Consider the following 72,089-nt stretch of genomic DNA (forward strand, 5'->3'; position numbering starts at 1 on the left):
CCCAACCACGGCAATGCAGGATGGCTGGGAGAAGAGCCAGATGATGATCACCCAATCCCATTGGATGATCACGAAGCTAAGGCTTTTCTGATGGTTCTGACTCAGACCCTGAAGTCAACAACCTACCCCCAGCTGCTCAAGACCCAAACCTGAATCCTCGTCCAGCATTTCAAGGACCCACACCTCTGTGGTCCACAAACTTGAATAGGTGGAGTCAGGAACAGGGGCAACCCATGCCCTACAATGGAGACAGAAGCTTCTACAACCTCACTGAGGGAGGTTCAGCTGACAGGGTCCTACCCATCATGGTTCGTAGCATTGCTTGGAACACCGAGCAAGGTCGCGCAGCTATCGACCGAGTCGTGGAGATTGACGCCAACTCTGGCGTTAGCACCGTCCGCATTCGCCAACTTGAGTCTGCTCATGAAAGGACTCAGGTCCCAATGCAGTTCTGCAGAGGGAACTTGCTGAGACCCAAGCTGAAGTCAGGGAACTTCGAGCTCAACAAGCAAGATCTGATAGGCGCGTGAGAGACATAGAACGTCTACTGTCGGATTCAAGAACTCACTCTAGTAGTTCTCGTCGCCGATAGAGTCTCATCGACTTCTCTTTTGGATATAACCTAGTTTGTGTAAAAACTCTAGCCTAATTTCCTACCTTTGTAAATCTTAGACCCGTTAGGTCTTGATTTGGTTGTAGTCTGTCAAAATTTTCCATCTTGGTTGATGTAAGACCTACTTCTAGGTCATTTTTCCCGAACTCATTACATCTGTAATTCCAGTATTATTGACAGATATCTAATCTCCTGGAAATTTTTTTATCCAAATGCTATCATCTGTTAGTACTAGACCTTCATTTAATCATACTATTCAATCGTGCTATTCAATTGTGCTGTTGGGCTATGGAAAGTTAGTCCATGAGTCATTCTCATCAATTTTCCTATTAAATTCTTATCAATATCTTCATCTTTGTAAACTTATAGTTGAAAGATGCCTCCTCGTAAATCAACAAGGCGCGATCCTCCCGCACCGACACCACCTGCTCCTCAATTCGATACGGCAGCTCTAAATGCTGCGGTAGCTACGGCTGTGGCAAACGCCATGGCTCAATATCATTCGTCCGGTTCTACTGGAGGAGGAACTCCCGTTCACTCTACTCCCGTTGAAACCCTGGTGCGCTCCAGAGAGTGCTCCTACAAGGACTTCACAAACTGCAAGCCATTGTCCTTTAAGGGGACTGGCGGAGTCATTGCCCTCTCGCAATGGTTCGAAAAGACAGAGTCGGTCTTTGAGATCTGCTCATGCCCGGAGGGAAGCAAGGTCAAGTTTGCTGCTTGCACCTTCGAGTCAAAAGCCCTGACATGGTGGAATAGCCATGTCAAGTCACTATCTCCTATAGTGGCAAATGCTATGGGCTGGGAAGCTCTGAGAGAGCTAATGGTTGAGGAGTACTGCTCGAGGGGCGAAATCCAAAAGCTAGAGGAAGAACTATGGAGCCTAACCATGAAGGGCTCCAACATAGTCTCCTACACCGCCAGGTTCTGTGAACTGGTGGCCCTCTGTCCCAACATGGTTCCTACATAGGGGAAGAAGATTGAAAGATACATATGGGGGCTGGTGCCTCCATTCCAGGGAAATGTTTTGGCTTCAAACCCCACTACATTCGATAGTGCCAAGCGATTGGCACAGCGGCTTATAGACCATGGGGTTCGTACCCCGGCCGCAACAACGACCCTGGCCATCTCAGAACCCGCCAAAAACCGCTGATTCCAAGCGGAAATTCTGGGATGACAAGAAAAAGAAGAAGGCTGCCAAAAAGCAGCAGATCGTGGCAGTTCATAGTGCGATAGCACCTGCCACTGCTGCTGCTCCAGTAAAGCAGTACGCTGGAAGTTTGCCCAAGTGCAACAAGTGCAACTTCCACCACGTAGGAGCCTGCCGGGAAATGCAGTGTTTGAACTGCAATAGGAAGGGGCACACTGCTCGTTTCTGCAAAGCTCCGGCGAGGCCAATCACCCAAGTCCCCGGCGCTGGTGTGAGCCAAACTTGCTACGGTTGTGGCGAGGTGGGCCACTACAAAAGGAACTGCCCGAAGGCAGGGAATGCTGGTGGAGTGGCAAGAGTTCTGGCCATAGGCCACGAGGAAGCGGTTGCCGACCCCACAGTGGTCACTGGTACGTTTCTCCTTGATAACTCTTATGCATGCATTCTATTTGATAGTGGGGCGGAGAGGAGTTTCGTGAACCAAAACTTTGCTCATTTACTTAAGCAAAAATCACGAGCACTTAAAGAACCGTTCACTGTAGAAATGGCTAATGGAAAGACTGAGAGCACTAGCAGTATATACATAGGGTGTACCCTAACACTAGATAGCCATTCATTTTTGATCGACCTTATGCCGGTCTCAATTAAAAGTTTCGACGTCATTATCGGCATGGATTGGTTGAGTCTCCATCGTGCCGACATCATGTGTTACGAAAAGGCTGTACGCCTTAATCTGCCGTCTGGCGAAACCCTAGTAGTTTATGGCGACAAACCCGGCATGAACCTTCGTATCATCTCGAGCATTCAAGCTCAGAAATTCTTGCGAAAGGAATGTCGCGCATTCCTTGCTCATGTGGTCGATGTGAGCCAAGAAACGAAAGACATTCAGAACATTCCAGTAGTACGCGACTTTCCCGACATCTTTCCAGAAGAACTCCCAGGATTACCTCCACAACGTCAAGTCGAGTTCAGAATCGACTTAGTTCCAGGGGCTACCCCCGTAGCCAAATCGCCCTATCGTCTAGCACCTGCAGAGATGCTAGAACTGTCCTGTCAACTTAACGAACTGCTCAGCAAGGGCTTTATAAGACCAAGCTTCTCACCCTGGGGAGCTCCAGTCTTGTTCGTCAAGAAGAAGGATGGATCGTTTCATATGTGCATCGACTACAGGGAGCTCAACAAACTGACCGTAAAAAATCATTATCCGTTGCCTCGTATCGACGATTTATTTGACCAACTTCAAGGGGCGAACTTCTTTTCAAAAATCGACTTGAGATCCGGATATCACCAACTACGAGTGCTAGGGGAGGATGTTCCGAAGACAGCCTTCCGAACTCGTTATGGGCACTACGAATTCGTAGTGATGCCGTTCGGATTAACAAACGCGCCCGCTGTATTCATGGATTTAATGAATAGGGTGTGTCGTCCTTACTTGGATCAGTTCGTCATCGTCTTCATCGATGACATACTTATCTACTCTCGTAGTAAGGAGGAGCATAGTCAACATCTGCAACAGATCTTAGAAACACTTCGTTCAGAGAAGCTCTATGCAAAGTTCTCGGAATGCGAATTTTGGATCCGAAGAGTCGAATTCTTAGGGCACGTGGTTAGCGAAGAGGGAATACACGTGGACCCTTCCAAAATCAAAGCCATTGAGAGCTGGTCAGCACCGAAGACGCCTACAGAAATTCGTCAATTTCTAGGCCTCGCTGGCTACTATCGCAGGTTCATTCATAACTTCTCCCGCATTGCGAAGCCTCTTACGACACTGACCTAGAAGGGTGTGGCCTTTGACTGGGAAGAGAAGCAGGAGAGAGCGTTCCAAACGCTCAAGCGAGCCTTGTGCACTGCACCAATACTATCCCTCCCCGAAGGGATAGAAGACTTCGTTGTCTATTGCGATGCGTCGAATCAAGGACTCGGATGTGTTCTGATGCAGCGAGGTAAGGTCATCGCCTACGCCTCGAGACAGCTGAAGACACATGAGGTCAACTACACCACACACGATCTTGAACTAGGAGCAGTTGTGTTTGCTCTGAAGATCTGGAGACACTACCTGTATGGTAAAAAAAGCACTATCTTTACAGACCACAAAAGCCTACAACATATATTCGACCAGAAGGAGCTCAACATGAGACAACGACGGTGGGTCGAGCTACTCAATGACTACGAATGCGAAATTCGTTATCATCCGGGTAAAGCCAATGTAGTAGCTGACGCCCTAAGTCGGAAGGAATATTCTGGTCGTAGAGTCAAATCATTGACTATGATTATCCATTCACACCTATCCACACAAATTAAGGAGGCTCAGCTCGACGCTTTGAAACCTGAAAATGTGGCGGGTGAATCCCTGAGAGGGATGGATAAGAACTTGGAGGTTAAGGGTGGCGGGGCTTATTATCTCATGGATCGGATCTGGACCCCGAAACTTGGTGGTTTCAGAGACTTGGTCATGAACGAGGCGCACAACACTCGTTATTCCGTCCACCCAGGTTCAGATAAGATGTATCTGGATCTTAAAAAGCTATATTGGTGGCCTAACATGAAAGCAGAGATTGCTACCTTCGTAAGTAAATGCCTTACTTGCGCCAAGGTTAAGGTCGAGTACCAGAAACCCTCCGGTCTACTACAACAGCCAGAGATACCGGAATGGAAGTGGGAGCGGATCACTATGGACTTCATAACCAAGTTGCCCAAGACAACGGGTGGACTTGATACCATATGGGTCATCGTCGACAGATTGACCAAGTCCGCACACTTCCTGCCTATCAAAGAAACAGAGAAGATGGAGAAACTTACAAGAACTTACATTAGGGAGATTGTACGACTACACGGTGTTCCCATATTCGTTATCTCGAACAGAGATAGTAGGTTCACTTCGAGGTTCTGGCAGTCGCTACAAAGTTCCCTAAGAACTAGGCTGGACATGAGCACAGCCTACCATCCACAGACAGACGGACAAAGTGAGAGGACTATCCAAACCTTGGAAGATATGCTGCGAGCCTGTGTGATCGACTTTGGGAAAACATGGGATACTCATTTACCCCTTGTAGAATTTTCCTACAACAACAGTTATCACACGAGCATAAAGGCTGCTCCATTCGAGGCCCTCTATGGCCGCAAGTGCAGATCCCCTCTGTGCTGGGCTGAGGTGGATGATACCCAGTTAGCTAAAGGACGAGTTCCTGAAAGCACTCTCACAGGTCCGGAGATCATTCAGGAAACGACAGAGAAGATCGTTCAGATTCGTGAACGATTGAAAGCCTCTAGAGACCGACAGAAAAGCTACGCTGATATACGAAGGAAACCGTTGGAATTCCAGGTGGGTAACCGTGTTCTATTGAAGGTCTCACCCTGGAAGGGCTTGATACGCTTCGGAAAGCGTGGAAAGCTAAATCCAAGTTACATTGGGCCTTTCGAGATTCTCGTAAGAATCGGCCCAGTAGCTTACAAACTTAACTTATCGCGCGAACTCAGTAACATACATTCTACTTTCCTCGTTTCGAACTTGAAAAAGTGTCTGTCCGACGAGACTCTTGTAATCCCACTCGATGAGATCAAGATCAACGGGAGCCTCAACTTCGTGGAAGAACCTGTAGAGATCATGGACCGAGAGGTCAAGCAAACAAAGCAAAGCCGTATCCCGATAGTGAAGGTTCGCTGGAACGCCAAGCGAGGACCTGAATTCACATGGGAGCTAGAGGATCAGATGAAACTGAAATATCCTCGTCTTTTTACTTAGTTTTTGTAACTACTTATTTGCTTAAACTCTAATTTCGGGACGAAATTCCCTTTAACGGGGGGATGATGTGACAACCCGAAATTTTCATTCGTACAAACCCTACAGTCCAGAACTTCAATTAAAAGTTAAATACTTTTCTGCTAATTTTTAGCCGGTTTAAAGTCCGTTTGAGTATTTTTATTAATTATTCATGAATCGAACGGATAAAAGGGAGTAATTTCTAGAATGTCGGGGTAGCAATGGAACAATCAACACCTTGGATTGGTGTTTACGGCCAAACAAGGAGGGTTTGGGCCGTAAACTCTCTTTAGGCCGCAAACTCATGCCTTAGGCATGAGTTTACTCTCCATTCTTTCACTTGCTAACTTCCAAACTCAAGAACACTTACGTTTCTCTCTCAAGTAGCATCCCGCTCTTCACCCGATCTTCCGAAAACGTAAGTTTTTCTTGACTTGATTTGTTGTTATACCCTATCACCTAGTGTTTATACATCACTTCATCCATTCATTATTGATTTTCACTTAGATCTTCAAAACACCAAGAACACCAAGAACACCAAGAACACACACTAGTGTTCTTGGACCTTAAACACCCAATCGAGCTTCTATCTTGTAAGTACACTTGCCCTAGCTTCTTGTGTGCTTAATATGAACTTGATAACACTTGAAAATCATCAAGAATCATAAGAACAAAGAAGTTTACGGCCAAGGATGTTCTTGGGCCGTAAACCCTTCTTAAGGTGGCTAAATGGACCCTAGTCCCTTCCTAAGCCTTGGATGCCCACCTTGATCCTTCCTAGAAGTGTTTAAGACCTTAAACAACAATCAAAACAAGTCCCCATAAGAGTTTACGGCCGTAAACACCTAAGGAAGTGGTCCTTAGGCCGTAAACTCTACAAGTTAGTGTTATTGTGCCCTAATGCTTTCCTAAGGCTTGGACTTGATCATTGGATGCTCAATCTTGACTTATAAGACCTTAAATCACCAAATGGCACTAAGTACCATGAGTTTACGTCCGTAAACTCATGGGGGAAATGACCTTAGGCCGTAAACTCCATAAGGAGTGGTCCTTGGGCCATAAACTCCAATGCCATGCCATACAACACTTAGGTGCAATCCTTAGGACTTATAACACTTATATAAGGTGTTTTACATGTCCTAGGATGTCTTAATTTTGTTAATTAGTTGTTTAAAGACTAATTGGATACATATATATGTTATTATATGTTAACTAGGATCATTGAGTGTGCACAAGTCTTCACTTGACACTTAGCATCCTATACAGTCCGTTCATCCAAACCACTTACTACAGGTGAGTTCATACCCCTTAATTAACCTTTTAAATGTTTTTAAATGCTTTTATGGGGGGGGGGATACAAGTTGAACTATTATAGTTATTATATCAATCACATGTGATTAATAACTACCAAACAAGTGGATTTCTTACTTTTCAAACTGTGTTATCAAACTGTTTTACTTCAAACTGTTTTACTTCAAACTGTTTTACATCAAACTGTTTTACTTCAAACCGTTTTACATCAAACTGTTTTACAAACTCTTTTACATATCAATTACTGTTACTTAAACTCTTTTAAACTTATATTCTGTGTATCTATGTAGATATAGTTATATAAGTAGGATTGAAAGGACTTAGGACTGATAGCCTACCTTACTTCCTGTTCCTTGTTTGGTTGTGGACTTAGGGTATCAAGGTTATTTGTCCGAAGGTCGTTTGAATCCTAGTTATATATCATATATATCTGTGTAGATATAAAAGGTTACTTCTTTCATTCAGTTCAATGCCTTTGGGTAGCAAAGGTATACAAACATGTTCATATACACAAACAACATTACTAGTAAACTATAATAGGTATAGTTTAGGAAGATACTATTACTAGAACAATGAAACATACAATGAGTCAGTTCATTCATGAGTAATACATAGTGATGAGAAACAAACATAATATATAGTGATGAGAAACAAACATAATACATAGTGATGAGAAACAAACATAATACATAGTGATGAGAAACAAACATAATACATAGTGATGAGAAACAAACATAATACACAGTGATGAGAAACAAAACATACAGGCTAGACAGAGAAAGAACACACAATACAGCTAGCACATACATATACATATACATATACATATACATTACTTACAGTTATGTGAGCCACTTAACGGGGGCATGGCACTACCTGTCATGACCCGTTTTGTATCCAGAATCTCCTTAAATGGGGAGCGTATGAGTTTGTGTATAGATCTATACTGGATTGATATCCTACACCTTGCTGCTCGCTACAGTGGGACTTGCAAGTCTACGGGTGCCAAACGTCATTTCTTACGACGTCTTACATCGTCATTTTACTATAGAGTCGGTAGCAGGATACATGCCGATCACATGGTACTTTAAATAACAATAGGTTTAAAGTAATTAGTACATCAGTAGTTACTTAATACAACACTAAAGTACTATTTCATTTTCCCTTTACATTTACTTTGTGATATTCACACAATAAACAAAAATGTAAAAACTATATTTTTGGTTAATGATAGTCAGATTTGGGAAAATACACACTCTTACAAGAGACACACACACAGATACTAGATGCCTTGGTAGAAGGCTACTGTTAGTAGGAAACATAGGGTTTTCTAGGAGAGTTCAAACAATTACAAACTTTTACAAACTTTTACAAACTTATACAAACATCTTACAAACATCTTACAAATGCTTTCATACAAATACAAACACTAATATACTTATGATCTCACCAGCTTTAAAGCTGATAAACTCTTTCAAAATAACTTGTATTCTCAGGTCGCCAGTAGACAGGTACCGGAGCCAGGTTTTGAGAAGATGGAGCTCGTTCAAGACTCATCTTTATTTTTGATGTATATTTTTGGTGTCTATATAACTTGACAGAACACACTTGTATGAAATTATATTATTAATGCAATGGATGATGTTGTTGCTTGTTTACTACTTTGCATTGTTGTGATACTGTACATGACGTCCTCCACCCCCGAACGTTTCTGCCGTTCTCGGTTTTGGGATGTGACATGACGCAACAGCCATCATGAGTGGCACAAGAACATCCAGATTAGAGCAACAACACCACCTTGGCGCAACGGGAACATACATGGCACAACAAGGCCATACATGGTGCAAGAGCATACTTCATAGCTCAACACGAGTACCCTATGGCGCAAGAGGAACCCCTCATGGCGCAAGAGGGAGCATAATGGCGCAAGAAGGAATGTCTTTAGCGCAACAACATCCTTCTTGGCCCATATCTTCAACATATGGCGTAAAAAGGTTCCCTTGTTGCTCCATATCACTCCCAAGTGCTCCAAACCTCTTCCAGGTGCTCCAAACCCCCTTCCGTACGATCCATTTCTTTGGCACTTGATTCGTTCCTTTGTCAGACGATCCATTCCTTTCTCAGATGATCAGTTCCTTTGTCACATGCTCCATGAACCCCAAGTGCTCCATTGAGTTCCAAGTGCTCCAAACGCTCCATGAACATGATCCAAATGCTCCATGAGCATGATCTAAATGCTCGAGTCACATTTAACATTCTAAAAGGTTGCTTAGATTATCATATACAAACCCACCAAGAATAAATTCTCTTATTCCTCTGAAAGTTTACTTAGCAGAAAGCAGGCTTCTAATGAAAAATCAAGTGGGAGGCACATGGAACTTGAAACAACTCAAGAACCATAGCCTAATGTATCACAAGTTGGAACTAGTTTTAACAAGAAATTGTTGAACATGAATAACAACTATTCATAAACACAAACTGCTCGCATTAATGATAGAAATCATTTATGGCTTGAGAAATGTGGAATCTCTCATAGTTGAGTTCTTCTTGATAGTTTCTAGAAAATCCATCAATTACCAAAATGCTATATCAGATCTTGAATCTGATGAATGACTTAGAGTCATGAACATTGATATGTAATCCATGTCTAGTAATCAAGCATGGGTCTGATTAATCTTCCTCTCTCTATATCAAGGCTAGAAAGAGTAAGTAATTCTTTTAAAAAGAATATATACATGGAAATCCATGCACATTTAGCAAGACTTGTTATAATAGGATTTTATCATACTCATGTCATTAACTATGATCTTTATCATACTCATGTCATTGACTATGATCAAACCTTTTCACAAGTAGTTATGATTAGATCAACAAGGATATTATTTACCATAACTACATATTCTTAATATGAGATATGGAAAATAGATTACAAAAAAAAACATTTTTCTTAATATACATCCACTTGAAGATATTTATATAGTTTAGCCTAGAGGTTTTCTTAATCCTAGTTATCCCAAGAAAATGTGTAAGCCTTTAGATCCATTTGTAGATGTATAAAGAAAACATCTCAAGTTTGGAATCATCATTTTAATATGAAAATATAATGTATGCTTTTATATCAAAATGAAGATAACATTTGTATTTATTTAAGACTAATGGGAGCAATATTGATATTCTTAATCTTATATGAATAAGACATATTTAATCATAAGAGATTATATTCCTACTATGCAAGGCTCTTTTGCCTTGACTCGGAAAGTGTTTCTAAGATGAAAAACTTAGGAAAGACAAGATACGTTCTTGTAATATAAAATCTATGGAGGTAGATGAAGATGAATGTTGAAGTTTTAAATCTTTATGCATAAGTTGACAATATCTTGAAAGAGATCAAGATAGAAGATTCCTTTGGAGGATTCTTGGCATTGTCACATGACACCATTTTAAGCTAGTCTCAAAAGGACCTAACACATAGGTTTAAGCTAGATAAAATGATTTATATTTTATTTGATTTGGAAAATGAATTGATCAATTATTTCATATTATGCACAAGACTAGGTATATGATCATGCTATGAACATATCATAAGATACCAATTAGATACATGGGTAAGTCACTGGATGACTATAATGACATTCTAAGAGTACTTAGGAAGAATTAAGAGAATGTATATGAGATAATCAATTTATAAAAGGATCTTCATGTAAAGAACTACTTCAAAATAGATATATATAATTTTGAATTATAATTGGATTATTACTTCATTATGGAATGAAGAGTAAGTTTTGTTGGAATGGGTTCCAACCAAAACATAATTGCAGAGTCTACTAAATAAGAATACACTGCTACTTCAGAATCTGGAATCAAATATGATTGGATGAACAAGATCATTGAAAAACTAGGTTGAGTCCTTCCATTAAGGGAAAACCTAGAAATCTTTTGTGACTTATGGAATATACTTAATGTAACGACGTGAATTTTCAAAACAATTTTTCACATTTTATAAAACATATTTCCATTCATCATTGTCATAAAACACCAGCGGTAATCATAAAAACATAATGTATCTCTGTATCATAACAAAAATATGTCCCAAGATCTCATATCAATAAATCCTCTGTGTGTGTACGGATCACGCCGGCGCCTTCCCGCGATCCTCGCTAGTACCTGAAACACATATCATAACAACTGTAAGCATAAATGCTTAGTGAGTTCCCCAAAATACCACATACCCCACATACGCCTTTCCAGGCCATAACTCTGTAGGATCTTCTGATCCATGTGTCTCAGGGGACTTCCGTCCCAACTCCCGGTAGACCTTCCGGTCCTACCCGTCTTGACCTTCCGGTCCGTAACCTCTTGACCTTCCGGTCCGTAGCCTCTTGACCTTCCGGTCCGTACCCTCTTGACCTTCCGGTCCATAACATACATAACATACACAACATATACATATCACATAACCGCATATAGCACATACATCATAGCATACAAGACCTTCCGGTCAGCTCATACATCTCATAGCATATAAGACCTTCCGGTCACACATAGGTACCCTTCCAGGTATAGTATAGTGAGAAGACTCACCTCGTATGATGTCTAATAACTCACGTGCTCGATATCCCTGAATCTCGAAACAATGACCTAGCCCCGCCTAATCACATAAGGTAACCATTTCAAATCATTAACGGCTCTCAAGGCTAGACTATATCCCTCTCTACAATCCACAGAAGGGTAAAAGACCATTTTACCCCTCCCAGACTCAAAGTCCACATGTTGACCAAAACCCTAAAAGTCAACAAAAGTCAACAGCAAGCAGTACGCGGGGGGTACTAACTCCTGTACGCGGGGCGTACTCAAGCAATCCAGAATCGGGGAAACGCGACCCCTACGTGGCGCGTACTGGGATTACGCCCAGCATAAATCCCAGTTTCCTTCTTTCTTCACTTTAGGTCTTAAACAGTTAAGACACTCCTTCAACTTCCAGATCTGACTCTCCTTAAACCTCTTATCCCATAAAGTCGGAACCTTTAAGCCTTTGCATGGCTGTAAAGGTCACCAATCCCTCCAAACACCTTTCCTCTTTTCTTATTAAGCCCTAATCTCATGCATGACTTAATCTCAACGTCCAAGACTGGATTTTTATCAACATACAACTCATAATACTCTGAAATATGGCAGATCTAGGACAATGGAGACTATTTGCTCATAAAGCCTCCACCTTGGGACAAAAAACCCTAAAAGTTGGTCCATGAAACATAAATCACCAATAACAAGGAAAGCTTTGAGCTTTATACCTCCAAATGAAGCTCTTCCCTCTGTAGAACTCAGATCCAAGCTGGCACTCCAACTTCTAGCCTCCACAAAAACCTCTTCTTCTTCCTCACCAACACCCAAAGGCACTTCTAGCTCAAAACACTCACACACAAGCTCTAGAACGAAGGAGATGCTCTCTTAGGGTTTCTCTCTGTGAAAATGGAGGCTGAGGATAAGGCCATAACCTCTTTTATATAGGGCTCAAGTCTAAATTAGGGTTTTTCATCTGGGCCGGTTACGCCCAGCGTACCCGGATGGATCCGTGTACCAATTAAGCGCGCGAGTACGCGCATCGTACTCCTCAGTACGCCCAGTGTACTCACAAGCCTAGCATTTCCTTTTTAAGGGCCAAACTTGACAACTTGGAAAAGAAGAAGGGTTAAATGGTTGTACCTGGATTTCGGGATGTTACATTAATAAAGTCCTTCTTTTAAGCTAAGTATGAATGGTCACACTTCAACTATATGACTTCATTTTTCTAGAAATGGGATTTGATTTGAATTTATTATTTGGATATTGGAACATTAAGACAACAACTATTATATTGTTTTGATATATGGGGATATGATCATCACATCAATACTTGTTGTGTTCTATATGAACATATTGAAACATCCCAAAAATACAGTCCAAAAATTTCGTTTTTATGTATCAAATAAACCATAGTTATCAAAAGCATTCAATCCAAAAACATAATTCGTAGTATCAAATCAGAGTATCACATCAAAACTCATATCCAAATATCAGAGTAAAAACATCCCAGGCTAAAACAAATGGTGTGTGCACTGCAGTCATCTCGAGCTCTTCCCCTTGCTACCGGAAGTACCTAAAACCAAAACTGAAAACTATAAGAACGAAGCTTAGTGAGCTCCCCAAACTACCACATGCCAGACATAACATGTGACTAGGAGATACGGGCTCCGCCCACACTCGATGAGATACGGGCCCCGCCCACCCTCATCTAACTAGGAGATACGGGCCTCGCCCACACTCCGCTATCTCTGAGATACGGGCCTCGCCCACACTCAGCTAATCATGAACACATATAGGTATCACACAGACAACAAGTATAACTAAGCATATCCATCCATACCATATCAGCTATCTATGAGATACGTGCCTCGCCCACACTCGACTACTAAGGAGATACGCGCCTCGCTCACACTCGAATACTAACCAGATTACATATACGGGCCGGCCTTGGTGCCGTAGACCCATTCCTACTAGAGGAAACTCACCTTGCAAAGCTGACTGCTGAATCTCACAGTGAGGAAATCTCTAGTGGCTCCTCCAACGACTCCCCGACTATCATTATCATAACAACACTTAGTCAAAATCCATAATTCTTTTAAGGGTAAAATGACCATTTTACCCCTGGTCCAAATTGGACAATATCCAAGGTCCAATTCCATGTAATCTTTCCAAGCCCACTAATGGCCCACTAAAGACCCAATTTTCTAAATTGAGCCCAACTCCTCAAATGGGCCTTCCCTTAAGCCCAAACATGTCCTTGGTCCATTATCTGACTTCTGATGGCCCATGAAGGCCAATAACTGCTAAGTCCAAAGATTGGCCCAAACCGAGGCCCAAACGTCGCAAAGTCCAAAACCTGAGAGTACGTTGGGCATACTCCTTTGTACGTTAAGCGTACTGCTGCATGGCTTGTATGTTGCGTGTACTAGCTTGTACGCCTAACGTACTACCCTGTTAAGCCATAAACTTCAAAAGTGCTTATTCCATTAAGACCTTAAGCCCATATTACAGATCTGAGTCCCTTAGCATGTCTTAACTCATAAAGTTGGTTACTTGGTGGCTTGCAACCCACCAAATGGACCCAAACATGGAATATAACAACTAACGTCCATGGAAATGGCTAGATCTCACGCATGGTCACAAAAGGACCTTAAAGATCAAGACTATATTGCTAATGGGACACATTTAGCACTAAGGGTGGCAACCCTAAGCCTAAATACGAAGGCGAACCATAAAAGTCCATTCTTTAGACCTAAAAAGGTCCAAAAATCCATATACCTATATCTAAGCATTCATGAGGAAAGTTGGAAGCTTTATACCTCCAATGAGTGTCAAATGGTGATGTAAACTCGGATCCTTGAGCTCAAGACACTCAAGTTCTTCTTCTCCAACTCCTCATTTCTTCTTCAAAGCTCTAAATCTCCAAAACAAGCTTCATAAAGCCAAACACACACAAGAATGAGGAAAGAGAGGCTATCTAGGGTTTCTGAGGTTGAGAGGCTGGTAAGGAGGCTAGGGTTTGAGTCAGAATGTTCTATTTATATGGCTTAAACCCTAAAAACTAGGGTTTGGAGTCTGCTCACGTACGCTGCGCGTACGTGCATGCGCCCCCCGAATCCAATGCTCCACTACGCCCCACGTATGCCAAGCTTACGCCCAGCGTACGTCTTCTGGGCAGCCAAAATACACGGCCCACTTGCTAAGTCCACTCAATAATCCATACTCATTCCAAGTCCAACAAATAGATTATAATTACTTTAAACAAAATAAATAATACCTCAAGTGACGGATGTTACAATTCTCCCCCTCTTGAATTAGACTTCGTCCTCGAAGTCCGCTGCATCCGGAAATAACTCTGGGTAGTGGTCCCTCATCTCCTCCTCGGGCTCCCAGGTCCACTCCGAGCCCTTGCGGTGCTGCCACTGCACCTTCACCAGCGCGACCCTCTTGCTCCTCAGTTCCTTCATCTTCTTGTCTAGGATGGCTACTAGTCTCTCGATGTAATTCAGGCTGTCATCAACCTGAATATCCTCTAAAGGCACAATCGTTGAGTCATCCACTAAGCACTTCCGCAGCTGAGAAACATGGAAAGTGTTGTGGATCTGGTTGAGCTCTGCTGGAAGATCCAAACGTTAAGCAACCCACACCACCCGAGCCAAAACCTTGAATGGACCGATGTATCTGGGGCCCAGCTTGCCCTGCTTCTTGAACCGGATGACACGTTTCCAAGGTGACAACTTCAGGAGAACCATGTCGCCCACCTGAAACTCCAAGTCTGAACGGCGCTTGTCGGCATAGCTTTTCTGCCGACTCTGAGCAGTCTGAAGCCTGCTGCGGACCTGCTGGATCCTCTCAGTAGTCTTGAGTACTACCTCAGTACTCCCCATGACTCTCTGACCGACCTCGCCCCAACAGATTTGGGTCCTACACTTCCTCCCGTAGAGCATCTCGAAGGGAGGTCGGTCTATGCTGGCGTGGTAACTGTTGTTATACGAAAGTTCCGCTAACAGAAGATACGTATCCCAACTGCCACCTGTCACACCCCCGAACCAGACGGCGGAAACGTCCGAGGGCTCGTGTGACTTAAATTGAAATATCATCACAAGGCATATACATGAAACATAACACCATCATCACCAACATTACATAGTACAACCATCATTGTTTACATCAAGCACATTGTTTTACATTACATCTTCACAAAACATAAATTGTTTAACGTTTGACATTGCACAAAAGAAGTTTCAGAAACACGCTTGAAGGTTCTTCAGTCTAACGATTTCCTGAGAATACAAGTTATTTTGAAAACGGTCAACATATATAATGTTGGTGAGTTTATAAGCATGCTTGATATAAAAATAGTTTGTATTGTTTGTAAAACCCAGAAAATCCGATATTTTCTGTAACAAAAACTGTTTACGAAAAAGATGTGATGATCCCATAAGTGTATATGTATGTGATTTCAAAACATGTAAAAGTGAATGTTCTTCATAATTGGTCTTTGTATTGTAGTTGTTGTATGTAGCAGTGAATAATGTCGTTCCCCTGAAAACCCGATGTTTTCCAATTTAAATAGTATGATAGTTTTGTATTATTGTATAAATCACTTTGCATCGTCACAGTGTGTGAATATGATTTCTCATGAACACTTAGATGGTAATGGATCTCTATGTGAGTCGTTATAACCATGCATAATAGTGACTAATTCGCCTGTCTTGGCATTTTACCAAACGCCGGTTTTGATCAAGATTTTCTCACCCTAGACTGGCGGACTCTAACTGTAGCGAACAACTCAGGTGTGGGGGAGTCACCCCCATATAGATCTATACACAAACTCTCGCCCTCCCTCCAGGAGACTCTGGTTATAACTACAGGCTACGGCCGACACTTATTGGTGCCAACCGATAATTCTCACTAAATCCCTATTATTACCCCATGAATTTGAATAACATTGATTACAACCCGTTTGATGTTTACATGAATATGAATAAAGCCTAACAAACACGAAAAAGGACAACTGCGACCCACTAATCATGTATGTTATTACAGACTGTCGAGTATGCGACGGACACGTTAGCCCATCAAGCATATGATAATTGATTTGGACCATATTAGCAATGCAAATGGGCCACAAAGGCCCAATAGCGTGTAAAAGCTAATGAGGGTCCATTAGGCAAGTAATTGGGTCACCGGAAGCCCAATAAACATGTATTGATTATATTGGGCCCAATAATCGTGTAACTGGGTCACCGGAAGCCCAATAAGCGCGAATAGGAAACACTGGGCCCAACCGTCGTATCATTTATAGGTTTATCGATATAAGTTGTGGTATGGGATTTGGTTTACACTTAGTGTTAACTTTCGATGTTAAATACTCAATGTTGGTTTGTAACGATATTCTTAGTTTTTATAAAAATACCATTTTTAAACCTTCATGTTGTAAAAATTTATATCTTTGGTCAAATTGTTTAGAAATTTACATATTTGGCCCAAAATGTTTATTTGACCATTTCAGCCCCTTTTTCATACAAAATTTACCTTTTCAGCCCTTAATGGTGCAAAATGACACCTTTAGTCCTTTTTGATGAAAAATGACATTTTAGTCCATTTGATTACTTAACTTGACATTTGCGGCACAAATAAAATCTTAAATTATAATTTCAGCCCAAAATACAACTTTTGACTTTTTCAGCCCTTATTTGTTACAAATTTACATTTTTGGCCCATTTGCCGTAAGTTTTACACTTTTGGCCCAAAATCTGAAAACTTTGCATTTTTAGTCCAATTTAGCAAAAAGAGTCATTTTCAGCCCCTGAAATAGTTTATTTATGTTTTAGACTCATACTTTTATGAATTTATAATTTCAGTCCCGAAAATTATACATTTTCGCAATTTTGGGCCCAAAAATCCGTGAGGCCCAAATATAAGCCCATTAAGCAAAATTCTATATCTTTGGCCCTTTGAAAAGTATTATTTTCATGAAAATCAGCTTTTATATAAATAAATACTTTATAACCCTCATAAAACCGAAAATTATCATCTTTCAACCAAATCTTTGTTATTTTTGCAAAAATGACACTTGTAAAGATCTTTGGCTTTGTTTTTCACTTCTTAAACTTAAGGACTCTTAGATCTATGATGTATGTTGTTTATTATGTTTTTGTTTATGAATCTTTCACATTTAGCTATAGATCTCGAAATATAATAAGTATTAACACATTATCACAACATAAACCAATGAAATCACATATAACATGCAAACACACATAGATCAACACATAACACTTGTATTCTTCCCCCAAAAACAAGTAAAAACCGAAAACAAGGGGGTATGAACTCACCTTGGGTTTGTGGTTTCGGTTTTGAAGAAGAAATGGAAGAAGATGGTGTGGTTTTCGGCCTTAGCAAGCTTCTTGAAGGGACCTTCAAACTTTGATGAGTTCACTAGTATATAAATTGAAGTGATTTTTGGATGAAATCCTCCTTGAAGCTCTTATGTTTCTCGAAATTTTTGAGAGGAAATAAGAGGTTGTTGTTGTTGTGAGTTCTTGAGAGAAACTTCAAGTGAGTTGTGTGTGTGTGTGTGATTCTCGGCCGAAACAAGAAGAAGAGGGAAGAAGAGAGAAGCTTGAAGTGATAGTTTCTTGGAGATATGAGAACTTGCATGGAAATCCAAGAGATAAAAAATAGGTGTCTACTTCTCCTTAATCCATATCTTTCTCTTTTCTTTTTTTTGTTATATATATATATATATATATATATATATATATATATATATATATATATATATATATATATATATATATATATATATATATATATATATATATATATATATATATATATATATATATATATATATATATATATATGGCCGAGAATGGGCTAAAGGAAGAAGAAATGGATTAACTTGGCCCACTTCAAATCTTGGTTCGAGATTTTTAAGGCCCATAGAGAAAGTTTTCGGCCCATTGGTCCTTTAGAGTAGTTCACGGCCCAAATTGTATAAATGAATGGATTTATGGCCCATTAAGGCTAATCAGGTTAGTTATGGCCCAATAAGGCTTATTAATATAAACCAATTCATTTTGGATCCATTATGGCCCAAAATGTTAGTTTCATGAAAGTGGGTCCAATTAGAGCCCATTTAAGGGTTCTAAGCCCCAAAATAGTCAAATTGGAAACTTATTGGTCCATTAGGCCCAATAAGGAAATCCTAGTCCACATTGGACTTAAACAAGAATTTTTAGGGTTTCCAATCTTTCGTTGACCAATTGAAGTGTTTATATAGGGTTTTTGATGAAATTTGTTGTCATTGAATAAACACCAAGCATGCTTTCAAAAATTTTGTTACAATTTCTATCATTGTTATAGTTACAAGGATATAGAATTTCCTAGTTGTGACATCATCCCCCTGTTAGAGGGAATTTCGCCCCGAAATTCTTTTGAAGCTAGGTCTGAGAATGCGAGAATAAGTGAGGGTACTTCTGCTTCATTTGGTCTTCGCGTTCCCATGTGAATTCTGGTCCACGCCTAGCGTTCCATCGAAGCTTTACAATCGGGATGCGACTTTGTTTAATACGCTTCACTTCCCTGTTCATGATTTCAACTGGTTCCTCGATGAACAGGAGATTCTCGTTGATTTCGATTTCTTCCAATGGAATGACAAGAGTTTCGTCGGATAAGCACTTTTTCAAATTGGAAACATGGAACACGGGGTGTACGCTGCTAAGCTCGGCAGGTAGCTCCAGTCTATAGGTCACTGGACCGATTCGGGCAAGAATCTCGAATGGCCCAATGTATCGCGGGTTTAGTTTCCCCCGTTTCCCAAAACGAATCACCCCTTTCCAGGGAGAGACTCTTAATAACACCCGATCCCCGAGTTGGAATTCCAAGGGCTTTCGTCGTTTATCAGCATAGCTCTTCTGTCGGTCCCGTGATGCTTGAAGTCTAGCTTTTATTTGAATTATCTTCTCCATCGTCTCACGTATGATTTCCGGCCCTGTTAAAGCACTTTTTGGTGACTGCCCTCTTGCTAGCTGAGTGTCACCCACCTCAGCCCAGCATAATGGTGATCTACATTTATGACCATATAACGCTTCAAAAGAAGCAACTTTGATGCTCGTGTGATAACTGTTGTTGTAAGAGAATTCTGTAGTGGTGTTGATTATGATGGCATGTGCGGAATTAGAAAGATCTAGTGAATCATCATGTAAAGTCAAGAACACAAGGAGTAAATAAATCTTTTTAAGCTCATATTAGATCTAGAAAGAATATATAAATGGGTTTGTACAAAGTTTCTCTCTCTAGTCTAACACTCCAAATGGTTCCTTACATAATGGGAGTCACTCACTTCCTATTTATAGGAAAGACTCAACCCATTTACACATACAAGAAGGTAAGCCATAAAACTACATCCCAGAGTGACTTTGCACCCTAACATTCTCCCCCTCAAAGTTAGGATTGGATGTCCCGGCTTCAGTCTCCAACGAGCTAGCACGATCAAGACCAAACTCCCCCTCGAAGTAACACCGGTCTTCAAATCCGCAAATGAATATTCGAAAAACCTGAGAAGCTTCGAATACCCATCATTCTCCCCCTTTTTATAATCAAAAAATGATTATAAAACCCATTAAGGGTGAGAAGCGCCCGAGGAATAGACTTCACAATACTCCCCCTTGATGTGTACCAAAAATGAAACACCAAAAATCTTGCACGGAAAAACAATCACGAAAAAGCCTAAAAAAAATTTCCAATTTGTGAATTTTTTTGACTTTTTGGGTGAAAGTTGCAAGAATTTCCAAAATCTGGGTAGAAATTGTCACTTTCTGAAACTGGTAGGGACCCATTGCGCCCAAAATAGCAAAATATGGAAAACTCTCCCCCTTTTTCAAAGCTGGGTAGAAAGCGTCAATTTGCACAAACTGCAGGGGCCTCAAATGCATTTTCTTCAATTTTCAGCAAAAACAGTCCTTTTTCGAAAATGGGTATGAACCGCCAAACATTCGAAGAATCAGGGACTATTTTCAAAAATTCTGCCATTTGTGTTCCAAACATACGAAGAGTTGTCCCAAACATTCGAAACTTCAAAAAAATTTCGAATTTGGGTGAAAAGTGTCAAACATTCGAAACTTCAATTAATTGTTGAGGTTGCCAAATATCGAAAGTTCAGGGGCTGAATTCGAAAATTCTGCTTTTTGATCAAAACATACGAAATTTTGATCATTCATACGAAGCCTTTTTCCATTTGTCAACCATTCGAAATTTGAGGGACTGCATTCGAAAATTTTACTTCTCCATTCCAAACATACGAAAATTTTGCATCCAAACATACGAAAATTTTTCCTTCTCTCTCCCCTTCGTACGAAAATCATCTTCCCCCAAAATTTTCTCTCTCCTCTTCGTATGATCATAGCACCAAATCCATAACCATATTCACGAATTCGAAGGCATTCGAAGCCTCTTAATGAACAGTAATCTCTTAATCATCCAACCACTGAATCGAATTAACTCACTTCGTACATTCAACCCAAAATCAAATTTTCGTTCTTACAGTTCATCGTTTTTCGTTCGTTTTCCAGTTCATCAAACTGATTTCACTTATTCGTTCCATTGACTTCAAAATCAATTTCCCACTTTCGAATTCACATCCAAAAATTTCACTGATAACAAATCTTCAAAATCAGATTAAACTTCGAAATCTTCACATACGAACAATCAAATGTAATCATCGAAATCAACTGTACACCTTAAAATCAACTTCGTTCAAATCCAAGGCTTCATTCAAAATCAAATCAACTCCAAAATTGACTCCAAAATCAACAATCGACAACGGAAATTCGATTGTACATACTTCCTAAATCGGATTCGATTTCCAGTGAACAACAACTATCAATCAACAGACCTTCACATTTAAATCGCGATTACCCAACCTTCATTATCAACAAATAGTCGTCGACATCCAAAAGCGATATCAACTGGTAATCAACGACATCTAAACATCGACATCAGGCTAGGTCTATCAACATCAAAACCATGATTCGAACCAAATAATCAGTTATGAATATCCATTCAAACACAAATCGAATTCACTATCTTTGATTTTGACTATTAAACCAAAATCGAAACTTCAATTTATGATCCTTCTGATACGAACTCAAAGACAAATCAAAAGCAACTTTTATCCAAAATCAGGTAAGGACATTCGACTTCAAGCATAATCAGCACAATCTGATTCGACTTCAATCAAAATCTAGTTTCGACTCTAAACACAAATTCGATTTAGAACTCCAACAAAATACGATTCAAATATACGATTCGAATAGTTAACGTCAAACAAAATCAGTTGGACTTCAACCAACTATGCTTTTGAATCAGTCAACGAATAGAAATTGAATCCCAACGAACTCAAAATTTTTACGATTCATCAAGAACTCATTTGATTTTGACTTTTTGTCTTTGTTGAATCGTCGACACAAAGACTTCAATTTTGACAACGGATGAATAGTTTCAGATTAAAGATATATGGACTCAATTTTAATAATCAATGAACAGTATCAAACTGTTTGGGCTCTATGTTTTTGGATTAAGCAAACAGTAACATAGTATGAGATTTGGGCTAATTTTGGTTGAATGAACAATAATCAGGTCATTTAAATTGTTTGGACTCAAAAATTGGACATGAACAATGATCGAGTTTTGGGCTTGATCTAAACAAAAATAATTGGATCAATCAACAGGGTTGAAACGGGTTTGATCCAATGAGTCAAATCGATCTAAAATGAAAAACGTAAGATACGAATCGAAATCATGGACGTTTTGGAATCCATTTGAGAATTTGAGATGCCTTTTTGACGAATCGAGATCCATTAGCAACAAACGAATCAAATTTAGAAGATCTTGGTTCTTTAGTTGGAACGAGAAAATCTCCAATTTGAACATTGTACCACCCATTATGCGTGATGTACAACTCGTTCTTCGTGTTCTTCGTGTTCTTCAACGATCCAAGAACATCTTCAAAAGAACCACCAACACTTTTGGGTTTTGACTTCAAAATCAATGCAACCTTTGGAGATTGTTGCTTTGGAACCCAAATTTGCTTCACGGATTTAGACTTCACAACATTTGACAATTTTTGTGAGTAAACCCGCTTGTTTTTCCGATTAATCTTCTTCTTCTTTTTCTTTCTCATCTTTTTGCATCTTGAAGACTTGATTTCATGAACAAACCCACTTTCCACAACTTCAACTTTATGAGTTTGAATCAAATCTTTTGGAGTTTGATACTTGTGAATTTCTTGGATCACTGGCTTCCGATAAGGAATCATTCCTTCAAACGAATCACAAGAACACAAAATATCATCGGTTTGAACTCCAATCGAGCAAAAAAAAATTTCATCATGAAAATCAACTTGAACTCCTTTTTCTTGAACATCAAGAACATCAAGAACATGATGATCATCAAGAACATCTTCAACAAACATAAGAGCATGAAGATCACTTGGGTTATCAATAAGAGAAATGAAATACTTATCAAACAATTCTTTTTCCTTTCCTTCATTTTTATCTCTCTCATTCGTCAAGTTATGGCAAACTTTAGTCAAGCATTCAATCTTTGAAAGTGGTTGAAAAATCAATCCTCCATGATCATCCTTCAAACCTCCATAAGAAATCAAAGTATCCCATGAAATCATCAAGCCTTTCAATATTAATCCAATGAATTGTTCTAAACCAATTTTGTATTTGACATCTTTAACGATCACAATCCAAGAATCATACTCCAAGTAAACCGCCATTTTTGATCACTAGAACTTGAAGATTTCTAGAGAGAGAAAGTGATTTTGAATGGGTTTTCTAGAGAGAGAAAGTAAAAATCACTTGAATTCTAGTGAAGAAAATCGAATTTTGAATAGAATCAAAGATGAATTCGATTTCTAGAATCCAAAAACTCTCTAAATCACGAAGATCAAAACACAATGAAGAATCACCAAATCAAGATTGCCACCATGGATCAATTCTTGATCAAATCAAGAACACCCGCTCTGATACCAATTGATGAATCATAGAGTTAAGTATAAAACGAATCAGAGTATGAAATCAATTAAGAATGCGAGATTGAACACCAGATGTAAATATGATCTTGTTTCAGCTCTATTACGCTTTCGAATGTTTACAGAGTACAAAGACAGGTCTGTAAAAACTCTTATCTACCTCTAGTAAATATCCCTATTTATAGGGAACTGAAAGCGTACAAAAAATATACTAATGCATAGACACTTTCGCTTCGAATAAAAGCGCCTCAGTAAAATAGATTACAAAACATTCGAAGTGTTCAAAATACATTTCGACTAATTACAACAATTCGACCCTTACAATCTCCCCCTTTGTAATCATAGTCGAACATCTTAATTCGTAAGAATCTGGATGGAATACAACATCACTCTTCGAATTTCCGTGTACCAGGAAATAATCTTCTTAAGTTCTTTCTTATCTCCTTCATTGTTCTTCTTACAATGATTCATATGAACAGTTAAGTTCGTATATTGAGACGTTGAATACCTTTCCACTTCGCATGCCTGGAACAAGAAACGTTTTGCTTTTCCAGCTTTGTCTTTTCCTGCGAAGACCAATCCAAAAGGCTTCAAGCAGATTTCACCATCAGCATACTTCTTCAATTCTGCCTGAGTCTTCGTAGGAGCCATTGGAGCTTTAATTTCCATACCTTTAGCCATAGCTAACTCCACATCTGTTAGAGCCAAGCACTCATAATAATTTTCGATGAAAATCTTGATGTGAGCAACCCCAAGCTTAAATTCATCAGGTTCTGTGTTTTGAAGATATGAAAATGATTTGTCTTTTAAAATCAATGCAACTTGTATAAGATCATACAAGTTCATTAATGGAAAATCTGCAATTGTAAATTCGCAAATATTTCCATTTGCCCTGGCAACCACATACTTGATATTTTGGACTGTGTTTTCGAATACCACATCCTTTTTCATACTGATCACTTTCTTGATCTTTATCAATGACCGCACTTCCTCAGGGGCTTTTGCAAGAACAACATGAAATCGAATTTTCATGTGTGTTCCATCATCCTTATCTTTGAAATTACCTTCTGCTTTAAATTGAGGCATGATGAACATCATTTCATTTATAGGAAAATCCAGCTGGCTTGTATCAGTATTCGTGACCAAATAACTTTGTTTTGGTTTCTTCTCAAACGAAAACATGTGATTATACGCTACCTTGGCCTCAATTGTTTCGTAATTGTAATGTTTGGCCGGATCACCCTTGTCCATTCCCTTCGGATCACTAGCACGCTGAGTCATAATGCTTTGAATCAACCTTAGTTTTTCAATTTCAGCTTCTGCTTCAGCCTTCTTTTTTTTCTTTCGACTTTTCCACAACAATCAATTTCCCTTTATCTTTCAAGGCTGAATTATCAATTACCTCTTTTGGTTTCGAACCACTCTCACCAGTCTCTGTAGGTTTACCAATCACACTCTCACCAGTCTCCGTAGGTTTACCAATCACAATTCCTTTCGAAATTGGTCTTGTAATAGGTATCGTTGTAACGACTGTTGAAGTAACCAGCCCAACAGAAACTATAACTGGCTTTGTTGTTGGGATCTTTGAAGAAAATACCTTTCCTACAACTTTCGCATCTTCATCACTCACCTTCGACTCACCAGTTTTTCTTTCTCCCCCTTGCACCCCTGTGAAAACAGGCGGGGAATTTGTTGTTGGAAGAAGGCTTGAGATGCGAGAGAGAGGAGCAAGTTGCTTGTTAAGAATGGCTTCAAATTGTATGAACTATTGAGATAAAAATTCAGGAGTAATCAGGGAAGAAGAAACCGGCTGGACAGAGAGTTCCTTTAATTCCTTAAGCAAAGCAATCACTTCCAAAAAGTTGGCACTTTCAGATTATGAAAGTTGAGTAAGTTGAGGACTCAAACTTTCATATAATTTGACAAATCTTGTGACTGCGTCACAAATGATATCAACTTTTTGATTCAGAGATGCATAATCTTGTTGAACATTTGCAATCTCTTTTTGCATATCTTCACGAAGTTCATGAATCTGCAAATCGACATCCTCCCTGACTTTCTTTACATCTTGAATAAAGAGAACATGCCTTTCCTTTGTTGCATGCTTTAATTCTTTCAAATCTCCGGCAAACTTCGAATTTTGAGAATTAATTCGTAGTTCATTGTTTTGATCACTATGATCAACTTTCTCCAAAACTCGAGATTCAGAGTCTGTAATCATCCCAGATACTTTACTTACAACTCTGGCTTCGAACATTTTCAACAATGAATCAACCTCTAAACTGGAAACAGACGAACCACCCCCCAGATCAACTTGAGATTGAATTATAGAATTCAACTTCTGATTCAAAATCTTAAATTGCTTCATTGTCATCAGCATATGATCTGGAAAATCCTCTTCTTCGTCATGAAACTCTAATTCTTCAAACATGCCCCCAAAACCCTCATTATCAGTTTCTGTCTCCATAAAAACAGTTTCTTGAGCGGTTGAATTAGGTGTGGGTGTATCAGTGGATTGAGAAGAAAAAATCGAAGTAAAGGGTTGATTGATAATATGTTCGAATGTAGGAGAATCAGTGGTTGATGTAATGGGAATAATGGATGGTGGTAAAGAAACAACATGTTCAAAGGCTATAGAAGTTGGATGACCTGGATCTTGTTTCTTCGAATCTCCTTCACCCATATTGACATTTGCATCCGTATCAGATACGTTTGTAGGGATGCCTGAAGTTCGTACCTCCTCAGAAACTGATTTGGCAACCGAATCTTCGGGTGGTATGACTATGGTCTGCTCAGGATCTGAACTTCCTGCGTGAAGAGTTACCTCTGGTGTTTCTGGAATTCTTTCACCATCATTTTCTGTTGACTCAGTAGAAATCACGAGCTTTTGGGTCTTCTTCTTCTTCTTCTTCTTTGATAGATGTTTTGCCATATCCTCAGCCCTTCGTTTCTTGGACACCGGAGAAACAGGTGCTGGCACTTCTCTAATTAAAACACCTTGATGAGTGATTTGAGGTTTTCGAACCACTTTATGTGTTGGAGACTTGCTTTTATGGGTTGACTTCATTTTGATTCTTCGAAACATACCGGTCTTCGAAGGAATGATTACATGCTCTTGTGTTTCTTCAACAATAGGCTCAATTAATTGAGTCTCAGCAACAGACACTTCAACTGTTTGAGGCTTCTTCTTTGGAGATTTCGAAGATTTCAACTCTGTGTTTTTGGTTTGAAAAGAAGTACTTTCAGTCTTCTTTGACTTCTTAGATTTCTTATCATCTCTTTCCAATAGTATCCCAGTTTCGATTGTAGAATCAATAGTCTTCAAATATGCCACTAAAACAGAATTCAAAGGATCAACTCTTTTGAGCATTGCATCTGGAATACGAGCAACAGATGGAAAAACCTCAGCACTATCTGTGACATCCTTCGGATAGTGGTACGATTGAAAAACTGCTTTTTCTTCATCATCTGGTACCAAAATCCCTTCCTTGTTGTAAACATGTTGCAAAATCAAGCTCCAGTATCTTGCACACGAAATACCATGAATAGCATTCGTGTGTTCTACACTCTTTTGGAATTCCTTCCACAATTGTGTAGAATAGTCCACTTGAAGATCATAATATATACCAGCAACCATTGCATAAACCTCCATTCGTCCTTTATCAAGACCAACTGTTCTCCCAGTTAAACATCTTAGAAAAATACCAAATAAGAAATTCCATAGTCGTGGAAGACCAGATTTCTTAAAATCACTGATCTTTGATAGTGGAGGCTGATATCCCATCTCATTAAACATATTAACGATTTGAGGGAATGTGAAAGCAACATATGGAGGTGAATTCGGAATTTCAAGAATTTGGCAAAAGAGTTTTTTGGATAGCCTGACCTTTTTGTCATTCACCAGATGGAAAGTAATTGTATCAGAAGCTTTGTTGTAAGTAGTAGTTAATCCTGCTTGAGAAAGCCATGACATTGGAACAGAGAATGAACTGAACATCGCCTTAGACAAAACAGAGTTCTTCAAGGCAACGATTAACATCTTTAATTCTTTCGGGTATTGAGAAACATCACCCTCCAAGTAATAGTTTGTTGCTTGAATCTTCATTATTGGTATTGAAGTGACATCTTCAGTGGTTTGAGAAGGATCAGCATCAACATGAACAGAAGTCGCCATTGTTAGGGTTTGAAGACTTTGATGATCAGAGAATTTGAGAATTTTTCTTTTTGATCGCGTAAACTGATAATGAACCCTTTGTTGGATTAGGTGTCTAAGCCCATAACTATTATTGGTATGTATTCGACCCGAGAGTAGCATGGTCCATTTGGGTTGCATATCATCAGGACAATTTGTTAGGTTGGACTTTTGAGAGAAGGTTATTTATGGTTTATTAATATATTATAAGTAATAATATATTAATATGAAATCATATGTTTTAATTAGTAGTGATCAAGAATTAATTTGGAATTAATTTAGTGGTCGAAAGAGACTAATTAAATCTATGGGGACTAATTATGATAATTAGTTATATTTATATGTGTTGGGCTTATGATCCATGTTGGACCAAGTTTATGTATGGATACATAAAGAGTTGGGCCACATGAACCATGGATCATAAAACCCATGGGTATGGATTTGGGTTATATCCATGACCCTAGAAATCCCACATATAAATAGATACTTCATTGCCCAAAATCGCTACGTGTATCTTTTTAGAGTTCATGGTGTCTTTTGTGTGCATGGAATTCTCTCTCAAGTTCATCCTTTGTCCATGGTGTGTTGTGATTCCATTTGAGGCTTCCACACTATTGGGGCTAAGCTCTTTAAGGCCAAATACACCAAGAATTCAAGCTCCATCAAAAGGTATGTCATGCTAACTAGTATATTATAATTTTATGTTAAATGCATGCTAGTTGTAAGATTAATACCTTGGAAACCATTTGCATGTATAATTAGTGAAAACATAGATCCAAGGTATTTAGGGTTGTATGTGCACCATAGGATGTTGTAGTATACCAAAACCCAACAGTGGTATCAGAGCCATGGGTTGTTTTCAATTATACTTGATGCAAGTTGCTGAAAAAAAAACTGAAAAAAATCGAATTTTTTGCTGTCGGGACAGCAGACTCGACGAGTCCATGAACAAATTCATCCAACTCGTCGAGTTGGTTCATGCACTCGACGAGTTGGACCCCCTGACAGCTTATCTTCGAGTTTTTTGGCATGTTTTGGATTAGAATCATTACCGCAAAGTGTTTTTGTTCATAAAATTTGTTTTTTGATACTATGGTAATGTTTATTCTCATCCAAATAAAGGATAATAATCAAAGTTTCAAGTTTTATACATATTTATATGATGCTTGAAAAATGTTGATTATGAATGTTCATGTTTATGAGTTTGTTTAGATTAATAGGAAAAATTATGAGATAGTTGTTTTCAATCCAAATTAATCTTGAAGTTGTTCATAATATGTGTTTTTGTAACTTGTCCTCAAGTTACATGAAAAGTAACATTTATGAATTTTAAAACCCATAAAAATTCCATAAGTTATGAAAAAATGAAGAGTCACATTTTTAATGCTTTTAAAGTCTTCCATAACTTGTCTACAAGTTATGGAACTTGAAGGGTTTTTTTCCATTAAACCACTTTAAAATTCATAAGTTATGGAAACCATAAGTTTTTTGAATTGTTCAAAACTTGTTCTCAAGTTTTGGAATTTGTAAAGTCAAACCCCATATACACTTTAATTCCAAACCCAAGAATTTTAAAAGTTAAAGTTCAAACTTTATGGACTTCATTAAATTAATTAAAGTGTCTAATTAAAAGAGTTAATAATTCCATAAAGACATGGTTTAAGTTTAATTAAATTAAGAGTATAGTTTAATTAATAGATTAAACCACCAAGTATTTTAAATGTTTAAAATACACCCTTATACTATTATAATATTAATAGTTAATACTTATATATATATGTATAAGAACAAAGTCAGTTTTACCGTTAGTAGGCCTCATTCACGAAGCCGGTCTATAAGGGGGGTATAAGGTTACTGCCTATAAAATGGCAGTTTAATGGGTGTCCACTCTCACCCACCGCTTCCTTGACCGGTGGAGGGTCGTTAGCCGAACGGGTAGGACAAGGACTATAATTCTCCCTTCATTAAAAGTATTAATGATAAATACTAAGTAACTAAACCTTTTATAAATACTCAATCTTAGTTACTTAGGAAAAAGTGAATAAGGTGCTAATCCATGAAATTACTCTTTGCACTTTGTTTAAGTCGGTTAGTGGAGCGTGTGTGGTTAACCGGCACACTAACTCGTATTTAACAAGGTAGGCAAAGGGTAACCTAATGTTTATCATAGTATCGATGGAGCGTGTGTGGTTAACCGGCACATCGATTGAGGGGTAAACACTTAAGGGTACCAAGTAATTTGCATGGTTACTTCACACCTTGTTTTGTGATCCTCGGCATCCCAGTCACAAAACCTGAAGGGCACACTCGAGATTGAAACATGCCATTGAACAGTTCAATGAATCTCAAAGATCTAGGAGTTTCAAAAACCAATTAAAACCTAATAATATATATTTCGTTTTCATGGTGGAAATTGGTGAATCGTCATTCGCCTACCTTCAAATATTTTATAGCTTGGATTACGGCATCCCTCTTCCAAGTTATAAAAGTATTGTGTTGGGTCCTAGCCTTAATATTTCATATTGGGTGTTATATTAAGGACTTTAAATCAACTATCTTGAGTATCTCCCAAAAGATGTCTGGTTTAGACATTTATGATCTTCCCAAATCTCTTGAAACAAGCTTTCCTAAATGAAGATGATGTCCCATGGAAATCATACTTCTTTCACCTCCTCCAATTATTCTCCCTAACCCACAAGTTCCTGAAAAGTTTAAGGTCACTCAAGCCCTATTGGCAAGCAAAGGTCTATGTGTGATCACATCTTGGAGATGTAGTCACATATTGACAAGCCGGGAGAGTTGGGTGTCAAAGTCTTGAGAAAGTTGGTGGCTCAACTACTTTCTAAGTCACATAGTGACTTCTTTTGGAACACCTATGAAACAGACTATGACAAGACCCTTAATGATCTTATCTATTTGCTAAGATCAACTTCCTAAAAACTTTATGGACATTGACAATGATGACACTGGGAATCCAAAAAAACATTCTCTTCCCAATGGAAATGGATCGGCCATAGTCAACTCGGTTGACCAAATGGTAAAGAGAAAAGCTAAGTCTGAGATAGTCCCATTACCAAAGGGTCCATATGTTTATATTGCCAAAGAAAGGGGCATTGGTTGCGAAGCTGCCAAATTTACCTAAGGATGTTAAAGTCAATAAGTTTGACTCTACTTCAGGTAAAGTCCACTATCTAACTCTGCTAAGTTTCTATTCTGAGATTCTTGATACATGATGTGACTGGGTCACATGTTGATGTTTTAAGAATCAAAGAAAAGTGAAGAAACTTAAAGAAAGAATATGCTGAATCTGATCGCGTAGATGGATTTCTATCGCATAGTTTGAAGATCAGATTCTTGAGCTACTTCTTAGGAGTTATGATATTTTGCTTAGGAATAGATAACAACAAGTTTTCATATGGATTGTAAGGATAAGTTTTTCCGCAAAGTTTTAAAATAAAAGGTAAATCTTTTGATTTTATTTATTTTAAAATATCCTTACAATGGCATTTGTGAAAATCTGTGTTGCTTATAAGATTCCATTAAGAGCAAGAGTGGAAATATGTATTTGATTCTTTCATTTGTGGTAGTGTCTAAATTTACCAAATAAGGAAAGATTCTCATCACCCAAGTTTCAGTTGGATAGAAACTTGGAATCATGCAAGTTATATAGCATGATGAATGAGAACTTTCGAGCATTGGAAAAATTAAGACTAACTACTTGTTCAAATGGGTGTGTGAGTCAAGTGAAGGACTAAGGGATCGGGTACACATTCTTGTGCACTGGTCAAAGTCCACCACAAAAGATCGATAAGACTATTCGTCATAATTTACTATAGCTCAGTAAATATGGTTATACTTACAAGCTTAAGTGTAATTCTGAGACATTGGAAAAGGTTCCAATGTATGGCAGAGCGAATAAGAAGAATCAATTTAGGCAGAAAGATAAAAGTTTCTCAAATCTGAAAAGATGGGAGAGTACTTTAGTATCATGTTTTAAAACCATCTTAATGATTTTGAGACCTTATCACAATTCATCCTCTAAGTGCATTCTGATAGTTAAGAAGAGGAGTTATGAATTATTGAAGTGGTTAAATCAAGAAGATGATTCATACTTCGTTCCAAAAACAATTCTTAGAGTTATACTCTAAGATTGTAACTTGAGTGACATGTCTTAAAGAAGGTTTAAAACACTTATCAAATGTAAGAGTAAAAGTTTTCTACTCTTGTACATTTGAAATTGGTAAGTTGTGATGTTTTGGATAAAACAAAGACCAACTAAGGCCAATTGTGTGAAATGTTTGTCTTGATTAGAATCCACACTATCTCTTGAATATCTGACAAGAAAGTCTTATATGTCAAGAGGACAGTGGGAGTCTTAAAGGTCTTGAAAGTCTCAAGAACTAATCAAGAATAAAACCTGAAGTTCTTCACTAGCACACGACTTGAGGTTTATAACCTATCGTGTTGACATATTCTGTGCCCATTCCAGTTAAAGTTGGCTTTGCATATGAGTTCTTAGAGTTCTCAATTGGTTGCACAACAACTTGGAAGCAATGGCAAGCCCTTGAGCTGCCAGGTGGCAAGAAATTAAGATTGAGTTCAGTCCATATGAGTTTGGATTTGTCATTATCCTTGTCTTGTGACTATGGTTTTGACAATTCACATGGATAAGAACACATACACCATTAAATCTAAGGGTCATAAGGTTTCTCTCCGATTCATGAAAATGATGGTGAGGAAACACTTCCACCAAGTAGATTTGAAGTAGATAGCAATTGTGATATTTGCATTCTCAAAGTCGTTAGTGGAGCTGTGTGGTTAACCGGCACACTAACATGGACTTGTGAGAAGTGGCAAAGGTCTAAACAATTGAGACTATGATTACGGCATCCCTTTTCATAGTTCTGAAATTGTTTAGACACACCTATGAGCTATCTAAGATAAGGTGTATGATATTGATAAAGTTTTATCAAAGCAATCTAGTATCAGAAATCTGAACTTTGGTAAGAAAGTCAATAAAGTATTGTTTTTTCTAGAAGTTCAACTGATTTCTGAGTACATGTCAAAGCTAGTGGGAGCATAAGTGTTATGCTAATAATCATCATGTTAGTGGGAGCATGATAATTATGATCAATTGGCAAAAAGTTGTTTTGCTATAATTAAGGGAGAGGAAATTATACTTCATCTCAAATCTAAAAGCTTAGATTGAGGTTTTAATCGTATTTAGTCAAGTATATATATGAATGTTATGTTGGAATGGCTCAACATAAGAAAATTCTAATATAGGGTCCATTATTTGCGTTCTAAAATTTGATTATGATTACGACATCCCTTTTCATAATCTGAATTATGAGAACTTGGCAAATTGAAATGGAAATATTATAGCAAAAGACTGGTTTAGTATTTATGTGATACATCATGAATCGTGTCCCATATGCTTCGGATATAGGATCGATTGCATGTTCTATATTCATCCTTTCTAAAATTTTCCAAATGCCTGGGGCATTAAGAAGGGAAAAGGTCTAGAATTGGATATGACTAAAAGGATTGAACAATTGTCGAGGACAATCTAAGGTTTACCAAAGATTGGTTGCTCAAGGACAGTTGGAAGTATAATGATAATTCTGGAAGGACCATATTGACATAATATGTAAGGATGAAACTCTTGTTCAGAAGTGATAGTCAAAATGGAATATGCAAATGTTTCAAAGTTAGAAATTATTCAATCTGTGTAAGATTAGGAAACTTAATGCAAGAAGGATGTTTCCAAGGAGTTGATCTCCTTTGGAATGCTCTGTAATGTTTGTTGTCAAGTCTATCTGACTTTGTGCATAATCATTACAAGAGGATCAATGCATATAAGTTTAGAATCTAACAGATTTCAGTAAATGGCATGAATTTGGAATTCTTGCATTTGCAGTAAGGATTTGGGACTATGAAAAGAGGATCATTGGAGTTATGTTCAATTGATCTATTTCACAAAGTAAAGATCATAGACAAACATAGTATGCATACTTGGTGTATGGCATGACTAGTGTTTAGAAAACATAGTGTACATGCTTGGAGCATGGGACAACTATTGTTTTAAATTCAAGAATAAAGTTGATAGCTGAAACAGTATAGAATGAATAATGTGTAATCATATGGTGATAAATAAAAGGTGTTTTATTTATGTTCATAGGTTTTGATACCATATTCGATTCAATTATTCTTGTGTTTCATTTTGCATGTTTTGACTTCCAGAATAAACTAGGTCATTGTTCTGGATGACTAAGTTATTCAAACCATCCACAGTCGGTCATATGTTGGAAGTAGATATGAATTAAGACTGTCATGGGTTGGCTTGTAGAGGTCTAAGATGTTGGACAAAGGGCTACAACACTCATGGGTGCTCATAAGTTCTGAGTATTGGATTCAACCCGCGCTCATTGGAATCACTTCATGGATTTTATCACGAGTGATCATGAGACGATAATATCTTATATTCTTCAAACCTAGAGATATGAGTTGTTACTATGAGTTGGTTATACATTGATTGCACGAAAACGCATTGGTAACTCGATGTTATAAAACGTGCCTTTGTGTATGATTCAACAAGTAGTAGAACAAGCCATATGAGTCGAAGTTTATCCATTCCTTTTACCTTCGGGATAAAAGCGATATCTGTGGGCCCCTCGATGATTTAGTGATGACAAACGTAAGTGCTCGGCCGGGCCTGGACTGATTTGATTTGTTCAATTAGTCAGTCGTCATAAATCGGAAATCGGGAAACAACAAATGGACAGAGAGAATGATTATAATCCATGTCTCAGTCCATATGATATCTAGAATGGAGGAATATATGATCCCTTATCTAATGGACATGTCATTTGATTTGTTCAGAGTTTGACAGCGGCTTTAAGAGCTACGATTGCTAGTCGGGATCTTGGAGTCATACTTGAATAATAGTTTTAGACTTATCCAAGTGGGAGACTGTTGGATTAGGTGTCTAAGCCCATAACTATTATTGGTATGTATTCGACCCGAGAGTAGCATGGTCCATTTGGGTTGCATATCATCAGGACAATTTGTTAGGTTGGACTTTTGAGAGAAGGTTATTTATGGTTTATTAATATATTATAAGTAATAATATATTAATATGAAATCATATGTTTTAATTAGTAGTGATCAAGAATTAATTTGGAATTAATTTAGTGGTCGAAAGAGACTAATTAAATCTATGGGGACTAATTATGATAATTAGTTATATTTATATGTGTTGGGCTTATGATCCATGTTGGACCAAGTTTATGTATGGATACATAAAGAGTTGGGCCACATGAACCATGGATCATAAAACCCATGGGTATGGATTTGGGTTATATCCATGACCCTAGAAATCCCACATATAAATAGATACTTCATTGCCCAAAATCGCTACGTGTATCTTTTTAGAGTTCATGGTGTCTTTTGTGTGCATGGAATTCTCTCTCAAGTTCATCCTTTGTCCATGGTGTGTTGTGATTCCATTTGAGGCTTCCACACTATTGGGGCTAAGCTCTTTAAGGCCAAATACACCAAGAATTCAAGCTCCATCAAAAGGTATGTCATGCTAACTAGTATATTATAATTTTATGTTAAATGCATGCTAGTTGTAAGATTAATACCTTGGAAACCATTTGCATGTATAATTAGTGAAAACATAGATCCAAGGTATTTAGGGTTGTATGTGCACCATAGGATGTTGTAGTATACCAAAACCCAACACCCTTGAATCCCCTTTTATATGTAACCCTGAAGTTTGAATTTGAAGCGGGATGAATATTTAATGACATCTGACTTGGCACCTTGAAAATCGGACCATTACTGCATAAAAGTAGCCATGCGTCAAAAAGTACCTGTCACATCTCCTTGAAAACCGGACAGAATACCATACGTCATTTATAAACAGCCTGTATTGTTACCCCCCAGAAGATTGTAACTGTCAGAACCCTTCGTATGGAATCAAGGCTCTTTCGCTTTTGGGATGAAAAGCGAAGTCATATGCCAGATGTTTGAAATCATCAGCCTGAGTTGGTATTACTCAGAACCTCAAGGATTTCATGAGTGCAGTGTTCCAAAGAATTTAGACGAGAAACAAAGATAAGAAAAATTTGGGATACTGTGATGTCAAAATATTAATTTGACACAAAGGCAGATAAAATCCCGGGCAAAGATTGCTTCATTAATCATTAAGAGAAATGATTAACAGCTTGTGTAGGTTCCCGTGAAATACAATCGAATAATTGTTGATAAGTATCGAAGGGCTTCTTTTATAATGCTTCGTGGGTAGTTCAAAAAAAATTTCGTTACATGTCATCCTAAACATAAGGTGAGAAATTGTAACAAAAATTACATGTTTAACCAGTGTAGTCAGTGACAAGTTTTCTTTGAAAAATTTTAAGTGACATTGTATTTCGAATGAAACTCACACGGAAATCATATTCATGAAAAAATTTATGCTGGATCTTGTTGGGTAACAAACATCATGGGTTTCGAATGTTTGAATAAGACCACTCATTCGAAATGAATATGATTTGGAGTTTCGAATTTTGGTACTGAAGCAAATGTTTCGTGAAAATCTGGAACATTGTTCCCCGTCAATTCCTCAAAAGTGTAGTGAAAATTGTGTTTCACTTTCATTACGGTCTCAAGATGTCAGATCATAAACACAGATTTTTGATATGTCTAAGTCTCGATGGGTTTGATCAGAGACCTCTCGGACATATGTCTTCGTGTGTGATCGTGTAAGAATTTTATAGGTGAAAAAGATTGATGTAAGACACGAAAAGTACCTCTGTTGTATTTGGACAAAACAGTAAACTCTTAACTCATTTTGAGAAGAGTCAGGTAGCTCAGAGACTAATGTGAATATAAGCCTGATTGGGAAGAAATTTTCGTATGAATAATTTCATTAAGGCTTTCGTACACACACATTGAGTCATTGGAGGCTTTGGACAACATGCAGCAACATGCTTCTAGGGACAACTTAGCTAGTTCAAGTGATGAAAAATGTATTGATTCATACGAAAAATGTACCTGACCCTAGAACTGCAAGCATAATCCACTGTATATCTTCATGATTATCTGCAACAAAATACTAAAAAGAAATAAGAATCAAAATATTTTTGTTGTTTTGATTTTTCGAAAGTAGAGACAGAACAAACAAAAATCTTTTTGGATTTTTAATTTTTCGAAAATTGAATGACACAACAAAAGAAAATCTTTTTGGATTTTTAATTTTTCAAAAATTGAATGACAAAACAAAAGAAAATCTTTTTGGATTTTTGATTTTTCGAAAATTGAATGACAAAACAAAAGAAAATCTTTTTGGATTTTTAATTTTTCGAAAATTGAATGACAAAACAAAAGAAAATCTTTTTGGATTTTTAATTTTTCGAAAATGAAAATAAACTGTACTTGTTGCAAAAATACAAAATTTTATCATCCCCTTATAAGTGAAAAATATACGAATTCGAAGGGGTCGAAGCGTTGACTATGAACAGTAACCTCTGAATCAACCCTTAAAATAAGTGACAAATTTACGAATTCGAAGGGGTCGAAGCGTTGACTATGAACAGTAACCTCTGAATGCTGACGGTTATTGCTTTGTCTTTCATTCAGCGCCTCTAAATCATTCCTGGTCATTCATCATTCGCCTTTTTCACATGGAACAGAATTTCCATCGATTATTCCAAGTCCTTCTATAATTTTCACAAGGGATTTTTCATCTAAAGGTTTCGTGAAAATATCAGCTAACTGATCAGTTGTTTTCACGAAATGTACTTCAATATTTCCATCCTCCACGTGATCCTTGATGAAATGATAACGCAGTGCTATATGTTTAGTCTTCGAATGCTGCACAGGATTATGACAAATTCTTATTACACTTTGAAAATCTCAATATAATGGAATCTTTTTCATATTGATTGCATAATCACGCAATTGACTTTGAATCCATATAATTTGTGAAGTGCAAGCAGCAATTGACATCCACCACTTGTGCTCTTTCTATCAAGATTACACCCACCCAAGTCTGCATCCGAATATGCTTGTACAAAGAACCCAGTTTTCGAAGGATACCACAATCCTAACGAAATTGTTCCTTTAAGATAACGAAATATATTCTTCACAGCAGTGAGATGTGGTTCTCGTGGATTTGACTGATACCTTGCACAATTACACACAGAAAACATGATATCAGGTCTACTTGCTGTAAGATAAAGTAATGAACCAATCATGCTCCTATAAAGAGTTATGTCAACTGCAGGTTTATCTAACGAAGGGGTCAACTTTATGCCAGTTGCCATTGGAACTCGTAACTTTGTGCTATTCGTCAATCCAAACTTTTCTAGCAGATTCTTCGTATATTTTTCCTGATTAATAAAAAGTCCTTCTCTGCTTTGACGAATATTCAGTCCGAGAAAATTATTGATTTTTCCCAGCATGCTCATTTCGAACTTACTTTTCATCAAATCTTCGAATTCTCTAGATAAAGCAGGGTCAGTTGAGCCAAAAATAATATCATCAATGTAAATTTGAACAAGCATTAGATGATTCCCAACTTTCTTTCGAAATAATGTGGGGTCAACAGATCCTTGTTTAAATTTAGATTGTTTCAAAAATGAAGTAAGAGTTGCATACCATGCTCGTGGTGCTTGTTTCAAACCATAAACTGCCTTATCTAAAATATAAACATGATTTGGATATTTCTCGTTAATAAAACCTGGGGGTTGTTCCACGTAAACTGTTTCTTCAAGCTCTCCATTTAAAAATGCACACTTCACGTCCATTTGATAAACATCAAAGTCTTTGTGAGCTGCATAAGCCAGAAATATACGAACCGCCTCGAGTCTTGCGACAGGGTCAAAAGTTTCTTCATAGTCGATTCCTTCTTGTTGTGAATATCCTTTAACAACTAGTCTGGCTTTGTTTCGAACAATATTTCCATCTTTGTCGGTTTTGTTTTTTAAAAATCCATTTTAACCCGACAATCGAAACATTTTCAGGTTTAGCAATTAATCTCCAAACCTTGTTTCGTTCAAATTCAGACAATTCAGATTGCATCGCAACAACCCAATCTGAGTGTTCCATTGCAACCTTAACTGTTTTTGGTTCAATTTTAGAGATGAAAACATTGAACATGCAAAATTCTTGATGAGTATTCAATACCTCATTCTTTGCACGAATTTGAGCTCTTGTTAAAACACCCTCTTGTGGATTCCTAATTACTTGATCCTTCGGATGATCTCTTGTCCATTTTTCCATTGGCGGATATGCTGGATCAAATTTCAAAGGTGCATCTTCGTATATATCATCATTCTCCGAACCTGCAATCGAACAAACATCATCAAAATCATTATTATTCTCAATGTTTTCTAAATGCTCCCCCTCAACATTATGCTCCCTCTCAACATCATGCTCCCCCTCAACATCAGCATTCAATCTTTCATTCTCCCCCTCGAAAGAATGCTCTCCCTCAACTAGAGTATTCGAATCCAAGTGCTCCCCCTCCACTGGATTATTTTGCATACTTTCGCCTTTCTCTGGAGAAGTTGATGTTGAATCATCAGTAAGCTTCGTTAGTTCAGAGAGATGATTATTATTTGCATTTATTTCAGCATCAACAGCATGATCTGGAATTCCAAAAATTAAATCGTAATCAATATCTAAGGTTTGTGAGGATTCAGATTCATCTTGTATGTTTTTCAGAATAGGATGATTTTCAAATTGCGATATAGTTTGTTTAATGTAGTAATCATCAAATGTAAGATTAAAAGTTTCTTCAACTTTTCGTGTTCTTTTGTTCAACACACGATATGCGACTGAATTATGCGAATATCCCAAGAAAATCCCTTCATCTGCTTTAGCTTGAAATTTCGTAAGATTATCCTTGAGATTCATAATGAAGCACCTGCATCCGAAAACATGGAAAAATTTGACGCTAGATTTTCGATTGTTGAGAATTTCATATGGAGTAATGTTAAAACGACGATGAATGAAAGATCTGTTTTGAGTAAAACATGCGGTGGATACAGCTTCAGCGCAAAGGTATTGTGGAAGATTCGCATATGCCAGCATAGTCCTTGCTGCTTCGCATAGAGACCTATTTCTTCATTCAACAACACCATTTTGTTGGGGTGTGTATGGAGATGAAAAGTTATGCGAAATCCCTTTGTCCACCAAAAATGAATCAAGGATATTGTTCTTAAATTCAGTTCCATGATCACTCTTAATTTTTCGAACAATCTTCTTCAATGTTGTTTCCATCTTTTTGATAAAGTCAATCATGATTTGTGCAACTTCGGATTTAAGCCTGAGAAAATAGACCCACGTAAATCTGGAAAAGTCATCAACAATAACTAAAATGTACCTTTTCTTGTTGAGAGTTGAAACAGTCGAAGGACCACACAAATCAATATGTAAGAGCTCCAAAGGTGCGACAATTTTCGAATCTATCGTAATTGGATGACCTTGTTTATGTTGCTTTCCAACTTCACAAGCTGCACATAAGTCTGATGTTGCTTTCGAAAGAAGACATATAGCATGTTTCCCTACTATCGAATTGATGTCCAAAGTGAACATGTCACCTTTCCTTTTGGATTTAAGTAACACTTCTTTAGTGTTGACATTCGAAATAACACTTCCTTCTTCATTAAAAAGAACTTGATTGTCAGTGCCCACAACAAGTTGGGAAAAACTTATCAAGTTATGTTGAAGACCTTCAACATATGCAACATGATTCACTGTGAATTGTCCGTTCGTGATCTTCCCATATCCTTTGACTTGACATTTTTGATTGTTCCCAAACTTCACAACTCCAGCATTTTTTAGGCTTCGAAAATCACATAAATTTTCCTTCTTCCCAGTCATGTGACGAGAGCAACCACTATCAATGTACCATTTATTATCGTATTGCTCGTCACATAATACCTACAATCAGTGGTAAAATTTAGGTACCCAAGGCTTTTTGGGTCCTTGGAAATTAGATTTCAATTTCGAATGTAATGAAGAACTTTTAACCCAATCACAAAATTTGGTTTTGAGACTATCAATTAAGTTCACATCTTCATTTAAAGGAACCGAAACATAAGATTTTGATGATGTTTGTTCGATTGCAGTGCGGAATTAGAAAGATCTAGTGATGTTGATTATGATGGCATGTGCGGAATTAGAAAGATCTAGTGAACCATCATGTAAAATCAAGAACACAAGGAGTAAATAAATCTTTTTAAGCTCATATTAGATCTAGAAAGAATATACAAATGGGTTTGTACAAAGTTTCTCTCTCTAGTCTAACACTCCAAATGGTTCCTTACATAATGGGAGTCACTCACTTCCTATTTATAGGAAAGACTCAACCCATTTACACATACAAGAAGGTAAGCCATAAAACTACATCCAAGAGTGACTTTGCACCCTAACAAATTCAATTAAAGGCAGATGGGTTTCCCATGATCTGCCGAAGTCAATCACTCAAGCTCGGAGCATATCTTCGAGTGTTTGAATGGTTCGTTCACTTTTGCCGTCTGTCTGGGGATGGTAAGCAGTGCTCATGTCGATTTGTGTCCCCATAGCCCTTTGAAGCGATTGCCAAAAGCGTGAAGTGAATCTACTATCTTGATCTGATATGATAGATATTGGCACTCCATGGAGTCTCACAATCTCCTTGATGTAGATTCTAGTCAATCGTTCCATCTTGTATGATTCCTTTATCAACAGGAAATGGGCGGATTTTGTCAACCTATCGACTATTACCCATATGGCATCCAACCCATCAGTTGTCTTGGGTAATTTGGTCACAAAGTCCATGGTAATCCTTTCCCATTTCCACTCGGGTATTACAGGCTGTTGTAATAGTCCTAAGGGCTTTCGATATTCCACTTTCACTTTAGCGCAAGTGAGGCACTTGCCCACATAAGTGGAAATTTCTGCTTTCATATTTGGCCACCAATAATGTTGTTTGATATCTAGGTACATCTTATCTGATCCCGGATGGATGGAGTATCGTGTCTTGTGAGCTTCATTCATGACTACCTTTCGGAATCCCCCAAGTTTAGGGACCCAAATTCGGTTCATGAAATAATATGTTCCATTCTCATTGACTTCGAAGTTCTTTTCCATTCCACGTAACGCTTCGCCTGCTATGTTTTCTGTCTTCATGGCATCAAACTGGGCTCCTTTGATCTGCGAGATTAGCTGGGATCGAATGGTTACCGAGAGAGTTTTCACACGACGACTTGAATATTCTTTTCGGCTTAGGGCATCAGCCACCACGTTAGCCTTGCCCGGATGATACTTGATTTCACACTCATAATCGTTTACCAGCTCGACCCATCTCCGCTGCTTCATATTTAATTCTTTCTGATTCAGGATGTGCTGGAGGCTTTTGTGGTCGGTGAAGATGGTGCACTTCGTACCATAAGGGTAGTGCCTCCAAATCTTTAATGCGAAGACCACTGCCCCCAACTCGAGATCATGAGTGGTGTAAATCACTTCGTGCGTTTTCAGTTGTCTGGATGCATAGGCTATCACCTTTCCTCGCTGCATAAGTACACATCCCAAACCTTGATTTGAAGCGTCGCAGTAGACTATAAAGTCTTCGGTTCCTTCTAGTAAGGATAGCACAGGTGCACTGCAGAGGGGTTTCTTCAGGGTTTGGAAGGCAACTTCCTGCTTCTCTATCCATTCGAATGGTACGCCTTTTTGTGTAAGTGTGGTAAGAGGCTTGGCTGTCTTGGAGAAGTTCTGAATGAATCTTCTGTAATAGACTGCGAGACCCAGAAATTGACGAATTTATGTGGGTGTCGTTGGGACTGCCCATCCTTCAATTGCTTTAACCTTGGAAGGGTCCACATGTATCCCTTCTTGGCTGACAACATGACCTAAAAAGTTTACGCTACAGAGCCAGAACTCACACTTAGAGAGTTTCGCGTACAACTTTTCGGCTCGTAGGGTTTCCAAAATTTGTCGGAGATGTCGACTATGTTCTTCTTCGCTTCGAGAATAGACCAGGATATCGTCGATGAAAACGATTACAAAGTTGTCAAGGAATGGACGGCAAACTCGATTCATCAGGTCCATAAATGTGGCAGGGGCATTCGTTAGACCGAAGGGCATTACAACAAATTCATAATGTCCATAGCGAGTTCGGAAAGCGGTCTTGGAAATATCCTCCTCTCGGACCTTGAGTTGATGATAGCCGGATCGCAGATCTATCTTAGAGAAGTAATTTGCTCCTTGGAGTTGGTTGAATAGATCGTCGATTCGTGGACGTGGGTAGCGATTTTTGATAGTGAGCTTATTTAGCTCTCTATAGTCGATGCACATCCTAAAGGATCCGTCCTTCTTTTTAACAAAAAGGACCGGAGCTCCCCAAGGCGAGAAGCTGGGTCTGATGAATCCTTTGTTCAAGAGTTCGCTGAGTTGGGTTGACAATTCCTACATTTCCGCAGGAGCCAACATATAGGGCGATTTGGCGATGGGAGTAGCTCCTGGCACAAGGTCGATTCGGAACTCGACCTGTCTTTCTGGGGGTATCCCCGGAAGATCTTCAGGAAAGATGTCAGGGACATCGCAAGCCACTGGGATGTCTTGAATATTAACCACTTCCTTGGATTTATCCACAAAGTGAGCCAGAAACGCAGAGTCCTTCTTTTGTAGACACTTGTGTGCCTTAATACATGAGATAAGACGAAGGTTCGTACCGGGTTTGTCTCCGTATATGATTAGGGTTTCATGGTTAGGGAGATGAAGGCGAACGGCCTTCTCGTGACACATAATTTCAGCATGATGGGGGCTCAACCAATCCATGCCAACAATCACATCAAAACTCCTAATAGTTACAGGTATCAAGTTTATTTGGAATGCGTGGTGATTTAAGGTTAGGGTACATCCTACGTAGATTTCCCCAGCTGATTTTGTTTTCCCATTAGCCATTTCCACCGTAAAGGTTTCATTAAGCTTTTGGGGTTGTTGTTTTAGCAAATGTTTGAATTTATTACTCACAAAACTCCGCTCTGCCCTAGTATCAAACAGGATGCATGCATATGTGTTGTTAAGGAGAAACGTACCAGTGACAACAGCGGGATCCTGAACCGCTTCCCCTTGGCCCATGGTCAGCACTCTCCCTGCTCCTCCATTCCCTTGATTGTTGACATTGGGGCAGTTTCGACGGAAATGCCCAGTCCTTCCACACCGATAGCAAGTGTGGCTAGCTCCATCGTTGTTGTTGGTGTTGCTGTTGTTGTTGCTGCTGCGGCTGTTGCTGTTGTTGTTGCGGTTGTTGTTGTTGTTGTTGTTGTTTCCCTGTGGTTGGTTCTGGGGAGGATAGGTCCTACAGTATCTTGCCGTATGACCCTTTCGGTTGCAACTGGTACAATGCATCTCCCTGCATTCACCATTGTGATGGAGATTGCATTTGTTGCACTTTGGGAGATTTTTGGAATACTGCTTAGGGGCACTTGGGGTGGATGAGGCTGGAACATGTGGTGTGGAGGGGACTTGGGTGGTTGCAGCATGACGACTCTATGAGTAGTGTGATCACTTAAACATAGAGTCGGTAGTACATAACATAGAGCACATAAAAGAAATATAATGCTATTAGGGAATTCTACTGATTCTAAACACACTAAGAGGTGTCTAACGGTGGTAGCGAAATCATATCCCAAAATGTTGTGCCAACAACTGAGCCATCTCGGTCATTTCCCCGATGACCTCATCCCTTTCCTGACTCGTGCCTCAATGGCAAATAGCTGTTGCTGAACTGTGGCAACCTCTACCTCCAGAGAGCGATCCTCACCAACGGGATTCCCTGGTGGAGCAGGGTGGTCCTGGTGTGTCTCGTAGGTAGGTGGTTTGACGGGGGCTTCGTCTGTGTCTCTATCCTCCTGCATGTCATCGTCAATCCCATTGAACTCGTAGTCTGTATCAGTGTACTCGTCGGGCTCAATGCCAGGTGCTGCGCCTTGTCCTTCCTCGGGGTCGTTTTCAATCATTCCATGGGCCACCAGGGCCTGGTGAAAATGAATGTCGTGATGCGCCTCCTCCATAGTGACTGTGTAGGAAATTTGTGGTGAAAAACATGTAAGGAGGGTAAATTTGTAGAAATTAAGTTTTTGTTTCATCGATCATCACAATCACACCCGGGCACACGACAGTCGTACTTTGGGTGAATGTGATCAGGCTACATTTACCCTTAATATGACTACATGATTGTCTGATCCTAATTGGAAATGTTCAAATTTCTCCGAAGACTTCATTAAGTGTTGTTGTATTATTATTTTCATATAAGCACATAAGTATGAAAATTTATTTTTGTTCAGAGTTATTTATTCCCATTATGTTTATAGTTGTATATCATGTATGGTTAGATATGCTAGTTCACAATAAACACAACTCTGATACCAACCTGTCACACCCCCGAACCAGACGACGGAAACGTCCGAGGGCTCGTGTGACTTAAATTGAAATATCATCACAATGCATATACATGAAACATAATACCATCATCACCAACATTACATAGTACAACCATCATTGTTTGAATCAAGTACATTGTTTTACATTACATCTTCACAGAACATAAATTGTTTAACGTTTGAAATTGCACAAAAGAAGTTTCAGAAACACGCTTGAAGGTTCTTTAGTCTAACGATTTCCTGAGAATACAAGTTATTTTGAAAACGGTCAACATATATAATGTTGGTGAGTTCATAAGCATGCTTGATATAAAAATAGTTTGTATTGTTTGTAAAACCCAGAAAATCCGATATTTTCTGTAACAAAAACTGTTTACGAAAAAGATGTGATGATCCCATAAGTGTATATGTATGTGATTTGAAAACATGTAAAAGTGAATGTTCTTCATAATTATTCTTTGTATTGTAGTTGTTGTATGTAGCAGTGAATAATGTCGTTCCCCGGAAAACCCGATGTTTTCCAATTTAAATAGTATGATAGTTTTGTATTATTGTATAAATCACTTTGCATCGTCACAGTGTGTGAATATGATTTCTCATGAACACTTAGATGGTAATGGATCTCTATGTGAGTCGTTATAACCATGCATAATAGTGACTAATTCGCCTGTCTTGGCATTTTACCAAATGCCGGTTTTGATCAAGATTTTGTCACCCTAGACTGGCGGACTCTAACTGTAGCGAACAACTCAGGTGTGGGGGAGTCACCCCCGTATAGATCTATACACAAACTCTCGCCCTCCCTCCAGGAGACTCTGGTTATAACTACAGGCTACGGCCGACACTTATTGGTGCCAACCGATAATTCTCACTAAATCCCTATTATTACCCCATGAATTTGAATAACATTGATTACAACCCGTTTGATGTTTACATGAATATGAATAAAGCCTAACAAACACAAAAAAGGACAACTGTGACCCACTAATCATGTATGTTATTACAGACTGTCGAGTATGCGACAGACACGTTAGCCCATCAAGCATATGATAATTGATTTGGACCATATTAGCAATGCAAATGGGCCACAAAGGCCCAATAGCATGTAAAAGCTAATGAGGGTCCATTAGGAATGTAATTGGGTCACCGGAAGCCCAATAAACATGTATTGATTATATTGGGCCCAATAATCGTGTAACTGGGTCACCGGAAGCCCAATAAGCGCGAATAGGAAACACTGGGCCCAATCGTCGTATCATTTATAGGTTTATCGATATAAGTTGTGGTATGGGATTTGGTTTACACTTAGTGTTAACTTTCGATGTTAAATACTCAATGTTGGTTTGTAACGATATTCTTAGTTTTTATAAAAATACCATTTTTAAACCTTCATGTTGTAAAAATTTATATCTTTGGTCAAATTGTTTAGAAATTTACATATTTGGCCCAAAATGTTTATTTGACCATTTCAGTCCCTTTTTCATACAAAATTTACCTTTTCAGCCCTTAATGGTGCAAAATGACACCTTTAGTCCTTTTTGATGAAGAATGACATTTTAGTCCATTTGATTACTTAACTTGACATTTTCGGCACAAATAAAATCTTAAATTATAATTTCAGCCCAAAATACAACTTTTGACATTTTCAGCCCTTATTTGTTAAAAATTTACATTTTTGGCCCATTTGCCGTAAGTTTTACACTTTTGGCCCAAAATCTAAAAACTTTGCATTTTTAGTCCAGTTTAGCAAAAAGAGTCATTTTCAGCCCCTGAAATAGTTTAATTATGTTTTAGACTTATACTTTTATGAATTTATAATTTCAATCCCTAAAATTATTCATTTTCGCAATTTTGGGCCCAAAAATCCGTGAGGCCCAAATATAAGCCCATTAAGCAAAATTCTATATCTTTGGCCCTTTGAAAAGTATTATTTTCATGAAAATCAGCTTTTATATAAATAAATACTTTATAACCCTCATAAAACCTAAAATTATCATCTTTCAACCAAATCTTTGTTATTTTTGCAAAAATGACACTTGTAAAGATCTTTGGCTTTGTTTTTCACTTCTTAAACTTAAGTACTCTTATATCTATGACGTATGTTGTTTATTATGTTTTTGTTTATGAATCTTTCACATTTTAGCTATAGATCTCGAAATATAATAAGTATTAACACATTATCACAACATAAACCAAAGAAATCACATATAACATGCAAACACACATAGATCAACACATAACACTTGTATTCTCCCCCCAAAAACAAGTAAAAACCAAAAACAAGGGGGTATGAACTCACCTTGGGTTTGTGGTTTCGGTTTTGAAGAAGAAATGGAAGAAGATGGTGTGGTTTTCGGCCTTAGCAAGCTTCTTGAAGGGACCTTCAAACTTTGATGAGTTCACTAGTATATAACTTGAAGTGATTTTTAGATGAAATCCTCCTTGAAGCTCTTATGATTCTCGAAATTTTTAAGAGGAAATAAGAGGTTGTTGTTGTGAGTTCTTGAGAGAAACTTCAAGTGAGTTGTGTGTGTGTGTGTGATTCTCGGCCGAAACAAGAAGAAGAGGGAAGAAGAGAGAAGCTTGAAGTGATAGTTTCTTGGAGATATGGGAACTTGCATGGAAATCCAAGAGATAAAAATTAGGTGTCTACTTCTCCTTAATCCATATCTTTCTCTTTTCTTTTTTTTTGTTATATATATATATATATATATATATATATATATATATATATATATATATATATATATATATATATATATATATATATATATATATATATATATATATATATATATATGGCCGAGAATGGGCTAAAGGAAGAAGAAATGGATTAACTTGGCCCACTTCAGATCTTGGTTCAAGATTTTTAAGGCCCATAGAGAAAGTTTTCGGCCCATTGGGCCTTTAGAGTAGTTCACGGCCCAAGTTGTAAAAAGGAATGGATTTATGGCCCATTAAGGCTAATTAGGTTAGTTATGGCCCAATAAGGCTTATTAAGATAAACCAATTCATTTTGGATCCATTATGGCCCAAAATGTTAGTTTCATGAAAGTGGGTCCAATTAGAGCCCATTTAAGGGTTCTAAGCCCCAAAATAGTCAAATTGGAAACTTATTGGTCCATTCGGCCCAATAAGGAAATCCTAGTCCACATTGGACTTAAGCAGGAAATTTTAGGGTTTCCATTCTTTCGTTGACCAATTGAAGTGTTTATATAGGGTTTTTGATGAAATTTATTGTCATTGAATAAACACCAAGCATGCTTTCAAAAATTTGGTTACAATTGCTATCATTGTTATAGTTACAAGGATATAGAATTTCCTAGTTGTGACACCACCGAAATCCAAAACACATGCGCACAGCATGTCCTCGATAGTCTGAATCGTCCTCTCGCTCTGCCCAACCGTCTGAGGGTTGAAAGTGGTGCTGAAGTGGAGACGAGTACCCATCTCGTTGAAACCGCTTGCAAAATATGGAAGTAAAATGGACGTCTCGGTCTGACACAACCGAAACAGGAACTCCATGACGTGCCACCACCTCTCGTACATAGATCTCGGCTAGCTTCTCAGCCGATATACTCTCCTGGATCGGGATGAAATGAGCACTCTTGGTCAATCGATCCACGATGAACCATATTGAATCCATTCCACGTGCGGTCCTGGGAAGCTTTGTGATGAAATCCATAGTGATATCTTCCCATTTCCACACGGGAATCTCCAACGGCTGCATCTTGCCGTGAGGTCGCTGGTGTTCGTCCTTGACTTTCCTGCAAGTCAAACATCGCTCTACGTACCATGCTATGTCCCGCTTCATGTAGGACCACCAATAATCAAGGAAAAGATCCCAATACATCTTTGTTGCCCCGGGATGGATGTAGAATCTCGATTTGTGAGCCTCATCCATCATAACTTGGCGTACTCTGCCCTAGTAAGGAACCCAGACCCACCGATGTAGGGTCAACACTCCATAGTTGTCTTAATCAAATGAGGCCACCTGGCCTACAATCCGGTCACACTTCCGGCGCTCTTCCTTCATACCCTCGACCTGCGCCTCCTGGATCTGCTCCAGTAACGGGGTAACCACTGTTATCCTCAGACATATGTCTCGTATCGGTGCCTCCACTGTCTTGCAGCTAAGAGCATCGGCCACCATATTGTCCTTCCTTGGGTGATAAAGGATCTCACAATCGTAATCCTTCACCACATCTAACCACCGACACTGCCTTATGTTCAGATTCGGTTGATCCATGAGGTACCTCAAACTCTTGTGGTCTGTGTAAATGGTACAACGAACCCCATAGAGGTAATGCCGCCAAATCTTGAGGGCGAAAACCACAGCCCCCAGATCCAAATTGTGTGTCAGAATCGGTGCCTCGCATAACCATTGTCTGAGTGTCTCGAAGGCTGCATACTGCTCAGGCCCCCAGCGGAATGTTACAGACTTCTTGTTCAATCAGATCAGAGGGACAGCGATCTTGGAGAAATCCTGTATGAATCTCCGATAATAACCCGCTAGACCAAGAAAACTCGGAATCTCAGATGGAGACCTTGGAACCTCCCACTGCATCACGACCTCTATCTTGTCCGGATCGACCAGAATACCCTTCTGGTTGACAAGGTGCCCCAGAAACTGCACCTCATGCAACCAGAACTCACACTTGGAGAACTTTGCGAAAAGTCTCTCCCTCCTTAGTGTCTCCAACACCTCCCTCAGGTGCTCCTCATGCCGCTCCTGAGTCTTGGAGTAAACCAAGATATCATCTATGAAGACTATCACAGACTGGTCCAACATCGGTCTGCACACACGGTTCATGAGATCCATGAACGCGGCTGGAGCATTAGTGAGCCCAAACGGCATCACCACGAACGTACAGTGACCATAGCGAGTCTGAAAGGCTGTCTTCGACATGTTGTCATCCCTGACTCGCATCTGGTGATAACATGATTATAGATCAGTGTTGAAGAACCAAGATGCAATCTGTAGCTGGTCAAATAGATCATCAATCCTCGGGAGGGGATAACGGTTCTTCACCGTTACCTTATTCAGTTCCCGGTAAACTATGCACATCCGGTGTGACCTGTCTTTCTTCTTTACAAACAAGATCGGGGCTCCCCATGGCGAACTGTTCGGCCAGATAAATCCCTTGTCTAACAGCTCCTGCAGCTATGTAGATAACTCCTGCATCTTGGGAGGATCCAACCGATACGGTGCCTTGGCTATCGGAACTGCACCAGGAACTAGGTCAATCCTGAATTCTACCTGCCTCTTCTGAGGTATCCCAGGCAAATCTTATGGGAACACGTCCGGGTAATCCCGTACGATCGGTACATCATGCACTGTCTTCTTACCCTTATCCCAGGTATCCATAACATAGGCGACATAACCGGCGCAACTGTGACAACCCGAAATTTGCAATTCTGTACAACCATTCACTTCAATAGAAGTCAGAACTATTTATGCTAACTTTCAAGCTTTTTGGAATAAGTTTGAGTGTTTTAAGATTAGTACTTCAGGAGATAACAGGAGAGAGGATGCCCTAGGTTCATTGTTCATCATTTTCGCAAAATAAGTTTGAGTGTTGTAAGTATCTATCTCTTATACTTGTTATCTAGTAAGGATACTTAATTTAGAGCCTTGAAAGCAGCCATTTATCCAAGAACAAGGGTGTTTTCGGTCTAGTGCATCTCCTTAGACCGAAAACCCTTTATGAAGGGTGCAAAACGACTTTAAACTTTCCTAATGCTTAGTATCGAGTCTAGAACACTTCTTTACTTGTTGAAAGCCCTTGGAAAATCACCTTATGTATCAAAGAACAAGAGTTTTCGGCCAACCTCTTGGACCGAAAACCTCCATGACCGAAAGGTCATTTGGACCGAAAACCTCCATGACCGAAAGGTCATTAGGACCGAATACCACTTGGACCGAAAACTCCTTTAAGTGGATATGCAACCCTTAGATGCAATCCTTGGTACTTCTAGCACATAAATCAAAGTGTTTTCCATGTCCTAGGGTGTCTTAACTTGGTTAATTAGTTGTTAAATGACTAATTGGATACATATATGTGTTATTATATGTTAAATAGGATCCGTGTGTGTGCTCAAGTGTTCACTTGACACTTAGGATCCTATACATTCCGTTCATCCAAACCACTCACTACAGGTGAGTTCATACCCCTTAATTAACCTTTTAAATGTTTTTAAATGCTTTTATGGGGGGGGGGGATACAAGTTGAACAATTATAGTTATTATATCAATCACATGTGATTAATAACTACTAAACAAGTGGATTCTTAATTTTCAAACTGTGTTACCAAACTGTTTTACTCCAAACTGTTTTACTTCAAACTGTTTTACAAACTCTTTTCATACCCAATGCTTTTATCAAACTCCTTTACATGTCAATTACTGTTACTTAAACTCTTTTAAACTTATATTCTGTGTATCTATATAGATATAGTTATATAAGTAGGATTGAAAGGACTTAGGACTGATAGCCTACCTTACTTCCTGTTCCTTGTTTGGTTGTGGACTTAGGGTATCAAGGTTATTTGTCCGAAGGTCATTTGAATTCTAGTTATATATCATGTATATGTGTATAGATATAAAAGGTTACTTCTTTCATTCAGTTCAATGCCTTTGGGTAGCAAAGGTATACAAACATGTTCATATACACAAACAACATTACTAGTAAACTATAATAGGTATAGTTTAGGAAGATACTATTACTAGAACAATGAAACATACAATGAGTCAGTTCATTCATGAGTAATACATAGTGATGAGAAACAAACATAATACATAGTGATGAGAAACAAACATAATACATAGTGATGAGAAACAAACATAATACATAGTGATGAGAAACAAACATAACACACAGTAATGAGAAACAAAACATACAGGCCAGACAGAGAAAGAACACACAATACAGCTAGCACATACATATACATATACATATACATTACAGTTATGTGAGCCACTTAACGGAGGCATGACACTACCTGTCATGACCCGTTTTGTATCCAGAATCTCCTTAAGTGGAGAGCGTATGAGTTTGTGTATAGATCTATACTGGATTGACTATCCTACACCTTGCTGCTCGCTACAGTGGGACTTGCAAGTCTACGGGTGCCAAACGTCATTTCTTACGATGTCTTACATCGTCGTGTTTCTATAGAGTCGGTAGCAGGATACAGGCCGATCACATGGTACTTTAAATAACAATAGGTTTAAAGTAATTAGTACAGCAGTAGTTACTTAATACAACACTACAGTACTATTTCATTTTCCCTTTACATTTACTTTGTGATATTCACACAATAAACAGTAATGTAAAAACTATATTTTTGGTTAATGATAGTAGGATTTGGGAAAATACACCCTCTTACAAGAGACACACACATAGATACTAGATGCCTTGGTAGAAGGCTACTGTTAGTAGGAAACATAGGGTTTTCTTGGAGAGTTCAAACAATTACAAACTTTTACAACTTATACAAACATCTTACAAACATCTTACAAATGCTTTCATACAAATATAGACACTAATATACTTATGATCTCACCAGCTTTAAAGCTGATAAACTCTTTCAAAATAACTTGTATTCTCAGGTCACCAGTAGACAGGTACCGATGCCAGGTTTTGAGAAGATGGAGCTCGTTCAAGACTCATCTTTTATTTTGATGTATATTTTGTTGGATTAGTGTCTAAGTCCATAACTATAATTAGTATGTACTTGACCCGACTCGGCATGGTCCATTTGGGTTGCATGGCATCGGAACATTTGGATAGACCGTTTATGAGGAAAAGACATTTTGTGACATATTAATATATTATAAGTTCTAATATATTAATATGAAATCATGTTATTTAATTAGTATTGATCAAGAATTAATTTGGACTTAATTTAGTGATCAAAAAGAGACTAATTAAATATATGGGGATTGATTGTGTAAATCATTCATTCTTATATATGTGGGCTTATGTGTCACACCCCGAAACCGGCGGCGGAATCGTTCTGGGGCGGAGGACGTCATACGTAGTATCACAACCATTGAACATAGTAATCATAGTAAACACAACCATTACATTACATAAGAAAAGTTACATTCGTTTGAGAGTGGAGAAATACATAGTTTATATACATCAGTATATCAAAAGTAAAGACGAGACTTCTATACACTCCGTCTTCTCCAAAAGTAACGGGATACCTGTCTAACGAGAACCTGAGAATACAAGCAGTTTTAAAATATCAGCATAAAGCTGGTGAGTTCATAAGCATGTTTTGTAAGGAAAAACTGGTTATTTAATCTTGTGATAAATACTTCATTTCCTTTAATTAAGATTGTTGTTATATCGAAAACCATTGTTACTGAGTTATGAATATACATAAGCATGTTTTCCCAGAAATCCCATATTTTCTAACATGTAAGTTGATTTCCATAGAATGAGAAAAACCTTGATTAATCATCAATAAGTTAAGAAAACCATAAGTTATGATCCTGGAAATTCCCTCCAGTACGAAGTAGGTAGTTTTAATACATAAAACTATAGATGAAAGAAAGGAATCCGTGAATAGAGTTAGTTAATTTAGTACGTATTGAGAGTCGTATAACCATACTGATTTGACCCGTGACCTCCTTGACGTTCTTCGGGCGTCGTTCGATTTCCAAAATTTGTCACCCCAGGCGTGCCCGCCTAACTGTAGCTAGCAGTTTAGGTGTGGGATTGTCAGTCCCGAATAGATCTATCCACAAATTTCACGTTCTCCCTCCAGGAGACTCTGGTTATACTTCCGGAGAGGATTTACTGGTACCCCGAAGGGTATAACGAAGACAAGTCTCACAAGCTAGTATTAACTAATTCACGAATTAACTGGTCGTTTATCGAATTTCGAAATCGTTTGGAACAAAGTAGAGTATAAATAATTAAATACAAAGTAATTATTTAGCATGATACTCTAGGTTTAACATGGATAAACTAAATCAGACATAGTTTATATATATTGACTTTGCATGAAATTTGAATCCGTAATACAAGTAATAAAGATCCCAAATTATTCCCATAATAATTTGAATGGTTTGAGAAGTTTCCACGCTGTTCTGAAAACTATGTAATTATATTTAGAAAACGTCCCTTATGCTCCGCATATTACAAAAGGGATACAGTATCTAAAGTTTGTCAGGAAATCGTATAATTACATCAGTTTTTAAGTTACGAAAACCTTTATGATTTGCTTGTATTCCCCCCCTGAAAACATGAAAAACTCGAAAAAAGTGTAGGGGTATGAACTCACCAGACGAGAAATGTGCCGGATAGGATGCTAAGTGTCAATTTAGGGCTTGACACGCGCGAGGATCCTATGTAACAAGAGGAGATACATAATTGTATCTAATTAGACATTGAACTACTAATTAAGTAAGATGATACACCCGAGGCGCGTAAACACTTTATTTCAAGTGTTAGGAATGATTCGAGTTGTATCTAAGGAGTGTTGGGCCTTGATATGGAGTTTACTCTTCAAGTATAAGCCCTTAGGGGTGTTTACGGTCCAAAGACCATATCCCCCATGAGTTTACGGCCGTAAACTCATGGGAATGGTGCATTTGGGTGTTTCAAGGTCTCATGCTTCACAAGGAAGGGTTCTAGGGTTGATTCAAGGGCTTAGGAAGTGATCTGGACATGAAATGACCTTGGAATTGGGGTTTACGGTTCTTGAAGGACCCATGGGGAGTTTACGGTCGTAAACACATGGGTTTACGGCCGTAAACTCATGTTTGTCCATTCTTCAAGTGTTTTGGTGGTTGTAGGTCTTGCATGCAAGGTTCTAGACCCAATTATATGCCATACAAGGTGTTTAGGGCACTTAAACACCCTTTGGAGGTGTTTACGGTTTTGGGAGACCTTCCCAAACCGTAAACTCATGTTTACACTTCTCAAGCCATGTTTTAGGGTTATAAGATCATTCAAGCAAGCTTCTAGGTCATTAGCCGAGCATTGGAAAGGTTTTGGGGCATCAAAACCCCATTTTAGGGTGTTTACGGTTCATGAATGTTCATGGACCGTAAACTCTTGTTTAGTCCCATAAACACATGATTTTGGGGTTCTAAGTTCATGCATGCAAGTTTCTAAGTCATAGCTAGGCATTAGAAGGGTTTTGGAAGGGTTTTGGGGCTTCAAAACCCCCTTATGGGAGTTTACGGTTTTGGGAGGTGTTCCCAAACCGTAAACACAAGTTTTTGAGAGTTTAAACCATGGGTTTGCATGCATGTTCAGTTAAACAACAAGCTAGGAAGGATTACTTACGATTTTGGTGCTTGAATGAGGAGATTCTTGAGCAAAAAATCCAATTTTTAGAGAGAGAGTAGAGAGAGGAAGTTCTAAGGGTGGGAAAAAGGCTCAAATGGTGACCACTCAACCCTTATATGGGGTTGAGTTCACGGTTAGGTGGGGACCCACTCTATCCCGACATTAAACGGAGTTTAAGATTTTACCTGATTAAATAACCGTAACCCGACTTAGTCGTGAACTATAAAATTTTCCCGAAAGAATTTAAGGGTATTCCATGTGATTAAACGATTTCCTACACATAGGAAATTATGACAATAACCCTAAATTAATTATTTAACTTAAAAGTTAACGGAAAATTTTAATAATAAAATCAATTTTATTAACGGAATGGGTTACAGTGACGGAATAAATTTCGGGTTGTCACATCATCTCCCCGTTAAGGGAAATTTCGTCCCGAAATTTAGAATTAAGTTACAAATCATGGATTTGGAAAGAGATGCGGATACTTATGTTTCATTGAATCTTCGCGCTCCCAAGTGAATTCAGGTCCCCGCTTGGCATTCCAGCGAACCTTCACTATCGGGATGCGGCTTTGTTTCGTTCGTTTGATTTCTCGATCCATGATTTCGATTGGTTCTTCCACAAAGTGCAGATTTTTGTTGATCTCGATCTCATCAAGAGGGATCACAAGGGTCTCATCGGAAAGACACTTTTTAAGATTAGAAACGTGGAAGACAGGATGGATATTGCTAAGTTCATGAGGTAATCGGAGTTTGTAGGCTACGGGACCGATCCTAGCGAGGATCTCGAAAGGTCCTATGAATCTTGGATTCAGCTTTCCATGCTTTCCGAAGCGTATCATGCCTTTCCAGGGTGAGACTTTCAACAGGACACGGTCTCCTACCTGGAATTCCAAGGGTTTTCGTCGTTTATCGGCGTAGCTCTTTTGTCTATCTCGGGAGGCCTTAAGTCGTTCTCGGATTTGTACGATCTTTTCGGTGGTTTCGCGGATGATTTCTAGACCAGTGAGAGTGCTGTCAGGGACTTGTCCCTTGACCAGGTGCGTGTCGCCCACCTCAGCCCAGCACAGAGGGGATATGCACTTGCGGCCATAGAGGGCTTCGAAAGGCGCAGCCTTGATGCTGGTATGGTAACTGTTGTTATAAGAAAATTCAACCAAAGGAAGATGAGTGTCCCATGACGCGCCGAAATCGATGACGCAGGCTCTCAACATATCTTCCAAGGTTTGGATGGTCCTCTCACTCTGTCCATCTGTTTGAGGATGGTAAGCTGTGCTCATATCCAGCTTAGTTCCAAGAGCCTTCTGTAGTGACTGCCAGAACCTCGAAGTGAACCTGCTATCTCGATCGGAAATAATGGACACAGGTACACCGTGCAGTCGGACTACCTCTTGGATGTAGATTCGCGTGAGTCTCTCCATTTTGAAGCTTTCTTTGATAGGAAGGAAGTGAGCGGATTTGGTTAGTCGGTCAACAATTACCCAAATGGTGTCGTACCCACTCGGAGATTTGGGTAATTTGGTAATGAAATCCATAGTAATCCTCTCCCACTTCCATTCAGGTATTTCTGGTTGTTGGAGTAGACCGGAGGGTTTCTGATATTCGACCTTCACCTTGGCGCAAGTCAGGCACTTGCCCACGAAGGTAGCGATCTCTGCTTTCATGTTCGACCACCAGTACAGTCTTTTGAGATCGAGGTACATCTTGTCCGAACCTGGGTGAACGGAGTATCTGGTCTTGTGAGCTTCGTTCATTACAACCTCATGGTAACCACCAACCTTTGGGATCCAGATCCGGTTCATAAAGTAATAGACTCCGTCTCCCTTGATCTCTAGATTCTTTTCTATTCCTCTCAGGGCTTCATCCGACATGTTCTCTGGTCTTAAGGCTTCCAACTGAGCCTCTTTGATTTGCGCGGATAAATGGGAATGGATAGTCATGGTCAGTGCCTTCACTCTACGACCTGAGTACTCTTTCCGGCTGAGGGCATCTGCCACCACATTGGCCTTGCCGGGATGGTAGCGGATTTCACACTCGTAATCGTTGAGTAGTTCAACCCATCGCCGTTGTCTCATGTTCAGCTCCTTCTGGTCGAGGATGTGCTGTAGACTTTTATGGTCAGTGAAGATAGTGCACTTAGTTCCGTAGAGATAATGTCTCCATATTTTCAATGCGAAGACTACTGCTCCCAATTCTAGGTCGTGCGTCGTGTAGTTGACTTCGTGAACTTTCAATTGTCTTGAGGCATAAGCAATGACTTTTCCCCGTTGCATGAGCACACAACCTAGGCCCTGATTTGATGCATCACAGTAGACAACGAAGTCTTCTGTCCCTTCGGGCAGAGACAGGATAGGTGCGCTGCATAGGGCCTGCTTCAATGTTTGGAACGCAGTGTCTTTCTTTTCACTCCAACAAAAGGGTACGCCTTTCTGAGTTAGAGTGGTTAAGGGTTTGGCAATTCTGGAGAAATTTTGGATAAATCTACGATAGTAGCCAGCGAGACCCAAGAATTGACGGATTTCTGTGGGCGTCTTCGGTGCTGACCAGTTCTCTATCGCTTTGATTTTGGAGGGATCTACGTGTATGCCTTCTTCGCTTACTACGTGACCTAAGAAGGTTACTTTTCGGATCCAGAATTCGCATTTGGAGAATTTCGCGTACAGCTTTTCCGATCTCAGAGTTTCCAACACTAATCTCAAGTGTTGTTTGTGATCTTCCTCGTTTCGGGAATATACAAGTATATCATCAATGAATATGATGACGAACTTGTCCAGGAAAGGACGACACACCCGATTCATCAGGTCCATGAATACTGCCGGTGCGTTGGTTAGACCGAAGGGCATAACTACGAATTCGTAGTGACCATATCGAGTCCGAAAGGCTGTTTTGGGAACATCATCCCCATGGACTCGTAGCTGGTGGTACCCTGATCTTAAATCTATTTTCGAAAAGTAGCTGGCCCCTTGAAGTTGATCGAAGAGGTCATCGATTCGAGGAAGAGGGTAACGGTTTTTGGTTGTGAGCTTATTCAGCTCCCGATAATCGACACACATTCGAAAGGATCCATCTTTCTTTTTCACAAACAGGATTGGGGCTCCCCAGGGTGAGGAACTCGGTCTAATGAATCCTTTGTTGAGCAGCTCATTGAGCTGACTAGATAACTCTTGCATTTCTGCCGGTGCTAATCGGTAGGGAGATTTGGCTACGGGGGTAGCTCCGGGGACTAAGTCGATACGAAACTCGACTTGGCGTTCAGGAGGGATTCCTGGAAGATCTTCTGGAAAAACATCGGAAAAGTTGCAGACTTCGGGGATGCTCTCGAGGTCTTTAACTTCCTGCTTCTCGTTAATGACGTGGGCTAGGAATGCATAACACTATTTCCGCAGGAGTTTCTGGGCTTTGATGAACGAAATGATGCGAAGGTTTGAACTGAGTTTATCACCGTAGATTACAAGAGTTTTGTCGAGGGAAAGATTGAGACGTATAGCCTTTTCGAAACAAAGGATATCAGCACGATTGGGGCTCAACCAATCCATGCCGATGATCACATCAAAGCTTTTTATGGAGACTGACATAAGGTCAATGGGAAATGAATGGTCGTTCAAGATAAGGGTACAGTCTACGTATATCTCGTTAGTGCTCTCTTTCTCACCGTTAGCCATCTCGATGGTAAACTTTTCGGTTAATGGTTGAGGATTATGTTTAAGAAGACGTTTGAATGAATGGCTAACAAAACTTCGTTCCGCACCAGAATCGAAAAGGATGCATGCATAAGAGTTGTCGAGAAGGAACGTACCCGTGACAACGGTGGGGTCGGCGACTGCCTCCTCTTGCCCCATAGTTAGAACTCTCCCGATGCTGTTGGTTGTTGCTGCTTTGGGGCAGTTTTGCTTGAAATGTCCGACTTCACCGCAACCATAGCAGGTCTGACCGACACCTGCTCCGGAAGCTTGATTGGTTGGTTGGGCTGGGTTTCTGCAGTTTCGAGGAATGTGGCCCTTCTTGCCACAGTTGTTGCAGAGCCTTTCATGACAAGGTCCAGGAGTACGATGGTGGTAACTGCACTTGTCGCACCAGGGGAGGGTACCAGTGTATCCACTGGTAGGAGCTTGAGTTGTAGGAGCGGCGGCAGGAGTTGTAGCAGCATGAACTGCCACAGTTTGTTGTTTCTTCGAGGGTCCTTGCGAACCCTGACCCTTTCGTTTGTTCCAGAATTTCTTTTTATTTTCACCGCTCCCTTTAGCCGATTCAGGAACGGTGGCCACTTCCTCGAGATCGTCACCATGATCAATCAGAGTTTGCGCCAAACATTTAGCGCTGTCGAAGGTGTCTGGCTTCGCAGCCAAAACATTTCCCTTGGTTGGCTGGGTTAGCCCCCAAATGAATCGTTCAATCTTTTTGCTTTCCGGGGATATCATTCCCGGACAAAGGAGTGCTAGGTCTTCAAACCTAGAAGTGTAGGTAGCAATGTCGGAACCCTTCATCCTTAGGGTCCAGAGTTCGTGTTCAAGTTTCTGCAACTCGCCCCGTGGGCAGTACTGGGCTATCATAAGTTCCTTTAGGCTTTCCCAACCCATAGCATTTGCCACCGGTAGGGTTAAGGACTTGACTCGGCCGTTCCACCAGGTTAATGCTTTATTGACGAAAGTGCAAGCGGCAAATTTCACTTTGTTGGCTTCAGAACAGGCACAAATTTCAAAAATGGACTCAATCTTTTCGAACCATTGAGTCAGGGCAATAACACCTCCTTTGCCGTCGAAAGGTGTGGGTTTTGCGTTCATGAAGTCCTTATAAGAGCATTCTTTCTGGCGTTCCTGACCACCTTCTTGGATTTGGGGATGCATACCACCTCCCTGACCACCAGATCCACCAGGATTCATTTGTGACATTGCGGCAACCACTGCGGCAGTAACAGCTGCCTGGAATATGACAGGATCAAACTGAGGAGGCGGTGGTGGTGGTGGAGTGTCATCGTTTCTCCTGATAGGTCTTTTTCGGGGAGGCATCTTACTCTAAAACAATCAGGATGAAGAGGATGGTAAGTCCTCTGGATAGAATTAAGAAATATGAAACAAGGGATATCTCATTATGGCAGTTAGAGTGTTCTACAAAGCGATAGAACAGGAAAAGTTACTAAAGCAAGTAAACTATCGCTAAGGAAGGAATGAGTAGCAACACTTGGGATGAACTTCTACAATGCATTCGGTTTTGACTAAAATACTCCTATAGTATTTTGAGTTGGATAGATATTAGGTAAGTTTTAGGCCTGTCGTAACACCAAAGTCACTCCCAAGCACATGTTGGTCATGTCTCGAATAAATATAGTTGATCAGGCTATATTGACCCTACACATGATTACATAACTGCCCAGGTTTAACCATAGTGCTCAGCATCCAAAGTCCTTTTGTTTTGATCTACTTATGATACAGATTCTGGTTCTTGAGTATACTTGTACACTTTTGTAAAAATACTTATATTTTAAAAGCATACTTTTAGTTTAGAGCTCTTAGGCCCCTTAGTGTTTATAGTTGTATACCATGTAAGGTTCGGTATACTTAGTTCACTATAAACAAGGGCTCTGATACCAATCTGTCACACCCCGAAACCGGCGGCGGAATCGTTCCGGGGCGGAGGACGTCATACGTAGTATCACAACCATTGAACATAGTAATCATAGTAAACACAACCATTACATTACATAAGAAAAGTTACATTCGTTTGAGAGTGGAGAAATACATAATTTATATACATCAGTATATCAAAAGTAAAGACGAGACTTCTATACACTCCGTCTTCTCCAAAAGTAACGGGATACCTGTCTAACGAGAACCTGAGAATACAAGTAGTTTTAAAATATCAGCATAAAGCTGGTGAGTTCATAAGCATGTTTTGTAAGAAAAAAACCGGTTATTTAATCTTGTGATAAATACTTCATTTCCTTTAATTAAGATTGTTGTTATATCGAAAACCATTGTTACTGAGTTATGAATATACATAAGCATGTTTTCCCAGAAAATCCCATATTTTCTAACATGTAAGTTGATTTCCATAGAATGAGAAAAACCTTGATTAATCATCAATAAGTTAAGAAAACCATAAGTTATGATCCTGGAAATTCCCTCCAATTACGAAGTAGGTAGTTTTAATACATAAAACTATAGATGAAAGAAAGGAATCCGTGAATAGAGTTAGTTAATTTAGTACGTATTGAGAGTCGTATAACCATACTAATTTGACCCGTGACCTCCTTGACGTTCTTCGGGCGTCGTTCGATTTCCAAAATTTGTCACCCCAGGCGTGCCCGCCTAACTGTAGCTAGCAGTTTAGGTGTGGGATTGTCAGTCCCGAATAGATCTATCCACAAATTTCACGTTCTCCCTCCAGGAGACTCTGGTTATACTTCCGGAGAGGATTTACTGGTACCCCGAAGGGTATAACGAAGACAAGTCTCACAAGCTAGTATTAACTAATTCACGAATTAACTGGTCGTTTATCGAATTTCGAAATCGTTTGGAACAAAGTAGAGCATAAATAATTAAATACAAAGTAATTATTTAGCATGATACTCTAGGTTTAACATGGATAAACTAAATCAGACATAGTTTATATATATTGACTTTGCATGAAATTTGAATCCGTAATACAAGTAATAAAGATCCCAAATTATTCCCATAATAATTTGAATGGTTTGAGAAGTTTCCACGCTGTTCTGAAAACTATGTAATTATATTTAGAGAACGTCCCTTATGCTCCGCATATTACAAAAGGGATACAGTATCTAAAGTTTGTCAGGAAATCGTATAATTACATCAGTTTTTAAGTTACGAAAACCTTTATGATTTGCTTGTATTCCCCCCCTGAAAACATGAAAAACTCGAAAAAAGTGTAGGGGTATGAACTCACCAGACGAGAAATGTGCCGGATAGGATGCTAAGTGTCAATTTAGGGCTTGAACACGTGCGAGGATCCTATGTAACAAGAGGAGATACATAATTGTATCTAATTAGACATTGAACTACTAATTAAGTAAGATGATACACCCGAGCCGCGAAAACACTTTATTTCAAGTGTTAGGAATGATGCAGGTTGCATCTAAGGAGTGTTGGGCCTTGATATGGAGTTTACTCTTCAAGTGTAAGCCCTTAGGGGTGTTTACGGTCCAAAGACCATATCCCCCATGAGTTTACGGCCGTAAACTCATGGGAATGGTGCATTTGGGTGTTTCAAGGTCTCATGCTTCACAAGGAAGGGTTCTAGGGTTGATTCAAGGGCTTAGGAAGTGATCGGGACATGAAATGACCTTGGAATTGGGGTTTACGGTTCTTGAAGGACCCATGGGGAGTTTATGGTCGTAAACACATGGGTTTACGGCCGTAAACTCATGTTTGTCCATTCTTCAAGTGTTTTGGTGGTTGTAGGTCTTGCATGCAAGGTTCTAGACCCAATTATAAGCCATACAAGGTGTTTAGGGCACTTAAACACCCTTTGGAGGTGTTTACGGTTTTGGGAGACCTTCCCAAACCGTAAACTCATGTTTACACTTCTCAAGCCATGTTTTAGGGTTCTAAGATCATTCAAGCAAGCTTCTAGGTCATTAGCCAAGCATTGGAAAGGTTTTGGGGCATCAAAACCCCATTTTAGGGTGTTTACGGTTCATGAATGTTCATGGACCGTAAACTCATGTTTAGTCCCATAAACACATGATTTTGGGGTTCTAAGTTCATGCATGCAAGTTTCTAAGTCATAGCTAGGCATTAGAATGGTTTTGGAAGGGTTTTGGGGCTTCAAAACCCCCTTATGGGAGTTTACGGTTTTGGGAGGTGTTCACAAATCGTAAACACAAGTTTTTTAGAGTTTAAACCATGGATTTGCATGCATGTTCAGTTAAACAACAAGCTAGGAAGGATTACTTACAATTTTGGAGCTTGAATGAGGAGATTCTTGAGCAAAAAATCCAATTTTTAGAAAGAGAGTAGAGAGAGAAAGTTCTAAGGGTGGGAAAAAGGCTCAAATGGTGACCACTCAACCCTTATATGGGGTTGAGTTCACGGTTAGGTGGGGACCCACTCAATCCCGACATTAAACGGAGTTTAAGATTTTACCTGATTAAATAACCGTAACCCGACTTAGTCGTGAACTATAAAATTTTCCCGAAAGAATTTAAGGGTATTCCATGTGATTAAACGATTTCCTACACGTAGGAAATTATGACAATAACCCTAAATGAATTATTTAACTTAAAAGTTAACGGAAAATTTTAATAATAAAATCAATTTTATTAACGGAATGGGTTACAGTGACGGAATAAATTTCGGGTTGTCACATTATGATCCAAGATTCCTTATGTTGGGTTTAACCCATGTGGTGATCCATGGATACTCCATGGAGGTTAAAACCCATGGAGCATAAGGAATGGGTAAAGTCATGAGTTACATGGTGTAACCCTAATAGCGACACTATATAAGAACCCCTTTAGTTCAAGAAATTGGCACTAGTGATACATATGTGAGAGGGCTAGCCGATTTGAACATGTATGTCTTCTTCTCTTGGTTATTCCATGTGTTGGTGATGTTGTGTGAACCATTTGAGGTGTCACACTTGAGGCACTAGGCTCTCGAGCATCATGGAGTCAAGCTACATCAACAAGGTATGTATTTCTATCTATATTATTACCCAAGTATCAATGTTTGTATGCTAGTTAGGGTAATACCTTGGAATATTCATATTTGCATGTATAATAGAGAAAACATAGATCCAATGTATTTAGGGTTGCATGTACACTTAGGAGTGTTAGAATGTTCATTCTAATCCAATTTCAAAGATAATTGTCAATAGATTCATGTTTTGTATTAGTTTAATGGTTAGTCTAATTACATGGAAAAGTTTGATTAAATTATCTTGTTCTTATGAGTTGCTTAGATTAATAGAAAAATTATTAGAAATTGTTGTTTTCAATCCATTTTAATCTAAGAGATGATTCTAAAATGTGTTTGTGTAACTTGTCCTCAAGTTACATGAAAAGTCACATTAAAGATTCTTAAAACTCATAAAAGTTCGCAAAGGTTACAAAATGAAGAGTCTTGTCTTCATTGAATGGTTTTATGACTCCATAACTTGTCCTCAAGTTATGGAGGTTCAAGAGTCACTTCATTAAGTAATAAAATGTGTGACCTTAATTAGTTCCATAAGTTACAAAAAAATAAAGAAAAGTTATATTCTTTCATTAGTTTAAAGTCTTCCATAACTTGTCCTCAAGTTATGGAACTTGAAGAGTTTTTTAATTAAAACTACTTTAAACACATAAGTTATGGAATTAATTAGTTTTGAATAGTTTCAAAACTTGCCCTCAAGTTTTGGAATTTGAAAAGTTTTCTCTTATGAATACTTTAATTCCAAGTTAAGCCCTTAGAATTTTAAAAGTTATAATTCAACCCTTATACTTTATAATATTATAAGTTAATAATATATATATATATATATATATATATATATATATATATATATATATATATATATATATATATATATATATATATATATATATATATATATATATATGTATAAGAGCAAGTCAGTCTTACCGTTAGTAGGCCTCATTCACGAAGCCGGTCTATAAGGGGGGTATAAGGTTACTGCCTATAAAATGGAAGTTTAATGGGTGTCCACTCTCACCCACCGCTTCCTTGACTGGTGGAAGGTCGTTAGCCGAACGGGTAGGACAAAGACTATAAGTTCTCCCTTCATTAAAAGTATTAATGATAAATACTAAGTAACTAAACCTTTTATAAATTCCCAATCTTAGTTACTTAGGAAAATGTGAATAAGGTGCTAATCCATGAAATTACACTTTGCACCTTGTTTAAGTCGTTGGTGGAGCGTGTGTGGTTTACCGGCACACTAACTTGGACTTAACTAGGTAGGCAAAGGGTTTCTTAAAGTTTATCATAGGCCGGTGGAGCGTGTGAGGTTTACCGACACATCGGTTGGGTGATAAACATTTAACAGTACCAAGTAATTTGCATGGTTACTTCACACCTTGTTTTGTGATCCTCGACATCCCAGTCACAAAACCTGAAGGGCACACTCGAGATTGAAACATGCCATTGAAAAGTTCAATGAATCTCAAAAGAATCTAGGAGTTTCAAAACTAATTATAACCTAATAATACATTTCGTTTATCTTGGTGGAAATTGGCGAATGGTCATTCACCTACCTTCAAATATTTTATAGCTTGGATTACGACATCCCTCTTCCAGGTTATAAAAGTATTGTGTTGGGTCCTAGCCTTAATATTTCATATTGGGTGTTATATTAAGGACTTTAAATCAACTATCTTGAATATCTCCCAAAAGATGTCTGGTTTAGACATTTATGATCTTCCCAAATCTCTTGAAACAAGCTTTTCTAAATGAAGATGATGTCCCATGGAAATCATACTTCTTTCACCTCCTCCAATTATTCTCCCTAACCCACAAGTTCTTGAAAAATTTAAGGTCACTCAAGCCCTATTGGCAAGCAAAGGTCTATGTGTGATCACATCTTGGAGATGTAGTCACATATTGACAAGCCGGGAGAGTTGGGTGTCAAAGTCTTGAGAAAGTTGGTGGCTCAACTACTTTCTAAGTCACATAGTGAGTTCCTTTGGGACTCATATGAAACAGACTATGACAAGACCCTTAATGATCTTATCTATTTGCTAAGATCAACTTCCTAAAACTTTATGGACATTGACAATGATGACATTGGATATCCGGTAAAGCTCTCTCTTCCCAATGGAAAGGGATCGGCCATAGTCAACTCGGTTGACCAAATGGTAAAGAGAGAGGCTAAGTCTGAGATAGTCCTATTATCAAGGGTCCATAGGTATCTATTGCCAAGGAAGGGGCATTGGTTGCGAAGCTGCCAAATTTACCTAAGGTTGATAAAGTCAATAAGTTTGACTCTACTTCAGGTAAAGTCCATTGTCTAACTCTGTTAAGTTTCTATTCTGAGATTCTTGTTACATGATGTGACTGGGTCACATGTTGATGTTTTAAGAATCAAAGAAAAGATAGAAAGCTTAAAGGAAGTATATGCTGCTTCTGATCGCGAAGATGGATTTCGATCGCATCAGAATTTTGAAGATGTTACTTAGGAGTTATGAGACATTGCTTAGGAATAGATAACAACAAGGTTTTCATATGGATTGTAAGGATAAGTTTTTCCGCAAAGTTTTAAAATAAAAAGGAAATTTTTGATTTTATTTATTTTAAGTATCCTTACAATGGCATTTGTGAAAAAATTGTTGTTTAGATGATTCCATTGCTAGCAAAATTGGAAAGTGAATTTGATTTTTTCATTTGTGGTAATGTCTAAATTTACCAAATAAGGAAAGATTCTCATCACCCAAGTTTCAGTTGGATAAAAACTTAGAATCATGCAACTTGTATAGCATGATTAATGAGAACTTTCAAGCATTGGAAAAAAAATTAAGACTAACTACTGGTTCTCATGAATGTGTGAGTCAAGTAAAGGACTAAGGGATCGAGTACACATTCTTGTGCACTGGTTAAGTCCACCACAAAAGATCGATAAGACTATTCGTCATAATTTACTATAGCTCAGTAAATATGGTTATACTTACAAGCTTAAGTGTAATTCTGAGACATTGGAAAAGGTTCCAATGTATGGCAGAGCGAATAAGAAGAATCAACTTAGGCAGAAAGATAAAAGTTTCTCAAATCTGAAAAGATGGGAGAGTACTTTAGTATCATGTTTTAAGACCATCTTAATGATTTTGAGACCTTATCACAATTCATCCTCTAAGTGCATTCTGATAGTTAAGAAGAGGAGTTATGAATTGTTGAAGTGGTTAAATCAAGAAGATGATTCATACTTCGTTCCAAAAAACAATTCTTAGAGTTATACTCTAAGATTGTAACTTGAGTGACATGTCTTAAAGAAGGTTTAAAACACTTGTCAAATGTAAGAGTAAAAGTTTTCTACTCTTGTACATTTGAAATTGGTAAGTTGTGATGTTTTGGATAAAACAAAGACCAACTAAGGCCAATTGTGTGAAGTATTTGTCTTGATAAAGAATCCGCACTATATCTTGAATATTTGACAAGATAGTCTTAAATGTCAAGAGGACAGTGGGAGTCTTAAAGATCCTGAAAAGAATTTCAAGATCTAATCAAGAATAAAAACCTGTAGTTTAACACTAGCACACGACGTGAGGTTTATAACCTATCGTATTGACATACTTTTTTTTCTGTGCCCATTCCAGATAAAGTTGGCTTTGCATATGAGTCCTTAGAGTTCTCAATTGGTTGCATAAGAACTTGGAAGCAATGGTAGGCCCTTGAGCTGCCAGATGGCAAGAAATTAAGATTGAGTTCAGTCCATATGAGTTTGGATTTGTCATTATCTTTGTCTTGTGACTATGGTTTTGACAATTCACATGGATAAGAACACATACACCATAAAATCTAAGGGTCATAAGGTTTCTCTCCGAGTCATGAAAATGATAGTGAGGAAACACTTCCACCAAGTAGATTTGAAGCAGTGGCAAAGGTCTAAACAATCGAGACTATGATTACGACATCCCTTTTCATAGTTCTTAAAATTGTTTAGACACACCTGTGAGGTATCTAAGATAAGGTGTATGATATTGATAAAGTTTTATCAAAGCAATCTAGTATCAGAAATCTAAACTTTGGTAAGAAAGTCAATAAAGTATTGTTTTTCTAGAAGTTTAGCTGATTTCTGAGTACATGTCAAAGCTAGTGGGAGCCTCAGTGTTATGCTAATAATCATCATGTTAGTGGGAGCATGATAATTATGATAAAGGTTGCAAGTTAGCAATGTTAATTATAGAAAACAAAGTTTCAATTGGGAAAAAGTTGTTTTGCTATAATTAAGGGAAAGGAAAATATACTTCACTTCAGTTCTAAAAGCTTAGATTGAGGTTTTAATCATATTTAGTCAAGGATATATATATATAAATTTCATGTTGGAATGGCTTAACATAAGGAAATTCTATATATGGGTCTATTATTTGCGTTCTAAAATTCGATTATGATTACGGCATCCCTTTTCATAATCTGAATTATGAGAACTTGGCAAATTGAAATGGAGATATTATAGCAAAAGACTGGTTTAGTCTTTATGTGAGACATCATGAATCGTGTCCCATATGCTTCGGATATAGGATCGATTGCATGTGCTATAATAATCATCCTTTCTAAAATTTTCCAAGTGCCTGGGGCATTAAGAAGGGAAAAGGTCTATAATTGGATATGACTAAAAGGATTAAGCAATTGTTGAGGACAATCTAAGGTTTACCAAAGATTGGTTGCTCAGGGACAGCTGGAAGTATAATGTTAATTGTTGGAAGGACCATATTGACATATTCTGGAAAAAGGCAACTCTTGTTTAGAAGTGATAGTCAAAAAGGGAATATGGAAATGATCCCATAGGTGGAAGTTGTTAAATAAATCTATGTAAGATTAGGAAACTTAATGCAAGAAGGATGTTTCCAAGGAGTTGATCTCCTTTGGAATGCTCTGTAATGTTTGTTGTCAAGTCTTTGTGACTTTGTGCATAATCATTACAAGAGGATCAATGCATATAAGTTTAGAATCTAACAGATTTCAGTAAATGACATGAATTTGGAATTCTTGCATTTGCAGTAAGGAATTGGGACTGTGAAATGAGAATCATTGGACTTATGTTCAATTGATCTATTTCGCAAAGTAAAGATCATAGACAAACATAGTATGCATACTTGGTGTGTGGCATGACTAGTGTTTAGAAAACATAGTGTACATGCTTGGAGCATGGGACAACTATTGTTTTTAATTCAAGAATAAAGTTGATAATTTGAAACAGTATACAATGAATAATGTGTAATCATATGGTGATAAATAAAAGGTGTTTTATTTATATTCATAAGTTCTGAGACCATATTGGATTCGATTATTATTGTGTTTCACTTTGCATGTTTTGACTTCCAGAATAACTAGGTCATTGTTCCGAATGACTAAGTTATTCAAACCATCCACAGTCGGTCATATGTTGGAAGTAGATATGAATCAAGACTGTCATGAGCTGGCTTGTAGATGTCTAAGATGTTGGACATAGCAAAGAGGTGCTACAACACTCATGAGTGCTCATAAGTTCTGAGTATTGGATTCAACCCGTGCTCATTTGAATCACTTCATGGATTTTATCACGAGTGATCATGAGACAATAATATCTTATATTCTTCAAACCTAGAGATATGAGTTGTTACTATAAGTTGGTTGTACATTGATTCCGCGAAAACGCATTGGTAACTCGATGTTATAAAACGCGCTTTTGTGTATGATTCAACAAGTAGTAGAACAAGCCATATGAGTCGAATTTTATCCATTCCTTTTACCTTCGGGATAAAAGCGATATCTGTGGGCCCCTCGATGATTTAGTGATGACAAATGTAAGTGCTCGGCCGGGCCTGGACTGATTTGATTTGTTCAATTAGTCAGTCGTCATAAATCGGAAATCGGGAAACAACAAATGGACAGAGAGAATGATTTATAATCCATGTCTCAGTCCATATGATATCAAGAATGGAGGAATATATGATCCCTTATCTAATGGACAAGTCATTGATGAGGTCAGAGTTCAGTTACAACGTCAGAGTTCGATAACGGCTTTTGAGAGCTACGATTGCCAGTTGGTTCTTGAAGTCATACGCAATAATAGTTTTAGACTTATCCAAGTGGGAGACTTTTGGATTAGTGTCTAAGTCCATAACTATAATTGGTATGTACTTGACCCGACTCGGCATGGTCCATTTGGGTTGCATGGCATCAGAACATTTGGATAGACCGTTTATGAGGAAAATACATTTTGTGACGTATTAATATATTATAAGTTCTAATATATTAATATGAAATCATGTTATTTAATTAGTATTGATCAAGAATTAATTTGGACTTAATTTAGTGATCAAAAAGAGACTAATTAAATATATGGGGATTGATTGTGTAAATCATTCATTCTTATATATGTGGGCTTATGATCCAAGATTCCTTATGTTGGGTTTAACCCATGTGGTGATCCATAGATACTCCATGGAGGTTAAAACCCATGGAGCATAAGGAATGGGTAAAGTCATGAGTTACATGGTGTAACCCTAATAGCGACACTATATAAGAACCCCTTTAGTTCAAGAAATTGGCACTAGTGATACATATGTGAGAGGGCTAGCCGATTTGAACATGTATGTCTTCTTCTCTTGTTTATTCCATGTGTTGGTGATGTTGTGTGAACCATTTGAGGTGTCACACTTGAGGCACTAGGCTCTCGAGTATCATGGAGTTAAGCTACATCAACAAGGTATGTATTTCTATCTATATTATTACCCAAGTATCAATGTTTGTATGCTAGTTAGGGTAATACCTTGGAATATTCATATTTGCATGTATAATAGAGAAAACATAGATCCAAGGTATTTAGGGTTGCATGTACACTTAGGAGTGTTAGAATGCTCAAAAACCCAACATATTTTTGGTGTCTATATAACTTGACAGAACACACTTGTATGAAATTATATTATTAATGCAATGGATGATGTTGTTGCTTGTTTACTACTTTGCATTGTTGTGATACTGAACATGACGTCCTCCACCCCCGTACGTTTCCGCCGTTCTCGGTTTTGGGGTGTGACAGGTTGGTATCAGAGCATTGTTTATAGTGAACCGAGTATATCAACCCATAAAAGATATACAAACTATAAAAACAACAGGATTAAAATACTCTGGCCAAGAGTTTATACTTTTAAATAATAAAATATTTAATTAAGTATACATACCTGCGTTCATACTAAAATTAGTGTCACTAGGACAGAACAAAAGTATTACGATTGTTGGGCAGCACAAGTAGACTTAGAGACATATGGTCAACCCTGGGAAGATGTAGCCTGATCAACTACATTATCCGAGGAGTGATTAGCATGTGCCTAAGTGTGGTTGTGAGGTTGCAACAAGTCTAAAAACTTACCAACACTACTACAATGAGAACAGTAGAACAGAACATAAACTTAAAATACTATAGGAGTATTTTGTGTTACTATTAATTACTTATCTGAGAACTAAAGGTCTTTATTAGTATGTCAATAGTTGCTGAGTGGATACACTAAGGTTATATGTGTCTAGGATATCATAGACTTAGAATCTGTGATCTTTGCTTTACTTCCTGTTCCTTGTTTGGTTGTGGGCTTAGAGTTAGGGTCACTTATTCGAAGGTCTATCCTGTCTTGGTTACATATGACTGGTATACACTACACAAATGTTGAAGTAACTAATAAAGATCATCTTATAATTATCTAATTAGTTAGCCTATTTGGTTATTTCTTATATCCCTTTTCTCGCGTAGATATAATGGCTGAATTCCATCTTCCCGGAGACCCGTACTACCCCAACCATGGTAATGCAGGATGGCTGGGAGAAGAGCCAGAAGATGATCACCCAATCCCATTGGATGATCACGAAGCTGAAGGCTTTTCTGATGGTTCTGACTCAGAGCCAGAAGTCAACAACCTACCCCCAGCTGCTCAAGACCCAAACCATCGTCCAACATTTCAAGGACCCACACCTCTGTGGGCCACAAACTTGAATAGATGGAGTCAGGAACAGGGTCAGCCCATTTCCTACAATGGGGACAGAAGTTTCTACAACC

This window comes from Lactuca virosa, chromosome 1 (assembly GCF_052849685.1).
Source record: "Lactuca virosa cultivar CGN04683 chromosome 1, Lactuca_virosa_CGN04683_v6, whole genome shotgun sequence".
Lineage (NCBI taxonomy): Eukaryota > Viridiplantae > Streptophyta > Magnoliopsida > Asterales > Asteraceae > Lactuca > Lactuca virosa.